At 45.5% G+C, this 72,089-nt stretch overlaps 1 protein-coding gene across 2 annotated transcripts; it reads left to right on the forward strand.

The window, feature by feature from the left end:
* Window positions 1–16,562: 16,562 nt before the first annotated feature.
* On the forward strand, window positions 16,563–52,367 carry LOC133418484 (NACHT, LRR and PYD domains-containing protein 4-like). Of its 2 annotated transcripts, XM_061707190.1 has the most exons (14): window positions 16,563–16,682; window positions 26,078–26,218; window positions 26,296–26,409; window positions 26,610–26,855; window positions 27,056–27,163; window positions 27,692–27,770; window positions 28,056–28,263; window positions 28,714–30,613; window positions 30,743–30,916; window positions 31,027–31,200; window positions 32,298–32,471; window positions 32,685–32,855; window positions 51,313–51,359; window positions 51,463–52,367. In XM_061707190.1, the coding sequence occupies exons 2-14, from the start codon at window positions 26,121–26,123 to the stop codon at window positions 52,023–52,025; spliced, it is 4,056 nt and encodes a 1,351-aa protein (XP_061563174.1). In that variant the 5' UTR covers window positions 16,563–16,682; window positions 26,078–26,120; the 3' UTR covers window positions 52,026–52,367. The 2 variants fall into 2 exon arrangements, with proteins under 2 accessions (XP_061563174.1, XP_061563175.1); XM_061707191.1 differs by lacking the exons at window positions 31,027–31,200; window positions 32,298–32,471.
* The last annotated feature ends 19,722 nt before the right edge of the window (window positions 52,368–72,089 follow it).

Below are 72,089 nucleotides of genomic sequence, written 5' to 3' on the forward strand. Positions count from 1 at the left end.
TACTGTTTGCTCCCTCGATGTACTCCTCTAGTTTTTTGGATTCCTGTTTTTTGTTCTGCCTTGGTGACACCCTTCCTGTTCCCGGACCCTGCCTGTTCCCGGACCCTGCCTGTTCCTGGACCCTGTGCTGCATTTGGGTCCAAAACCTCACCCCGTAACACCCCCTTCCTCAACTAGGCAGACAGATAACTCCTTCCACACACTGTAGCGAATAATGATGGCTTTATTGTGTACAGCATATGAATTGGGTAAAACTGAAATAAAAAGAATACAACAATGAACACTTATTGGATAAACCCCATCAATCAATATATTTCTCGGCACCTTAAAGGTATAAAGCACGTGAGGCTACAAATATAAAGCTGCAATATAGCTGACAGAGCACTACCAATGGTTTTAGTTGACTGAACTACAACTGATAAACAGCATGAAACAAAATACAAGCTCAGATTAAAACAAATGTAACTTCAATATAATATATGTATCTTAAAACCGTACTAACAGACAATTCCTTCATTAACTGATTCCCCAAAAAAGGATGGAGATCGAGAGGATGTTCTTAATCTTTGTGACATTACGGAGATGGAAAAATGCTATTTTACAAACGTGATTAATATATGCATGAAACTAACAGGAATAAAGACGTGAGAGATGATCCCAGTTTAGGAGATTTAATACATCGTTAGCATGCTAGCGGCTCAAACATCCATCAGGCTCCTCGATGCAGGAGTGACGCCGAGGAAAAGCTGCAGAGGATTTTTGAAGATCACAAAATGATGACGACTAAACACCAGGATTCTCATAAACAGAGCTGAGCTTTCAGAGACCAAACATCCGTCTGCTGCTCTGTAGCCAGGCTAACGCTAATGTTTCCATCACACACAGCTGATTTATTGATCTGTGGATCGGACAGAAGCAGGCAGGTCTTCATCGTTTTCATAGTTCACCACATCATCATCATCATCCCTGTTCACCTGTGGAAACATAGAATGTTCTTGTAATTCATGTTTTCACCACCAGAGGGAGATCAAGATCATATTTACATGATAATGGACCGTTCTTAATGGTTCCTGTGAAATTGATTTACAATTATAAACTCTTTCTCAATATCTGAATGAAAACCAGAAAATCATCCATTAATAATATTTATGAAAGTTAGCAGCTATAAATGTTTATTTAACGTCTTGTTAGTCAAATAAGATCACAATCATGATTGACTCTCTGGTATTTAGGTTTATTAAAATATGAAGGTAGATTTGTTTCTTAATTATTCAATCAAAAAAAAGATTACTTAAAAAAATGCATTTGAATACTTTTTTTCTTTGATTGAAAGAGTTTTTTTTATTGAAATGATTTTTTTTTTATTGAAAATATTTTTTTCTTTTTGAAGAAACATCTTTTTTGATTAAATGATAAAGACACAAATGTCCATCCCATAATAATATGGTCCAAATACAAAGAAAACTTTCTTTCTTTGATTTAAATCATTTTTTTTGATTGAAGTGAAAATTTTTGAATTGAGAATATTTTTTTTGATTGAATAATTAAGAAACAAATCTACCTCCATAATAAATTAAACCCAAGAATAATCAGCAGCAAATGTTGATAGAAATGAACAAACATGAAACATTTGATGAACCTGGATATTTCATACATATTTATTTTTTAAAGGTAGATATATATTAAATATTAAATATTAGTGAAGATACTCACATACTGCTGCATTGGCAACTGAACATCTGGAACAAAGAATGTTAAATTCTTAGAGTTAGTTGACAAGATTACACATTTATTATCTTAATTATGTCATTATTATTATGATTAACTTTCACAAACAATCACATCTTTAACTGTCAGGTGTGAGCCTAATGGACGGATATTAGTTGAAGTTTCAAAAGGACAACAGGAGGGAATTGTGAGGTTAATTAACCTTTAAACTTGTTTTTGTCCTCCTGAAGACTGTCACATGCTTTGTCAACATATGTCAGAACAGCCACTTCCTGATTTACTCAGGTTTAGAACTGTCCTGGTTCAATCACTCTACTGTAATGTCAGGACTCAATCACACGTTATCACTTCCACCCATTGTCTACTGTTCACTGTTCACTGTCCATATTTGGTCAGTTCCTGTCAAGTTTCTCAATAAAACCATCATGCAGGAGGAGGGTACATTGGGGAAGCTCAGGAGTTCTCAATGAGAGCCTCGTCGCTCTGCACTCCTCTGCTCCCCCCTTCTGCAGAAGTGTGTTAAAACTATTCCAAGCAGTCTTTGTGTATTTCCTCGTTACAAACTTATGTAATGTTGATTTAGACCTAACACAGGATTTGACATGTTCCTGTTTTATTTTGAAGCCCATGTCTTTGTGTTTGAGTTCTGTCTTGACCTGTTTCCATCTGCCCTGATCGTCTGCATCTGTTTCTCGTTAACCCTTGTGTAAATCTGGTCTTGTCTTTCCTCTGCTCCCTGCTGGTCCGGACTGTTTCTACCTCCATGTTTCCACAGTCAGGTTTTTTGTAATTTTTTGGATTCTTGTTCATGTTTTGGGTTTTGTATCCTGCTCTCCTGCATCTGGGTCCTCACTACAACCTTCCTGACATTAACTGCTTTATTCCAGTTTGAAAAAATGCTGGTTGTTGATTTTGTTTCAGAGTTCAACTCAATCTAACTTCAGAAACAAAATAACAACCTGACAGGCAGGTCAAACACACCTGTTTGATTTCTGGGATTGTTCCTTTTAACTTTGATCCTGTAAATGGTAAACATAACGATGCTGACCAGAACCACCATCAGCCCCCTGACCACCCATCCAATAATCAATCCGGTATAATCTGGAATCAAAGGATTCAACAAAATGGACAAAAAGTCAATATTAACACTTTAACTGATTAAAAGTGTAAAGTCTGAATGATGACATCCAGTTTTTATTATCTCCATGATTTCAGGGTCTTACCTGTAAAGTCCAGCGTGTATTCAGCATCTATCTTCACTCTGTCTCCTTCAACAACCTGGCAGGTGAATCTTCTATTGGAGCGTCTCTGATGTTTCACCATCAGATCAGAAACACAGTTGTTCTGTCCTCCAGACACAAACCCATCACCTTCACCAAGCAGCACACTTCCTGTCTCATCCACCCAGATGATGCTGTTCTGCTCACAGGGACCGAAGTAACGGTCTCTCACCAGAGAACAGCGTAATGTCACGTTTCCATCCCTTCCTGGATCCACATCTGGTGCAGATGGAGAGACTGGAAGGAGACAAATAACTGTTATTTCAGCCATTTGAATATGAGAAACTCCTCATTTTACTGATCCAGTTTTACTGAGTGATTGTCTGATGATCTTACTACCTTGTTTAGGAGTGTTTGGCAGCTGATTTGGTAAATGTTTGACTCGCCATGTGTTTCAATAAATTAGTATAATAGTACAACATACAGTACATGTTTTGTATTACTCTTACTTTTTTCTTTTTTTTTTTTTGACCGCTATATTATGTGGAAGAGGCTCCGAGGCGTGAGCAATATTTTTGTTTTCCTTGTGGGATTATTTTTTTACTCTGCAGCTACAAATAGAGTTAATAATTTTTCCTCAACAAACTAGTTTTATCTGAAGATTGGGGTTAATCGCACCGCAGAGAGCTGGCCAGCAACTGCGTTTAGCTGGAGAAGTGGGGAATAAAACCCGTGTTTTGATCCGACCCCGATCTGTGTGAGTGTTATGTTTGGTTATGTTTGCTCGTCTTACAGCCGCGATCCATACGAGCCAGCGACTATTCGTTGTCTCAGATACTTCGCTATCTCAGGTACTTCGTTATCTCAGATACTTCGTTATCTCAGATACTTTGTTATCTCAGATACTTCGTTATTTCAGATACTTTGTTATCTCAGATACTCAGCCTCCGTGGTTCTCCCTCCAAGCAGGAAAGCAGGGAAAAGTTAAACCATTAGCGATCTTTTCCCCACGTCTGTTATGTGTGGAGCTGCTGCACAACACAACACAGCAACGGTTACCATGGTTACAGAACACCCCACAACACAGCAACGGTTACCATGGTTATAGAATAACGGAAAGTAACGATTATTAGTAAGACACAACGAAGAGGAAACACGTCTGTACACAGTATTCCGAAGAGCAGCTAAGTTAGCTTCCAACATGGCGGCTCCGCCAGGTGATGACAACAAGACGACCAAGCCCTATTGTCTGATAGAAACACCAAAAGCTATGATTGATTACGAAGTCGAAGTGAAGACAGAAGTAAAATCGCGAGAATTAGAGAAGAAATCAACCAGCCGGTTGTAGGTGTTTCTTCAGCTTTAGCGACTTCCCTAGGCTCTGACTTGTCTCTAGACTGTTTTGATCCTATAGACCTCCCTGAGCTGACTTCACTCGTTAATAGAGCTAAGTCAACCACATGTATGTTAGACCCCATCCCGACTCGTCTATTCAAACATGTTTTTTCTCTTATTGGTACGACAATACTGGACCAAATTAACCTATCCCTAAGTTTAGGATATGTACCACAGGTTTTCAAAGTCGCAGTAATTAAACCTTTACTTAAAAAACCTTCTCTTGACCCAGACACCTTAGCTAATTATAGACCAATTTCCAACCTTCCATTTGTGTCTAAAATTCTGGAAAAGGCAGTTTCAAGCCAGTTATGTGACTATTTGTATAGAAATGATCTGTTTGAAGTCTTTCAGTCAGGGTTCAGAATGCATCATAGCACAGAGACAGCACTTGTTCGAGTCACGAATGACCTCCTTATGGCCTCAGATAAGGGATTAGTGTCCATACTGGTTCTACTGGACCTCAGTGCTGCTTTTGACACTATAGATCATGGCATTTTACTGCACAGGTTAGAGCATGTTGTTGGGATTAAAGGGACAGCTCTATGTTGGTTTAAATCATATCTATCTGACAGGTTCCAGTTTGTTCATGTACATGAGGTTTCTTCAGAACAGTCAAGGGTCTGTTATGGTGTTCCGCAGGGTTCAGTGCTAGGGCCAATCTTGTTCAGTTTATACATGCAGCCGTTGGGAAGTATAATCCAGAATCACGGCATACACTTTCATTGTTATGCTGATGATACGCAGCTCTATTTGTCTATGAAGCCGGATGAAACAGAACCGTTAGTTAAACTTCAGGCATGTCTTAGGGACATCAAGGACTGGATGTCCAGAAATGTCCTGCTTCTAAATTCAGATAAAACAGAGGTTATCATTCTTGGTCCAGAGCATCTTAGGAAGGGATTAGATGGTGTTGCGATGGCTTCCAGTGCAACTGTGAGAAATCTTGGTGTTATTTTCGATCAGGACTTGTCGTTTAAACCATATGTCAATCAGGTTTGTAAAATAGCCTTTTTCCATCTCCGTAATATTGCAAAGATTAGGAAAATCCTCTCACAGAGTGATGCAGAAAAACTAGTTCATGCGTTTGCATCTTCTAGACTAGATTACTGTAATGTGTTGTTAGCAGGATGTCCAAGTAATTTGCTGAATAGGCTCCAGCTGATCCAAAATGCAGCAGCACGAGTACTGACAGGAATTAGCAGGAGAGACCACGTCTCTCCAGTGTTAGCGTCGCTCCATTGGTTACCCGTAAAATTCAGAATCCAATTTAAAATTTTATTACTTGCGTATAAAGCCCAAAACGGCTTAGCTCCGCATTATTTGCAAGACCTGATAGTGCCTTATGTTCCTGTCAGAGCTCTCCGTTCTCAGAGTGCAGGTTTACTCGTAGTTCCTAGAGTATCTAAATGTAGATTTGGAGGGCGGGCGTTCTGCTATCAGGCACCATTACTTTGGAACCAACTTCCAATCTGGGTTAAGGAGGCTGACTCCACCTCCACCTTTAAAACTAAACTTAAAACCTTTCTGTTTAGTAAAGCCTATAGTTAGTGTTTAGTAAACCTCTAGCTGGTGTTGGTAAATCTCTAGGTAGTGTAAACTTTAGTGTGTCAGAGTCGCTCCTGTAGTTTCTTGTGCTGGCCCCCCCTTCTCCTCCCTTTTCTCTCTTTTGTCCATGTTGCAGCATCCTTTGCCGGACACCGGAACCTGCAGGTGGTCGTGGGTGGCTTGTAGCTTGCATTACGGAGCACAAGTCTTTCCCTGACCCTGCACCCCAACCTGGGACTTGCTGATTGGGCCGGAGCTTCGGGAGCTGTGTGCTGGCCTGCGGTCCCCACCCCTGGTCATCCCGTTGCTGCCCCCCCCTTCTCCTCCCTTTTCTCTCTTTTGTCCTGCAGGTGGCCGTGGGTGGCTTGTAGCTTGCATTACGGAGCACAAGTCTTTTCCTGACCCTGCACCCCAACCTGGGACTTGCTGATTGGGCCGGAGCTTCGGGAGCTGTGTGCTGGCCTGCGGTCCCCACCCCCGGTCATCCCGTTGCTGCTTCCACCTGCCTGCTGTGCTGTTGCCGTCCCTGACCCACCAGTCTGGCCCTCGGCAGGAGGGTCCCCCCTGATGAGCCTGGTCCTGCTCAAGGTTTCTTCCCTCCTAAAGGGGAGTTTTTCCTTGCCACTGTTTGGCTTAAGGTTTTTCTCCCACTAGGGGAGTTTTTTACCTGCCATTGTTTATGTAATATCTGCTCGGGGGTCATGTTCTGGGTATGGGTCTCTGTAAAGCGTCTAGAGACAACTCTGTTGTATTAGACGCTATATAAATAAAATTGAATTGAATTGAATTGAACAGAAGGAAAAAATGTTCTACAGAAAGTAATGATGACTGTTTTTTCCTCCGTCCCGTTCAACGGCAGGATCCAAAGAGGGAAACCCTTCCTGGGACGGACAAACCCAGCAAGGGTTGGGTGTTTTTGGTTGCACTGTTTCCCACACAGTCCAAATACTCACTTGTTAAAACACTGAGATACACAACGGTGTTGTACTTGTCCCTCAGCCGGCTCTCGTAGAGACCAGCGTCTCCAGCGGTGATGTTGCTGATGATCAGGGAGCACTTCCTGTCCATCCTGCCAGCTCCAGAACCAAACTCCTCATGAGACGCTGAACTTGTGTCTCTGCTGTAAATCCACTCAACATCGGAGCAGTTGGAAGACGATAAGTCAACGTTATTCTGCAAAGCTACGTCATCTCCAACCCTGTGGTAGAGAATGATTGTTCTCACGCCGGTTCCTGCTGCAGAGAAAAACATGTTTTAAACTCAACACACCAAATAAGAGATTTTACGCAGATATTTAGGTTTGTCAACTCAGAAAAGCAACATTGGACTTTAACAAGCCCTTACTTCATTTTCATTAACTATTACAGTTCACCTAGTTTCCTGGTCTCCATGATTTCAGGGTCTTACCTGTAAAGTCCAGCGTGTATTCAGCATCTATCTCCACTCTGTCTCCTTCAACAACCTGGCAGGTGAATCTTCTCTTGGAGCGTCTCTGATGTTTCACCATCAGATCAGAAACACAGTTGATCTGTTCTCCAGACTCAAACACATCACGTTCACCAAGCAGCACACTTCCTGTCTCATCCACCCAGATGATGCTGTTCTGCTCACAGGGACCGAAACCACTGAATCTCACCAGAGAACAGCGTAATGTCACATCTCCATCCCTTCCTGGATCCACATCTGGTGGAGATGGAGAGACTGGAAGGAGACACAACACTGTTATTTCAACCACTTGAATATGAGAAACTTCTCATTTTACTGATCCAGTTTTACTGAGTGATTCTCTGATGGAAACATCAAATATTTCAACGTGTAAATAAACGTCAGGTGTTTGTGGTCCAGTTCCTCTGAGAGGATCCATCATGTTGAGGAGGATCCCAAACAGACCAGAAGTTCATGTCACTGACAAATCCACACAAGCTTTTAACAGCGTTTCACTCAGAGTTGATGAAGAGGATTCAAACTGACAGTCTGGATGTTATTAAGTCAAAACACTCACCTGTTAAAACATTCAGAAACACAGATGTGGAACCAAAATTTCTAACCCCACAGGTGTAATAATCAGCATCTTCAGCAGTGATGTTGTTGATGATCAGAAAGCAGTTACTGCTCAAACTCATCCTGTCAGCTCCAGCTGACGTCTTCTTAATAGTTCCATTACGAACGATGTAATTTCCATATATCGATCGTACTGATGAGTCCAGTCAACACCAGAACATTGGTAATGTGAAAAATCAACGTCAGACGGTAAAACGACGTCATCTCCAGCTCTGTGATAGAGATCGATCCATCCACTGATTCCTGCTGCAGAGAAAAACACTGAGAAAAGTTTTACACTTCACACATCAACCTGACCCTAGAAACATATTTAACCTACATATTTATGTTTATCAGCACAGAGAAGAGACTTCAACACACACAATCTCTGGTGAATCATTCAGAATTATGTAACGTCGTCTTTAAGTGGTCTGATTGTAACAGAGGTGAGTTTTATTAAAGAAAACACATTCAGTGAAACAGCAACGTTCAACGGTACACGACAACTTCAGAGTGGTTTTTACAGTCTTTTTAAATCATATTAAACCCTAAAACATGAGTCAGAGTTGATCTTTACCTTCAAAGTGAAGCAGTAAAGTGATGAAGAGCTGCAGTCGTGGCGTCATTCTGTCTCTGCTGGATGAAATGATGCTTCTCTCTGCTGCACGTCTGTACGTGATGGTGGAACTTCCTGTTTCTGCGCAACTTAATCACTAAATCCATCTTCAGAGTAAAACCTCCAACCCCCAATGTGTCTTTGTTTCCTGAAATATATTCAGAAAAAAACATATGACAACAAGTCAAAGTTACAGGAATCAACCCTAAATTCCAATGCAATAGCAGTTCAGTACCAGTGCAGTACATTTGTAATGTCAGTACTTGTACAAGGCCAGTGAAATACCAGTGCATTACCAGTTTAGGGAATACCAGTTGAATACATCCATCTGCCTGCGTGTATGTGTATAAATTGTTGAGGAATAATATAAAATCCAGTTCAGAAATCCACTGTGGTGTAGTAAGTTTTATTCAGTAGCTGGCAGTGAGCGGACCTACGCAGTGCATGGCTGGGTTGGTGTGCTGACCCCGAATGGTTTGACAACAGGACTTTTTATACCGTAAGTTCAAAGCACAAAAGGCAGGAATAAACAAGCCAAAGGTGAAAGAGGAAAAGCAATTAAAGGGTATTTACCGTTTCCCTCCCCGGGGGGCTCCAGGACCGTTTCCCTCCCCCTCCCACGCCCCGGACCCCCGCCCCTTTGCCTGTCTGAGTATGAATCATGTAGGGGGGGCAGGAGGGCGAGCGGAGGCCGAAGCCAGGAGGCAGGGCTAGTAGAGCCGGCCCTGGAAAGGCGCCCACGCTCCTCCGCCGGCCGTCCAAGTCGACAGGGGGCGGCCCTTCAAGCCGGGCCAGGGCCCCACCGTACCTCTATGGTCACCCCCAACACCGTCGGAGCTTCTGTTGTTAACGGACTGAAATCAGTGACCTGTGGGTGTGAAGTTCACACCCACAGGTCACTGGTTTCAGTCCATTAACAGAGACAAAATCTGTGAACGTGGTTCTCCAACAACGAGCCGGTCCTCCACCGATCCACATCTACATGTTATACCAGTTGCTACCACCGGGGGGCGTCTCACAGATGACAGGAGTGTCGGTGGAGGACGGAGGCTGAGGACAGACACCTGCCGTGTCCTGCATGTTTTAGATGCTTCAACACACCTGTCCAGGTCAGCACGGCTCTGGTAACGACTCAGACGTGTCTGTCAGGGTTTTGCTGAAGCAGGGAAACATGTAAAACCTGCAGGACACGACCCTGGATCGATTGATTTGATTTGCACTTATTTGTTATAGAGGGATAATGTACATTAGAGAACATTTTTAAAATGTAAACGCACCCAATTGTAGCCAAAAGGTTAATTTCCATTGGCAGTCCGACCCCTGCCAGAAGGAACACAAGGCGCAGTAATAAAAGCAACAAATGACAGTAAAAACAAATACATGTCATAGGTACAATATTTAAAAGCAGCAGTACACATAACTCCTCCCCTCCCACACACACACGATTTGTTTGTTTTAGCAAAAAACATAGCAACAGTTTTTGAGGAGTTTAGTTGTAAATAACAGTTACTGAACCAGTTTGTAACGTTTACCATGACCTTTGTAAACTGAGCAGCCTCAGAGTTGTCTTTACCCTTTACAAACATCACGGTATCATCAACATACATAATGACCTCACATCCTTGGCACACTGATGGTAGATCGTTTATGTACAGACTGAAAAGGATTGGACCCAGGATTGAACCTTGGGGAACACCTGTGACAAGATCTTTGAAAGTAGATGTTATATTTTTTATTTGAACACACTGAGATCGTTTAGTGAGATATGACTTGAACCAGTTGGAGTTACACTGAGAAAATTAAATTGGCCAAATTTAGACTGAAGGATATTATGATTAACAGTGTCAAAGGCTTTTCGAAGATCTAAATAAATTGCGCCAACGACACCCCCTCTGTCCATTAGAGACATAATGGAGGACCAGGATTACCCACCCCTGGTTTAAATCACATAAAGCCCAGAAACATGTGAAATAAAGTTGATCTTTACCTTCAAAGTGAAGCAGTAAAGTGATGAAAAGCTGCAGCCGTGGAGTCATTTTGTCTCTGCCGGAGGAAATTATACTTTTCTCTGCTTGTCCTCTCTATATGAACGGTTAGTTCCTGTTTCTTTTTCACTTGTTGGCTAAAAACATCTTCACACCAACACCCACCATCCTCACACTTCTGTAAATCCTCTGAACACACAACCAGCAGGAGTTCAAGTTCAACGTTTAGGTGGACGGACGGATTATCTGAACACCTAAACATCTGAAACCAAATCTGTCGTTCTTTCATTCGTTCGTTCGTTTTCGTTTATTTCGGACATGTATAAAAAACAAGAAAAAGGACAAGAAAAAACAAATCCAGGTTACATTCCTCCACACAAAGAAAACCAACATCAAAAAACATTTTTCAGTTACATGTTCCACAGTTGAATTCCACAAACTGATACACAAAAACCTATTTTTGTTGCACGCACAACAATATTTTATTTCCCATCAAATCCAGTCGTGGTGTCGATCTGTCTCTGGTCAGTGATATAAATACTTTTTTCTCTTCTGCAGGTCTGTAGGCCCATCTGATGATGCAACTTCCTGTTTTGTGCATGAACATGTTCATTGAACACGTTCATTTCTGTGAGAATGTTGAACTGAACGTGACATATTTGCAGATAAAGAACTTGAACTTGTTCAGATCTGCAGATAACGAACTGGAACTTGAACTGTTCAGATTATGAGTTTCAGCTTCACTGTTTAGGTCCAATTATTACGGAATAATCCTCCTTCTCATTTCACCAGCGGGCAGCGCGCACATTTAAAATACTCGACGAGACGACGTCTTCACACTACATTACCCACAATGCAGTGCACACACTAGCATAACAACGGGCACCATCTCCATGGCAACGGCGGCCCGGCAGGTATGGCATGCTGTTCAGGAACCAGTGTTGTACCAGTTCAGTACCAGTACAGTACAGTACCAGTGCGATACCAGTTTAATACCAGTTTAATACAAGTACAGTATCAGGGCAATACCAGTTTAATACAAGTACAGTATCAGGGCAATACCAGTTTAATACAAGTACAGTACCAGTGCAATACCAGTTTAATACAAGTACAGTATCAGGGCAATACCAGTTTAATACAAGTACAGTACCAGTTTAATACCAGTTTAATACAAGTACAGTATCAGGGCAATACCAGTTTAATACAAGTACAGTACCAGTGCAATACCAGGACGGACACGGACATACACACAGACACACACACACACACACACACACACACACACACACACACACACACACACACACACACACACACACACACACACACACAGACACAAGCACATCACAATTCACCCAAGTTACACACACGGACATACACACACGGACATACACAGACACACCAGTTTAAAATCAGTGCAGACCCAGTTCCATAATAGTTCAGTACCAGTTCAGTACCAGCTCAGTACCAGCTCAGTACCAGCTCAGTACCAGTTCAGGGCCAGTGTCCCCGTAGCCGGCTCCTCGGGTTCTGTCTCCCCCAAAGCCGAGGCCCCAGTCCTGAGAACTCCCCCGCGCTCGGTCCCGAGAACGACCCTCTGACCCGTCTGCCCGGCCCCGAGTTCGGACCCCGGAACTTGGACCATGTGTTGGCCTGGGCCCTCCTCCTCCTCCTCCTCCTCCTCCTCCTCCTCCTCCTCCTCCTCCTCCTCCTCCTCCTCCTCTGGGCCCATTCCTCCTCATCCTCCTCCTCCTCCTCCTCCTCCTCCTCCTCCTCCTCCTCCTCCTCCTCCTCCTCCTCCTCCTCCTCCTCCTCCTCCTCCTCCTCCTCCTCCTCTGGGCCCATTCCTCCTCATCCTCCTCCTCCTCCTCCTCCTCCTCTTCCTCCTCCTCCTCCTCCTCCTCCTCCTCCTCCTCCTCTGGGCCCATTCCTCCTCCTCCTCCTCCTCCTCCTCCTCCTCCTCCTCCTCCTCCTCCTCCTCCTCCTCCTCCTCCTCCTCCTCCTCTGGGCCCATTCCTCCTCCTCCTCCTCCTCCTCCTCCTCTGGGCCCATTCCTCCTCCTCCTCCTCCTCCTCTTCCTCCTCCTCCTCCTCCTCCTCCTCCTCCTCCTCCTCTGGGCCCATTCCTCCTCCTCCTCCTCCTCCTCCTCCTCCTCCTCCTCCTCCTCCTCCTCCTCCTCCTCCTCCTCCTCATCCTCTGGGCCCATTCCTCCTCCTCCTCCTCCTCCTCCTCCTCCTCCTCCTCCTCCTCCTCCTCATCCTCTGGGCCCATTCCTCCTCCTCCTCCTCCTCCTCCTCCTCCTCCTCCTCCTCCTCCTCCTCCTCCTCCTCATCCTCTGGGCCCATTCCTCCTCCTCCTCCTCCTCCTCCTCCTCCTCCTCCTCCTCCTCCTCCTCCTCCTCCTCCTCCTCATCCTCTGGGCCCATTCCTCCTCCTCCTCCTCCTCCTCCTCCTCCTCCTCCTCCTCCTCCTCCTCCTCCTCATCCTCTGGGCCCATTCCTCCTCCTCCTCCTCCTCCTCCTCCTCCTCCTCCTCCTCCTCCTCCTCCTCCTCCTCCTCCTCATCCTCTGGGCCCATTCCTCCTCCTCCTCCTCCTCCTCCTCCTCCTCCTCCTCCTCCTCCTCCTCCTCCTCCTCATCCTCTGGGCCCATTCCTCCTCCTCCTCCTCCTCCTCCTCCTCCTCCTCCTCCTCCTCCTCCTCCTCCTCCTCCTCATCCTCTGGGCCCATTCCTCCTCCTCCTCCTCCTCCTCCTCCTCCTCCTCCTCCTCCTCCTCCTCCTCCTCCTCCTCCTCATCCTCTGGGCCCATTCCTCCTCCTCCTCCTCCTCCTCCTCCTCCTCCTCCTCCTCCTCCTCCTCATCCTCTGGGCCCATTCCTCCTCCTCCTCCTCCTCCTCCTCCTCCTCCTCCTCCTCCTCCTCCTCCTCCTCATCCTCTGGGCCCATTCCTCCTCCTCCTCCTCCTCCTCCTCCTCCTCCTCCTCCTCCTCCTCCTCCTCCTCATCCTCTGGGCCCATTCCTCCTCCTCCTCCTCCTCCTCCTCCTCCTCCTCCTCCTCCTCCTCCTCATCCTCTGGGCCCATTCCTCCTCCTCCTCCTCCTCCTCCTCCTCCTCCTCCTCCTCCTCCTCCTCATCCTCTGGGCCCATTCCTCCTCCTCCTCCTCCTCCTCCTCCTCCTCCTCCTCCTCCTCCTCCTCCTCCTCCTCATCCTCCTCCTCATCCTCTGGGCCCATTCCCCCTCCTCCTCCTCCTCCTCCTCCTCCTCCTCCTCCTCCTCCTCTGGTTATTCTCCTACATGTCTCTGCACAAACAGGCTGTTTTATACAATCAAATATTTTTGATTTTCAATTCAGCTAAAACTCAGCGAAAAATCTTTCACACTGAAGTGTAAGAAAGAAAAGAAGTCAGAAGAAATAACTTTACATATTCATCTTTTTATAAATGGAGATTTACTTTCAACTTTATAAATTCATTGAGTTTAATTCAGTCGTGTTATGAGGAAGATATTTGAGTTGAAAGAGTGATTAAAAGCATGTTGGAGGTTATAAGTAACCACAGGTCTTCATGTGACTGTCAAGTTCATTCATTAGCGGCAGAAATAAATACATTCAGGTCAATTCTCCAACTAATATCGTTGTTTCTTAATGTTCTATGTTGTGGTTTTGGGCTGCTTGTGTCGGGCTGCTTTTCAGAGTCTCGGTCGCTGCTTTTCCTCGTCAGACCTGGCAACCCCGGTTGTGTCACAGATACTTTAGTCAAGTTTACTTTCACTTCCTCCTGGACGGGTTTCTGGGTGTGGAGCTCCGTGTGAAGGTATTTCCATTTTTCTACAGTAAAATTTTTTAAAATTCACTGTGCCAGTAGTGATTCTAGTTGTGAAGAGGGAAATGTGAGGTATTGGTGAAATTATGGGAGAATTCATTTTTATAGTTTCTGCAACACAGAACCTGAGGCGAAAAAGGAGACTGATCTTTGTAGAAAAGTAAGGTGTTTGAAGTTTAGATGTTAAAAGAAAAGTGTTTAATCCTTTTCTTTTACAGTAAGAGTGTTTAGATATTACGGTGGAAGTTTGGGTATATGAAAAAAACAATATCTGTATTATCTCAAACTCAGAACTTCACATCTTTCTGTTTCTGAGCCGCACTCATTCATTTGCCGTAAAGGCTGAAATAGAAGCGCACATGAAATGTAATAGCGGTTACCCGGAGAAGAAGCGCCGCCGCGGAGACGGAGAAGGAGACGGAGAAGGAGCTCAGTATCAGATCATTACTGTGTTTGTGGGGGAAGAAAGAGCTGCTGGTCCGAATAGATCAGAAATATGTGGAGACTAACGGTCCAAGTTCAGGTTCAGGCCTAAAAGGAGGAAATGAACGTGATCAGAAACTCAAAATATATTGTGCTTGATCTACTTAAAAAAAATAAGTCAACTTTTTGCATGAGATTATTATGTAGATAGAGCCAGATATTTTTTACTGTGGTTTCTACTTAAATAAATAAAACATGTTTCATCTAAACGTTGGTCAATCTGCCCAATAGATTGAAATTGTTAAAGGAAAAGTAAATACAACAAGATCATTGCTTGTTGTTTGTGTGTAAATGAAAAGATTACTGGGATTAATTACAGAAATACTGCTGGTTAAGGAAAAAATGCACAATGTCTTGTTTTTTGAACAAATGCAGATTAAGTTCAAAACTAGATGTATTCATGTAAAGCAACAAACTTCATTTTTAATTGTTAATATCACAGATTTAAATATGTTATATTTACATGCGCTTAGATTAATTGTTTTCAGTGTAGTGACTTTATACTTTCAACTTTATGAATTCATTGAGTTTAATTCAGTTGTGTTATGAGGAAGATATTTGAGTTGAAAGAGTGATTAAAAGCATGTTGGAGGTTATAAGTAACCACAGGTCTTCATGTTACTGTCAAGTTCCTTCATTAGCAGCAGAAATAAATACATTCAGGTCAATTCTCCAACTAATATCGTTGTTTCTTAATGTTCTATGTTGTGGTTTTGGGCTGCTTGTGTCGGGCTGCTTTTCAGAGTCTCGGTCGCTGCTTTTCCTCGTCAGACCTGGCAACCCTGGTTGTGTCGCAGATACTTTAGTTAAGTTTACTTTCACTTCCTCCTGGACGGGTTTCTGGGTGTGGAGCTCCGTGTGAAGGTATTTCCATTTTTCTACAGTAAAGTTGTTTAAAATTCACTTTGCCTGTAGTGATTCTAGTTGTGAAGAGGGAAATGTGAGGTATTGGTGAAATTATAGGAGAATTCATTTTTATAGTCTCTGCAACACAGAATCTGAGGCGAAAAAGGAGACTGATCTTTTTAGAAAAGTAAGGTGTTTGAAGTTTAGATGTTAAAAGAAAAGTGTTTCATCCTTTTCTTTTACAGTAAGAGTGTTTAGATATTACGGTGGAAGTTTGGGTATATGAAAAAAACAATATCTGCATTATCTCAAACTCAGCACTACATATCAGAGCTCCAGAGCTGTAACTGGTGACTGAAGCAGCTTTACCGTCTCCGTCCGTGTGGAGGAGGCGGAGATTGAGCCGCTGCTCTCCCGCTGTCCCACACTCTGAACCCGCGGAGACAGAGAAGGAGCTCAGTATCAGATCATTATTGTGTTTGTGGGGGAAGAAAGAGCTGCCGGTCCGAATAGATCAGAAATCTGTGGAGACTAACGGTCCAAGTTCAGGTTCAGGCCTAAAAGGAGGAAATGAACGTGATCAGAAACTCCTCCTGGTCTCCATCTCGTTGCGTCCTTTAGTTTTCACTGTGTCGTGGTGTCTGAACATGAAATGAACACGACTGTGGTCGGTTCCAGGTTCCAGGTTCCAGGTTCTCCAAGACATGAGTTCTGGAGAGTTCCTGATGGGAACGTGACTCAGGACAAAGTACTCTGGAGGACAAAGTCTAAAACCACAGAGGCCTTGGTTTGGTGGGTGTGTCCGTTGCCATGGCGACTCATGAGAGTGAGCCTCACCTGAGTTCTGCTGCTGCTGAGACTCTGGAAGCTTTTGTTGTCAGCTGGACTTGATTGCAGTGATGAACGTCTGAAAGAAGAGGAGGAGAGAGGCTTGGAAGCAGAGCTTGTTGTAGTCAGAGAACAGGATGGTTGTTTGCACTCAGGAAGGATGGGAGGATCCAGGTGTGTTTACCTGCATGTTAATACCAGAGTATCCAGGTGTGTTTACCTGCATGTTAATACCAGAGTGTACTGCGTAGCCTACGGTGTGTCGTGGTTCTGTTGCAGCAACACAGGGAAGTCGGTTCCTGGGGGGGCAGGTTTGTGTGGTAAATGGTAAATGGCTTACACTTATATAGCGCTTTCCAGCTGTACTCCTACAGCCCCAAAGCGCTTTACACTGCAAACATTCACCCACACACGCACACATTCACACACCGGTCGTCGGCGGAGCTGCCATAGACAACGGCGCTGGCCTGACAACAGGGAGCAACCGGGGGATTCAGTGTCTTGCCCAAGGACACTTTGGTGGACAAAGTGTGTGATGAGGGTCCGTTAAAGGGCCAGTCCTCTCTTTGGCCTACGAACTCACTGCTGTTGTCTTCAGTAGTTCCTAACACATATATTGTAAATATCTCTGTCTGAACCGTGATGAAGTGTGTTTTCAGAGTTCTGACCCGGACTGTAGCAAGGCTAGTGCTACGGGGGTCACCCGACAGGACAGAGGACACAGGGTTTAGTGCAGGAACTCCTTTATTTCACCAGACACACGTGCACCAGCAGAACCTTCAGCAGAGACCTCTCCCAGCAGCCCCTTGCTGGAGTGCAGCTGCTCTTTCTGAAGGCAGGCAGGGTTGGGCACACCTGTGCCCAATCATCTGAGTGGCTGCTCCTCCACCCTGCCACACGGACCATAGCGGTTAACTAAAGGTGGTGGCTGCAGCTTCTGCCTGCTGGGTGTTAATTATTAATCTAATAAAAAGGTTTACTGCAGTATAGAGGACAAAGTTCAGTGTTTCTGCAACTGGAGACATCAGCGTACTTTATGACATCACAGCTCAGCTAACAGGCTAACTCTCATCAACAAACATTACATTTAATTAACATAAAATAAACCATCTGTACATTAATACAACTCAGAATGGAGCGAGGACTCATCTGGATGAAGTGTTTTTCTGACTGTGAGTTTTATTTCTCTTTTTCTACTTTTTTGTGATCAAATGTTTTTATTTATTTTTCATGATTTTCTTATCAACGGTGGCATCCACAATGATGTTAAACAAGCATTAACACGTATTCTCAGCCCCTTCAAAACCCACCCCTTGGACCTAAGCATTCGATGAAAAAAAAAATATATATATAATGAAGAAAAACAGAAAAACAGATACTACAAAGATAATAGAACAAAGGACAAAATTAAACAAAGGCAAAACATAATAATATCAAAAACTGGACAAGGATAGCTGCAACAAGGTCATCTATATCAATTTTGAATACATCTTTCAAGTTTGGCCTTAATTTTATCTGCTGCCATAAACAGAAATAAAATATTTTGTTGTTTTGCATTATGGATTGGGGCTGTAGATATTTCCTGGTAGATAATTTCAAGGAAGGTCAGATACCAATGGGAGATGTGTGTGTGGCTTTAGTTTTAGGGGGGGGGGGGGGCAGGGGTGGGCTGTGCCCACCCAAACGTGCGTCCTGCCCACCCAATCAAAGGTTATGGGGATCCTTTATTTTTTTCTAATTTTATTTTTTCATATATATAAAAAAATATCACAGAATATCTGTACTCTTTCTGATTGGGTGGGCAGTGCGCATCATTTTTAGACACAACAATGAACGCATACCGCAAAAGTTGTGTCTCTGACCCGGCGTCCCATCAAAATGAGCACAACAGAGAAGTTCAGAACAGCACACAGAGCTGAGGGAGTATGAAGCCTAAATTATGGTTCTGCGTTACATCGACGCAGAGCCTACGCCGTCACCGTGACGCCGTTGTGAGTCACTCCATTTCGCCTCGGTGCAGTACCCCCCGCGACCGCTAGTTCGCGATCTTTTCCTGAATGGTTTATCCGACTTTTCTGGTCACAGTGAAAGAAAGAGATAAGGACAACTATTGTGCAAAAAACCAAAACAAAAAAAAATCACACATGCACGAAGAAAAGAGCGCTGAAAGTTCACGACTGCTTCAAGGCTAGGCTCTGCGTTTGTGTAACGCGGAACCATAAATCAGCCTTGAGCCGCGTGGGAAACCCCCTACACATAACCTTAACGCCTCCAGCAACAGATCCACGAATCAGGAGTTCTACATGCTCAAACACAGAAATGAGAAAATACGTTTCAGTGTTTTTTTGTCTAAAAGAAAATAAAGTTTGTAATCACTGCCTCGGTGCTCCCGTCTGCCCACTCTGCTGGTATCAAGAAAGAGAGCGACATCGCTGATTCCCCAACATGCATCGTTTCTTTAAGCCTGTAAGCAAAAGCCTCCGAGACGCCTGTCTCCACCCGCCGAGGGTGGAGAGCGCCGGCGCGGGTGGCGGTGGCTGCGGTGCCATGCAGGCTCTGGAGCCACCAGCCTGCCGCGGGACCTTCTTTGCCTCTTTTTCAGATAAAAAGGGTAGTTCTAGCTTATTAAGAAATGCATCTGTGGCAGGGTGGAGGAGCTGCAGCCACTCAGGCTGACGGGTGGAGAGGTTGACGGGCCACACCTGTGTCCCGTCAGCCTGAGTGGCTGCAGCTCCTCCACCCTGCCACAGCATCACAGGTAGATTTATTATATACTACTTCTGATTTATAAAGCTCAGCATAAAATTATTGAAATACAGAGTTGATTTGCTTAGGATCTGTTACCAAGATCCCATCTTTAGATTTAATGGTTGGGATGTCAGCAAATTGATCGCTAGATCGAATTTTCATTGCTAATATATGACTAGGTCTGGATCCATGAAAGTAATATTTCTGTCTTACTCTGTGAATATAAAATTCTGACTGAGCCCTATTTAGGGAATTTATTTCTTTTTTAACTAGCTGTGGTATCTGACTAACTATTTTGTAATGCATGATCCAGTTCTGCATATTTAGATTCAAGCTGCTGTCATTTGTGAAGTCTATCTTTTTTGAAATTGGATGAAAATAGAATAACATTATTTTGGATAAATCCTTTAGTGGCATCCCAGAGAATCCTAGGATCATTCACTGATTCCATATTAAATTGTAAAAATTCTGTACATCCATCCATCCATCGTCCGCCGCTTATCCGTTCCCGGGTCGCGGGGGCAGCAGCCTCAGCAGAGATGCCCAGACTTCCTTCACCCCAGACACTTCCTCCATCTCTTCCTCCATCACTTCCTCCAGCTCCTCCGAGGGGAGTCCGAGGCGTTCCCAGGCCAGCCGAGAGACATAGTCCCTCCAGTGTGTCCTGGGTCTTCCCCGGGGTCTCCTCCCGGTGGGACATTCCTGGAACACCTCCCTAGGGAGGAGGGACATGCCTGGAACACCTCCCTAGGGAGGAGGGACATGCCTGGAACACCTCCCTAGGGAGGCGTCCAGGAGGCATCCGGTACAGATGCCCAAGCCACCTCAGCTGACTCCTCTCAATGTGAAGGAGCAGCGGCTCGACTCCGAGCTCCTCCCGGGTGACCGAACTCCTCACCCTATCTCTAAGGGAGGAAACTCATCTCTAAGGGAGGAAACTCATCTCTAAGGGAGCGTCCAGCCACCCTGCGGAGGAAACTCATCTCGGCCGCTTGTATACGCGATATCGTCCTTTCGGTCACTACCCAAAGTTCATGACCATAGGTGAGGGTAGGGGCGTAGATTGATCGATAAATCGAGAGCTTCGCCTTTCGACTCAGCTCCTTCTTCACCACGACGGTCCAGTACATCGACCGCATTACTGCGGACGCTGCACCGATCCGTCTGTCAATCTCCCGCTCCATCGTTCCCTCACTCGTGAAGATCCCGAGATACTTGAACTCCTCCACCTGAGGCAGGACTTCTCCACCCACCCGGAGAAGGCATGCCACCCTTTCCCGGTGGAGAACCATGGCCTCGGTCTTGGAGGTGCTGATTCTCATCCCTGCCGCGTCGCACTCGGCCTCAAACCGCCCCAGCACATGCTGGAGGTCCCGGTCTGATGAAGCCAACAGGACATCATCATCTGCAAAAAGCAGAGATGAAATCCTGAGGTCCCCAAACCGGATCCCCTCCGGCCCCTGGCTGCGCCTAGAAATCCTGTCCATAAAAATTATGAACAGGACCGGTGACAAAGGGCAGCCCTGCCAGAGTCCAACATGCACCGGGAACAAGTCTGACTTACTGCCGGCAATGCGAACCAAACTCCTGCTCCCATACCAGACAGCCCTTAATAGAGGGCCCCGGACTCCATACTCACTGAGCCCCCACAGAATGGTACGAGGGACACGGTCAAATGCCTTCTCCAGATCCACAAAGCACATGAAGACTGGTTGGGCAAATTCCCATGAACCCTCGAGCACCCTGCAGAGGGTATAGAGCTGCTCCAGTGTTCCACGACCGGGACGAAAACCGCATTCTGAATCAGAGGTTCAACTATCGGCCGTATTCTCCTCTCCAGTACCCTGGCGTAGACTTTCCCGGGGAGGCTGAGAAGTGTGATCCCCCTGTAGTTGGAACACACTCTCCGGTCCCCCTTTTTAAAAAGAGGGACCATCACCCCGGTTTGCCACTCCAGCGGTACTGTCCCCTTCCTCCATGCAATGTCGCAGAGGCGTGTCCACAAAAACAGCCCTACGACATCCAGAGACTGGAGGTACTCAGGGCGAATCTCATCCACCCACATTTTTCCTCAAATTGTATTTTGAATTTCTCATACTTCAATAAGGTTGTATTAAGCTGTAGTGTTGTCAATGGATACTGAGCAAAAAAAAACACCTTGTGATCTGTGATAGTCATAGGCAATAATGAACAATTTATAATATTAGAGAAAATGTTCTTTGTGGCAAAGACAAGAAAGATGGGAAAAATCGACGTTCAGTTGGATTGACCATACGCCAGATGTCTATTACTCCAAGATCAAAAGCCCATTGACGTAGAGCCGCTGATGCAGATTTTTGCTCACTATTTTCATATATGCCATTCCTATCTTTTTCATGATTCCAAACAGCATTAAAAGCTGCTCCTATTATCTGCTCCTATAAGAGAGTAATCTGTGAGATCTAAAAGCATTTTAGTGAGAGTATCATAGAATTTCTTATCAAAAGAATTGGGAGCATAAATTGACACCAATGCAATGTTCTTATTATATAACTGCATTTTGACTATCAGAATCCTTCCTTGAGTATCTTGGATTTGTTCTATAATTTTAATATTGAGTTTACATTTTATTACAATAGCTACTCCTTTAGAATTTGTGTTTGCTGAGGAAAAACCTATAACATGAAATAATATATTATTCATTCTAGTTACATCCTTGGTTACCAGATGGGTTTCTTGTAATAAGGCAATATCTGCCCTTTTTTGCCGCAGTATCTCTAATATACTTGTCCTTTTATGAGGGATATTAAGGCCGTGAACATTCAAAGATAAAATATTCAACGCAGCAACACAGGGAAGTTGGTGCCTGGGGGGGCAGGTTTGTGTGATGAGGGTCCGTTAAAGGGCCAGTCCTCTCTTTGGCCTACGAACTAACTGCTGTTGTCTTCAGTAGTTGCTAAGACATATATTGTAAACATCTCTTTCTGAACCGTGATGAAGTGTTTGTTCTCAGAGTTCTGACCCCGGACCATAGCGGTTAGCGGTTAACTAAAGGTGGTGGCTGCAGCTTCTGCCTGCTGGGTGTTAAATATTAATCTAATAAAAAGTTTTACTGCAGTATGGAGGACAAAGTTCAGTGTTTCTGCAGTTGGAGACATCAGCGTACTTTATGACATCACAGCTCAGCTAACAGGCTAACTCTCATCAACAAACATTACATTTACAGTTTTTCACAATTGTTTAAACACATTTCCTGATTGACTACCTCACTTTCTCAAAACTCTAAACAAAAATTGCAAAACTCACACACAAAATGCAAAACCCTACACTTCTCTTGCAAAAGCACACTCTACCCTCAAAACAGTGTTAACTTTTCACTAAATGGTATTTCCTTCTCAAATGCCAAACACATACATCATTTGATAGACATTTCTAAGCACCCACTGAACACTGATGTGCAGAAAGGAAGACACTATAGTATGAATGGAAGACACTATATGAATGCCTCAGTGTTATGCCTTCAGCTGTTGGATGTAATATATCACCATATAGTATTCTTATGTATAGGCTACTCAAATAGAAAACAACACACAATTCTGTACTGTAACAACAAATAATACAGTTTTTCACAATTGTTTAAACACATTTATTGGAACATCAGACACAATGCGCACAACCTGAAACTCATTTTTCAGGTGGCTGAACCAATCCTGCTGAACTCCAAGCACATTTACTGCTCTAAACTCAAATTCCCATTCCATACCACACATTTCTCACAACACTACACACAATTCCCAATACCCTGCACACTCTTCCTGAATTCCCTCTCTTGCTGATCACACAGAACACACAGTCAGTCACATTTCTAAACTCCAAAGGCTGTTGTGCGATATGCAATCAGCAATTTGCCATTGAATTCATATTCATTGATGAAGCGGGGTTCAACCTTGTAAAAAGAAGGCGCAGAGAGAGGAATATCATCGGCCAGCGTGCCATCACAGAGGTCCCTGGCCAACGTGGAGGGAACATAACAATGTGTGCTGCCATCAATCACCACGGCGTCCTCCATCACCATGCCACCCTTGGCCCCTACAACACTGCACTTCTTCTAGCATTCCTGGACCAGCTCTACAACATCATTGTCCAGCTAGACCAGATGGAGGACACAGAGCTGGTCAGGTTTGTTGTTATCTGGGACAATGTCAGTTTCCACCGGGCTGCTCTGGTCCGTGACTGGTTCACGGTCCATCCAGAAATTGATGTCCTATATCTCCCTCCATACTCTCCCTTCCTCAACCCAATTGAGGAGTTTTTCTCTGCCTGGAGATGGAAGGTATATGAGAGAAATCCTCAGACACGGATCCCACTGCTGCAGGCCACGGAGGACACATGTGGCGATGTCACTGCTGAAGCCTGTCAAGGCTTCATGCGGCGTTGTAGGAGATTGTTCCCCCGCTGCTCGGCCAGGGAGAACATCGACGTGGACGAGGTCCTGTGGCCAGCCAGGGATGAAAGGCATTTTTTTTGTTCCGGGGACCAGTTAACTGAAATTATAGCTACTGTTGAAAATGAGATGAAACTCGTAAAGAAATGGTTTGATGTAAATAAGTTATCTTTAAATATAAGTAAAACAAAGTTTATGATATTTGGGAACCGTAAAATAGATAAGGTAGTTAAATTGAGAATAGAAGATAAAGAAATAGAAAGGGTGTTTGAGACAAAATTTTTAGGTGTCATCATGGAGCATAAATTAAATTGGAAGATGCATATTAATCATGTCAAATCTAAATTAGCTAAATCGATAGCCATATTATATAAGGTAAAATATATGTTGAACCAGCGTGCTTTGTATATTTTGTATTGTACTATGTGTATTCCCTACATTACATACTGTTTAGAAATATGGGGGAGTGCATATTTTACCCATACTAAACCGATCTTTATTCTTCAAAAAAGAGCGGTAAGGATTATCACAAAATCAAATTATAGAGAACCATCAAATTAACTATTTATTAAATTAAGGGCATTTAAATTCTTGGATTTAGTGGAATACAAAATAGCATTGATAATGTACAAAGTGTTCAACAGATTGTTACCTAGTAAAATTGTAAGCATGTTTAAAATAAGGGTAAGTAGATTTGAGCTTCCAGGGAAACGTATGATTGAAAAACCAAAGTCTAGGACTAAAATTAAAGATCAATGTATTACTGTAAGGGGAGTAAATATATGGAATGCACTTGATGATAAATTGAAGATGTGCCAGTCGATGTATGCATTCAAACGTTTGTTTAAGTTTAATGTGCTTGAAAAATATGAGGGATCCAGTAGATGATACTATTACGGAATTATGTTCGGGATTGTGTAAACAATATGATTTATTTTTTTATATTATGTTTTGTATGTTTGATCTGAATAAGTTGATCATGTGAGAAGGATAGGCGTAAATAAGCAATAGCTTCAGCCTATTCCTTTTCGGTTAGGTCTCTCTTTTTTTATGGGAAATAATGCTTTCAGTTGGTGACTACATTATGAATGACCTGACCGAAATATATATTTTCATTCATTCATTCATTCATTCAATCATCCCTCGCCCCCCTCGCGCCTTGGATTAGCACCGGATGTCATCCCCCCCAAAAAATAAATAAATAAATAAAATGGGTATTGATTTTTTTTGTTTAGGAGACAGAAACTAATGGCACTTTTCGACAAGTACCTACTCTGCGCGCTTCTACTCGTCGACTATTCTGCCGAGGTTCTGAGCGGCTAAGTCGGCCCTGTATCTGACGTCATCACAATACAGGCCACTGATTGGTCGGGGGGGCGTCAGACGTTTGAATCAGGAAGCGGGAGTCAGCGCGAGAACGACTCGCGGCTCTTCATTTTATCCGACAGGCAATGGCAGCGCAAAAGTCTGTTTGGTGATCCAACTCTGAGGTGCAGATGTTCATAAACCTGGTGCTGAGGAGAGAATTAAAAAGATTTAGACGGAGATAAGGAACCACCAGATCTACCAGGAGAGAATTAAAAAGATCTAGAGGAGATAAGGAACCACCAGATCTACCAGGAGAGAATTAAAAAGATTTAGACGGAGATAAGGAACCACCAGATCTACCAGGAGAGAATTAAAAAGATCTAGAGGGAGATAAGGAACCACCAGATCTACCAGGAGAGAATTAAAAAGATTTAGACGGAGATAAGGAACCACCAGATCTACCAGGAGAGAATTAAAAAGATCTAGAGGAGATAAGGAACCACCAGATCTACCAGGAGAGAATTAAAAAGATCTAGAGGAGATAAGGAACCACCAGATCTACCAAGAACTCTGTCACTTCTCAGCTGCTCGTGATTTCTCATCAGCGCCAATGAACAAAATGAAATAAAAAAAAGCGTCGCCGCTTGAAGCTTCTTTCACTCTAATTTTTTAACTTGATGTCGAACACAAGCCACAGACCTACCAGCACATTTATCATTTCCTCCAGGTTCTACATCTTTAGTGTTGTCTTCTCTGTTTAGATACACAATCAAATACATCACAGCAGCTTCGCTCCAACCTCATACTTCTGGTCTGGGTGTTGAAAACAAACGGGGAAGAGGCGGGTGGAGGCGAGACGGTGCGTCCCGAGTAGGTACTAGTGGATAAGCGCCATAAGAGCAAACGTGTGATTAAATGGAGTGTAAATGTGGGTTGAGGGTGTGAGCTGAGCTGCAGCTCCATGACTCCATCTAGTGGTCGGATAGGATAAGTGCAGCAGCTTCCTCACTGCTGTCGGACATGAAGCTGAAGAGAAGATCAGTCAGATCTGCTCGTTGTTCATCTACCATGACGTGTGTTTCCTCTGCAGATGAAGGTAGAAGGTGTGTGTGAGCTGATGTGAATCCAGCAGCATGGATCAGGGTGAGGACAGAGAGGAGGGAGTCCTTCCCTCCAAAACCTCCCTGAGGGGAAAAAAAAGAGTTGGAGAGAGTCGGAGAGAAGAAAAGAGGTGAGATGATCTAACTGTTCATGACTCTTCTGCACGTCAGAGTTCAGCGCTCATGTCACCAAACACCTGTATTACAGGAGACGACGTTGTCCTGGACCTGGACCTGGTCCCAGCTGTGTGTCCTTGAAGAGTGATGCATCAAAGGAATTCTATTGGGATTTTAAAGATACCCAATATTCTCCCTCAGAGAGGTGAGTTTTACATAAATGTTTCTGAAAAACGTAACAGAATGATTTTATCGTAACATGATTATTTTAGTTTTAGAAATATGTGTCTTGATAATTTTCAGTTCATTTTTTATCTATAAAGCATCTATTACAATACAAGTTGTGTCTAGGATCTTTCCAGAGAGTAGAGCACGACCTCACGTCACCAAACACCTTTATTACAGGAGACGACCTGGACCTGGACCTGGACATGGACCTGGACCTGGACCTGGACCTGGACCTGGACCTGGACCTGGACCTGGACCTAAACCTAAACTTAAACTTAAACCTAAACCTGGACCTGGACCTGGATCTGGACCTGGACCTGGACCTGGACCTGAACCTGAACCCAGCTGTGTGTCCTTGAAGAGTGATGCATCAAAGGAATTCTATTGGGATTTTAAAGATACCCGACGTTCTCCCTCAGTGAGGTGAGTTTTACATAAATGTTTCTGAAAAATGTAACAGAGACTGAAATGTTTTTATCGTAACATGATTATTTTAGTTTTAGAAATATGTGTCCTGATAATTTTGAGTTCAGTTTTATCTATAAAGCATCTATTACAATACAAGTTGTGTCTAGGATCTAGACCAGAACATGACCTCACGTCACCAAACACCTTTATTACAGGAGACAACCTGGACCTGGACCTGAACTTGGACCTGAACCTGAACCTGAACCCAGCTTTGTGTCCTTCAAGAGTGATGCATCAAAGGAGTGCATTATCCTATTTAAAGAGTGAGTTGTTTGTAAACGTTGTTTCTGAAAAACGTAACTGAGACTGAAAGGTTTCCATGGTAACATGTTTCAAGTGAACATTTCTCTGTTTTGCTGCCATTCTTAGATGGTTGTTGATGTTTCCAGAAACACAGCAGACTATAAGGGGGTGTTGGAGTCTCTTCTAAGTGACTGTAGTTCACTGGTCTGTACAACAGGGGGCATCTTTCTGCTGTGGTTGCAACATCATTTAGGGAGGAAGTTCTCCTCAGGTGGACGGTGTTGCTGGATGCAGGAGGACAGATGGTTCCTGGAACCATGTGAACATTGATCTGTTGAGAAGCTGGTCTTTGTGGACACTTGCTGGACCTTCTTGTACCACCAGATTGAGAGCTTGTACTGGGAGTAAGACGTGGACGTTCTCAGTCTCAGGAGGACCAGAGAACCTTTAACATGACAGGAAGTCCTCTGGTGGACTGTCCTCATCCAAACATGACTCCATGGACCTTCAGACATCATGTGACCTAGTTCTTCATGATTCCTCCACAGAGTGGACCAGCAGATCTCAGAGTCCCCCAGTGGTCCATCTGTCCAGCAGCATCAGACCCAGCTGGACTCCATCTTTCAGGTCTGTACATGAACAACAACTGCTTCTCCATCTGTCCTGATGTCCATCTGCATGCTGGTCTCTGGAGACCAGTGGACTGTCAGTCTGTCCATCATGGACCTGATGTTTGTCTCCATGCTGGTCTCTGGAGACCAGTGGACTGTCAGTCTGTCCATCATGGACCTGATGTTTGTCTCCATGCTGGTCTCTGGAGACCAGTGGACTGTCAGTCTGTCCATCATGGACCTGATGTTTGTCTCCATGATTTCAGTCTGATTGTGTCCTTCATGTGGTCTTCTGTTCCAGCTGCTGGAGGACGACATCATCATGTTTGTGAAGGACGAGCTGAAGAAGATCCAGAAGGTTCTGAGTCCAGATTACCCAGAATCCTCAGAGAGTCTGGAGGAGGATGAAGATGAAGAGCAGAAGAGCATCAGAGAGACACTCGTGAAGATCACAGTGAAGTTCTTGAGGAGGAGGAAGCAGGAGAAGCTGGCTGACCTCCTGCAGAGCAGTAAGACGTTTCTCTGAACATCTGAGCTGCTGGATAAACAACACCCAATGTCTCAGTAGATGAGCAACATTCACAGATCAGACACAACATTAAACCCACTGGAAGGTGGAGGAACTCAGCTCATCTTCTGTTAGGAACATCTCATTAATAGGGTCATTAATATCCCAGTAAATAAAAGTTTTATTCTAAAGAGTTGAACCGTGTGGATTCAATATTCAGTTCCAGCAAACACAAAACAAACACAACCCGTGAGTCTGAAGTGAATCATAGAGGAAACACTGTTGTTGTTCCTCTGATTGATCGGAGGGTTTTTGGGAGGAAAACGCTTCAATACTCCTCATTGAATGGTTGATCAGTGAATGTTGAAATGTTGATTCTTTAGAGGAAGTAGAACTTGTTGTGGGCTGGGTTTAATCACTAAGTGGTTTTCTTTATTTCATCTTTATTTAGATACCGTCGATGCAGTTTGTCAATCCAAACTCAAAGTTCAGCTGCAGAAGAAGCACCAGCATGTGTCTGAGGGGATCACTAAAGCAGGAAAGACAAGCCTTCTGGAGCAGATCTACACGGAGCTCTACATCACAGAGGGAGGGACCGGAGAGGTCAATGAAGAACATGAAGTCAGACAGATTGAAGCAGCTTCCAGGAAACCAGGCGGAGCAGAAACAGCCATCAGACAGGAAGACATCTTTAAACCCCCACCTGGAAGAGGAGGACCAATCAGAACGGTGATGACGAAGGGAGTGGCCGGCATCGGGAAAACAGTCCTAACACAGAAGTTCAGTCTGGACTGGGCTGAAGGCAGAACCAACCAGGACATCCAGTTCCTTCTTCCATTCACCTTCAGACAGCTGAATGTGCTGAGAGAGGAGAAGTTCAGCTTGGTGGAACTAGTTCATCGATTCTTCTCTGAAACCAGAGGAATCTGCAGCTTTGAAGAGTTCCAGGTCGTTTTCATCTTTGACGGTCTGGATGAGAGTCGACTTCCTCTGGACTTTTACAACTCTACAATCCTCAGTGACCCCAGAAGGTCCACCTCAGTGGACGTGCTGCTGACAAACCTCATCAGGGGGAACCTGCTTCCTTCTGCTCGTCTCTGGATCACCACACGACCCGCAGCAGCCAATCAGATCCCTCCTTACTGTATTGACATGGTGACAGAAGTCAGAGGGTTCACTAACCCACAGAAGGAGGAATACTTCAGGAAGAGGTTCAGAGAAGAGGAGAAGACCAGCAGGATCATCTCCCACCTCAAGACATCACGGAGCCTCCACATCATGTGCCACATCCCAGTCTTCTGCTGGATCACTGCTACGGTCCTGGAGAACGTCCTGGAGAACGTCCTGGAAACCAGAGAGGGAGGGCGGCTGCCCAAGACCCTGACTGAGATGTACATCCACTTCCTGGTGGTCCAGGCCAAACTGAAGAAGGTCAAGTATGACGGAGGAGCTGAGACGGATCCACACTGGAGTCCAGAGAGCAGGAAGATGGTGGAGTCTCTTGGAAAACTGGCTTTTGAGCAGCTGCAGAAAGGAAACCTGATCTTCTATGAACCAGACTTGAGAGAGTGTGGCATCGATGTCAGAGAGGCTTCAGTGTACTCAGGAGTGTTCACCCAGATCTTTAGAGAGGAGAGCAGCCTGTACCAGGACCAGGTCTTCTGCTTCATCCATCTGAGTGTCCAGGAGTTTCTGGCTGCTCTTCATGTCCATCAGACCTTCATCAGCTCTGGAGTCAACCTGCTGGATGATCAACGAACAACTCACCCTTCTTCAACCGGTTTCTATCCGACAGCTGTGGACTGCACCTTACAGAGTCCAAACAGACATTTGGACTTCATCAACTCTGGAGTCAACCTGCTGGGAGATCAACAAACAAATCACTGTTCTTCAACCGGTTTCTATCAGACAGCTGTGGACAAGACCTTACAGAGTCCAAACGGACACCTGGACTTGTTCCTGCGCTTCCTCCTGGGCCTTTCAGTGGAGACCAATCAGAACCTCCTACAAGGTCTGATGACATCAAACCAAAGAAGTTCACAGAAAAATCAGGAAACTATCAAATTCATCAAGGAGAAGATCAGTGGGGATCTGTCTGCAGAGAGAAGCATCAACCTGTTCCACTGTCTGAATGAACTGAACGATCGGTCTCTGGTGGAGCAGGTCCAACACTCCCTGAGATCAGGACGTCTCTCCAGAGATAAACTGTCTCCTGCTCAGTGGTCGGCTCTGGTCTTCATCTTACTGTCATCAGAAGAAGATCTGGAGGTTTTTGACCTGAAGAAGTTCTCAGCTTCAGAGGAGGCTCTACGGAGGCTGCTGCCGGTGGTCAAAGCCTCCAAGAAAGTTCTGTAAGTACCAACCTCAACGTGATTTAACACAAACTTTACTGAAGACCAGCAGAACAGTTGGAGACACAACTACATTTTCTTCCACAACAGTGAAATAACCAGGTTGTTGTTCTTTTCTTCCGTCTGCAGACTGAGTGGCTGTCACCTCTCAGAGGACATCTGTCCACTTCTGTCCTCAGTTCTCAGCTCTCAGTCCTCCAGTCTGACAGAACTGGACCTGAGCAACAACGACCTGCAGGATTCTGGACTGAAGCAGCTGTGTCCTGGACTGGAGAGTCCACACTGTAAACTGGAGTCTCTCAGGTCAGGATTCATTCCGTCTTTTCCAGGTCCAGTGAACATGCTGCTAAACGTGTCTGCAGCAGGACACTTGAGCAGAGAACATGCAGCAGACCTGTGTTGTGTGTCTGCAGGCTTTCAGGCTGTCTGATCTCAGAGGAAGGAAGTTCTTCTCTGGTCTCAGCTCTAACCTCCGACCCCTCCCACCTGAGAGAGCTGGACCTGAGCAACAACGACCTGCAGGATTCTGGACTGAAGCAGCTGTGTCCTGGACTGGAGAGTCCACACTGTCACCTGGAGTCTCTCAGGTCAGGATTCATTTAAATCTTCTCCAGGTCCAGATAACATGCTGCTAAACGTGTCTGCAGCAGGGCACCTGAGCAGAGAACATGCAGCAGACCTGTGTTGTGTGTCTGCAGGCTGTCAGGCTGTCTGATCTCAGAGGAAGGAAGTGCTTCTCTGGAGTGACTTGTTTCTGACTACGTCTGGTTTTACCTCCAGATTTCATGTAATAATAATAAAGAATTTAACTTGTAATGCACTTTACATTCAATGAATCTCAAATTGCTACACTTAGACCATTATTCATTCTTAAACATTCTCACCGGTGTTAGCTACCTTTGTGCTACATTTGTAGCCACAGCTGCCCTGCAGACTGAGGGAAGCATATTGCGCAAAACGGCCCCTCCGACCACCACCAAACCTACACATTCATACACATTCACACAGGGCAAGGTGGGCAAGGCGTCTTGCCCAAGGACACTGCGACAGATACTGGGACGGAGCGGGATTCGAACCGCTAACCTTCCAATCATTGGACGACCCGCTCTACCACCTGAGCTGCTGCCGCCCCCCATGTTTTCTTCACTTGTTTAGGGTCTTTTTTTAAACTCAACCTCAGATGAGTGAGTTTACGCTGGTTCTTTCATTTCCAGCGACTTTAATATTGGACCTAAAATCACACACAAGCATGAACTCTGACAAGGAAACACTTTCATTTCTGTTTTTACTGTGGGGGGGCAGCATTCAGCTTCTATTCTCTACAGATCTGGAACAACCTTCCAGGAACCTGCAGGAACGCTGGAGGTTCAACCCTCTGTTCTTTAAAATCCAGATTACACCTCTATTTACAGCTGCCTTTATTGGATATTGAAACCATCTGAATTCAGATTTAAACTGTTGATTTCAGGACTAAATTGTAGCCAACTGCCCTAAAACTCATGATTTTTATCTTTTCCTCTTTACTTTTCAGGTTTTTATTATGTGAAGCAGCTTGAGTTGTTTGTTGCTGAAATATGATTTAACACAAACTTTACTGAGACCAGCAGAACAGTTGGAGACACAACTACATTTTCTTCCATAACAGTGAAATAACCTGGTGGTTGTTCTTTTCTTCCGTCTGCAGACTGAGTGGCTGTCACCTCTCAGGGAACATCTGTCCACTTCTGTCCTCAGTTCTCAGCTCTCAGTCCTCCAGTCTGACAGAACTGGACCTGAGCAACAATAACCTGCAGGATTCTGGACTGGAGCAGCTGTGTCCTGGACTGGAGAGTCCACACTGTCACCTGGAGTCTCTCAGGTCAGGAATCATTCAAGTCTTCTCCAGGTCCAGTGAACCTGCTGCTAAACGTGTCTGCAGCAGGACACTTGAGCAGAGAACATGCAGCAGACCTGTGTTGTGTGTCTGCAGCAGGACACTTGAGTAGAGAACATGCAGCAGACCTGTGTTGTGTGTCTGCAGCAGGACACCTGAGTAGAGAACATGCAGCAGACCTGTGTTGTGTGTCTGCAGGCTGTCAGGCTGTCTGATCTCAGAGGAAGGAAGTTCTTCTCTGGTCTCAGCTCTGACCTCCAACCCCTCCCACCTGAGAGAGCTGGACCTGAGCTACAACCATCCAGGAGAGTCAGCAGGGAAGCTTCTGTCTAGACTGGAGGATCCCCGCTGGAGACTGGACACTCTCAGGTAGGACACTCTCAGGTAGGACACACTCAGGTAGGACACACTCAGGTAGGACACTCTCAGGTAGGACACACTCAGGTAGGACACACTCAGGTAGGACACTCTCAGGTAGGACACTCAGGTAGGACACTCTCAGGTAGGACACTCTCAGGTAGGACACTCTCAGGTAGGACACACTCAGGTAGGACACTCTCAGATAGGACACTCTCAGGTAGGACACTCTCAGGTAGGACACTCTCAGGTAGGACAGACTCAGGTAGGACACTCTCAGGTAGGACACTCTCAGGTAGGACACTCTCAGGTAGGACACTCTCAGGTAGGACACACTCAGGTAGGACACTCTCAGATAGGACACTCTCAGATAGGACACTCTCAGGTAGGACACTCTCAGGTAGGACAGACTCAGGTAGGACACTCTCAGGTAGGACACTCTCAGGTAGGACACTCTCAGGTAGGACACACTCAGGTAGGACACTCTCAGATAGGACACTCTCAGGTAGGACACTCTCAGGTAGGACATTCTCAGGTAGGACACCCTCAGGTAGGAGACTCTCAGGTAGGACACTCAGGTAGGACACTCTCAGGTAGGACACACTCAGGTAGGACACTCTCAGGTAGGACACTCTCAGGTAGGACACTCTCAGGTAAGACACTCAGGTAGGACACTCAGGTAGGACACTCTCAGGTAGGACACTCTCAGGTAGGACACTCAGGTAGGACACTCTCAGGTAGGACACTCTCAGGTAGGACACTCTCAGGTAGGACTCTCAGGTAAGACACTCAGGTAGGACACTCAGGTAGGACACTCTCAGGTAGGACACTCAGGTAGGACACACTCAGGTAGGACACACTCAGGTAGGACACTCTCAGGTAGGACACACTCAGGTAGGACACTCTCAGGTAGGGCACTCTCAGGTAGGACACTCTCAGGTAGGACTCTCAGGTAGGACACTCTCAGGTAGGACACTCTCAGGTAGGAAACTCTCAGGTAGGACACTCTCAGGTAGGACACAGGAGACACTCAGGTAGGACACACTCAGGTAGGACACACTCAGGTAGGACACACTCAGGTAGGACACTCTCAGGTAGGACACTCAGGTAGGACACTCTCAGGTAGGACATACTCAGGTAGGACACTCTCAGGTAGGACACTCAGGTAGGACACTCAGGTAGGACACTCAGGTAGGACACTCAGGTAGGACACTCTCAGGTAGGACACACTCAGGTAGGACACTCTCAGGTAGGACACTCTCAGGTAGGACACAGGAGACACTCAGGTAGGACACACTCAGGTAGGACACACTCAGGTAGGACACACTCAGGTAGGACACTCTCAGGTAGGACTCTCAGGTAGGACACTCAGGTAGGATACTCAGGTAGGACACTCTCAGGTAGGACACTCAGGTAGGATACTCAGGTAGGACTCTCTCAGGTAGGACACTCTCAGGTAGGACACTCAGGTAGGACACTCTCAGGTAGGACACTCAGGTAGGACACTCTCAGGTAGGACACTCTCAGGTAGGACACAGGAGACACTCAGGTAGGACACACTCAGGTAGGACACACTCAGGTAGGACACTCTCAGGTAGGACACAGGAGACACTCAGGTAGGACACACTCAGGTAGGACACTCTCAGGTAGGACACAGGAGACACTCAGGTAGGACACACTCAGGTAGGACACACTCAGGTAGGACACTCTCAGGTAGGACACTCTCAGGTAGGACACTCTCAGGTAGGACACAGGAGACACTCAGGTAGGACACACTCAGGTAGGACACTCTCAGGTAGGACACAGGAGACACTCAGGTAGGACACACTCAGGTAGGACACACTCAGGTAGGACACTCTCAGGTAGGACACACTCAGGTAGGACACTCAGGTAGGACACTCTCAGGTAGGACACACTCAGGTAGGACACTCTCAGGTAGGACACTCAGGTAGGACACTCTCAGGTAGGACACTCTCAGGTAGGACACTCAGGTAGGACACACTCAGGTAGGACACTCAGGTAGGACACTCTCAGGTAGGACACTCAGGTAGGACACACTCAGGTAGGACACTCAGGTAGGACACACTCAGGTAGGACACACTCAGGTAGGACACTCTCAGGTAGGACACTCAGGTAGGACACTCTCAGGTAGGACACTCAGGTAGGACACTCTCAGGTAGGACACACTCAGGTAGGACACAGGAGACACTCTCAGGTAGGACACACTCAGGTAGGACACTCTCAGGTAGGACACACTCAGGTAGGACACTCTCAGGTAGGACACACTCAGGTAGGACACTCAGGTAGGACACTCTCAGTTAGGACACTCTCAGTTAGGACACTCTCAGGTAGGACACTCTCAGGTAGGACACTCTCAGGTAGGACACTCAGGTAGGACACTCAGGTAGGACACTCAGGTAGGACACACTCAGGTAGGACACTCTCAGGTAGGACACAGGAGACACTCAGGTAGGACACTCTCAGGTAGGACACTCTCAGGTAGGACACTCAGGTAGGACACTCAGGTAGGACACTCAGGTAGGACACTCTCAGGTAGGACACAGGAGACACTCAGGTAGGACACACTCAGGTAGGACACTCTCAGGTAGGACACAGGAGACACTCAGGTAGGACACTCAGGTAGGACACTCTCAGGTAGGACACAGGAGACACTCAGGTAGGACACACTCAGGTAGGACACACTCAGGTAGGACACACTCAGGTAGGACACACTCAGGTAGGACACTCTCAGGTAGGACACACTCAGGTAGGACACACTCAGGTAGGACACTCTCAGGTAGGACACTCAGGTAGGACACTCTCAGGTAGGACACTCTCAGGTAGGACACAGGAGACACTCAGGTAGGACACACTCAGGTAGGACACACTCAGGTAGGACACTCTCAGGTAGGACACACTCAGGTAGGACACACTCAGGTAGGACACTCTCAGGTAGGACACTCAGGTAGGACACTCTCAGGTAGGACACTCAGGTAGGACACACTCAGGTAGGACACACTCAGGTAGGACACTCTCAGGTAGGACACTCAGGTAGGACACACTCAGGTAGGACACTCTCAGGTAGGACACTCAGGTAGGACACTCTCAGGTAGGACTCTGAGGTAGGACACACTCAGGTAGGACACACTCAGGTAGGACACTCTCAGGTAGGACACTCAGGTAGGACACTCTCAGGTAGGACACTCAGGTAGGACACACTCAGGTAGGACACTCTCAGGTAGGACACTCTCAGGTAGGACACACTCAGGTAGGACACTCTCAGGTAGGACACTCAGGTAGGACACTCTCAGGTAGGACACTCAGGTAGGACACACTCAGGTAGGACACACTCAGGTAGGACACACTCAGGTAGGACACTCAGGTAGGACACACTCAGGTAGGACACACTCAGGTAGGACACACTCAGGTAGGACACTCAGGTAGGACACTCTCAGGTAGGACACTCTCAGACTGGATACTCTCAGGTAGGACACTCTCAGGTAGGACACTCTCAGGTAGGACACTCTCAGACTGGACACTCTCAGGTAGGACACACTCAGGTAGGACACTCAGGTAGGACACTCTCAGGTAGGACACACTCAGGTAGGACACTCTCAGGTAGGACACTCAGGTAGGACACTCTCAGGTAGGACACTCTCAGGTAGGACACTCAGGTAGGACACACTCAGGTAGGACACTCAGGTAGGACACTCTCAGGTAGGACACTCAGGTAGGACACACTCAGGTAGGACACTCTCAGGTAGGACACTCAGGTAGGACACTCTCAGGTAGGACACTCTCAGGTAGGACACTCAGGTAGGACACTCTCAGGTAGGACACACTCAGGTAGGACACAGGAGACACTCTCAGGTAGGACACACTCAGGTAGGACACTCTCAGGTAGGACTCTCAGTTAGGACACTCTCAGTTAGGACACTCTCAGGTAGGACACTCTCAGGTAGGACACTCTCAGGTAGGACACTCTCAGGTAGGACTCTCAGTTAGGACACTCTCAGTTAGGACACTCTCAGGTAGGACACTCAGGTAGGACACTCAGGTAGGACACACTCAGGTAGGACACTCTCAGGTAGGACACGGGAGACACTCAGGTAGGACACTCTCAGGTAGGACACTCTCAGGTAGGACACTCAGGTAGGACACTCTCAGGTAGGACACTCTCAGGTAGGACACTCAGGTAGGACACTCTCAGGTAGGACACAGGAGACACTCAGGTAGGACACACTCAGGTAGGACACTCTCAGGTAGGACACAGGAGACACTCAGGTAGGACACTCTCAGGTAGGACACTCTCAGGTAGGACACAGGAGACACTCAGGTAGGACACTCTCAGGTAGGACACACTCAGGTAGGACACACTCAGGTAGGACACTCTCAGGTAGGACACTCTCAGGTAGGACACACTCAGGTAGGACACACTCAGGTAGGACACTCTCAGGTAGGACACTCTCAGGTAGGACACTCAGGTAGGACACTCTCAGGTAGGACACTCAGGTAGGACACACTCAGGTAGGACACTCTCAGGTAGGACACTCTCAGGTAGGACTCTCAGGTAGGACACACTCAGGTAGGACACTCTCAGGTAGGACACTCTCAGGTAGGACACACTCAGGTAGGACACACTCAGGTAGGACACACTCAGGTAGGACACTCTCAGGTAGGACACACTCAGGTAGGACACACTCAGGTAGGACACTCTCAGGTAGGACACTCTCAGGTAGGACACACTCAGGTAGGACACACTCAGGTAGGACACTCTCAGGTAGGACACTCAGGTAGGACACACTCAGGTAGGACACTCAGGTAGGACACTCTCAGGTAGGACACTCTTGGTAGGACACTCTCAGGTAGGACACTCTCAGGTAGGACACTCTCAGGTAGGACACTCTCAGGTAGGACACTCAGGTAGGACACTCTCAGGTAGGACACTCTCAGGTAGGACACTCAGGTAGGACACTCTCAGGTAGGACACTCTCAGGTAGGACACTCTCAGGTAGGACACTCTCAAGTAGGACACTCAGGTAGGACACTCAGGTAGGACACTCAGGTAGGACACTCTCAGGTAGGACACTCTCAGGTAGGACACTCTCAGACTGGACACTCTCAGGTAGGAAACTCTCAGGTAGGACACTCTCAGACTGGACACTCTCAGGTAGGACACTCTCAGGTAGGACACTCTCAGGTAGGACACTCTCAAGTAGGACACTCAGGTAGGACACTCTCAGGTAGGACACTCTCAGGTAGGACACTCTCAGGTAGGACACTCTCAGGTAGGACACACTCAGGTAGGACACTCAGGTAGGACACTCTCAGGTAGGACACTCAGGTAGGACACACTCAGGTAGGACACTCTCAGGTAGGACACTCTCAGGTAGGACTCTCAGGTAGGACACACTCAGGTAGGACACTCTCAGGTAGGACACTCTCAGGTAGGACACACTCAGGTAGGACACTCTCAGGTAGGACACTCTCAGGTAGGACACTCTCAGGTAGGACACACTCAGGTAGGACACACTCAGGTAGGACACACTCAGGTAGGACACTCTCAGGTAGGACACTCAGGTAGGACACTCTTGGTAGGACACTCTCAGGTAGGACACTCTCAGGTAGGACACTCTCAGGTAGGACACACTCAGGTAGGACACACTCAGGTAGGACTCTCTCAGATAGGACACTCTCAGGTAGGACACTCTCAGACTGGACACTCTCAGGTAGGACACTCTCAGGTAGGACACTCTCAGACTGGACACTCTCAGGTAGGACACTCTCAGGTAGGACACTCTCAGGTAGGACACTCTCAAGTAGGACACTCAGGTAGGACACTCTCAGGTAGGACACTCTCAGGTAGGACACTCTCAGGTAGGACACTCTCAGGTAGGACACACTCAGGTAGGACACTCAGGTAGGACACTCTCAGGTAGGACACTCTCAGACTGGACACTCTCAGGTAGGACACTCTCAGGTAGGACACTCTCAGGTAGGACACTCTCAAGTAGGACACTCAGGTAGGACACTCTCAGGTAGGACACTCTCAGGTAGGACACTCTCAGGTAGGACACTCTCAGGTAGGACACACTCAGGTAGGACACTCAGGTAGGACACTCTCAGGTAGGACACTCAGGTAGGACACACTCAGGTAGGACACTCTCAGGTAGGACACTCTCAGGTAGGACTCTCAGGTAGGACACACTCAGGTAGGACACTCTCAGGTAGGACACTCTCAGGTAGGACACACTCAGGTAGGACACTCTCAGGTAGGACACTCTCAGGTAGGACACTCTCAGGTAGGACACACTCAGGTAGGACACACTCAGGTAGGACACACTCAGGTAGGACACTCTCAGGTAGGACACTCAGGTAGGACACTCTTGGTAGGACACTCTCAGGTAGGACACTCTCAGGTAGGACACTCTCAGGTAGGACACACTCAGGTAGGACACTCTCAGGTAGGACACTCTCAGGTAGGACACACTCAGGTAGGACACTCTCAGGTAGGACACTCAGGTAGGACACTCTTGGTAGGACACACTCAGGTAGGACACTCTCAGATAGGACACTCTCAGGTAGGACACACTCAGGTAGGACACACTCAGGTAGGACACTCTCAGGTAGGACACTCTCAGGTAGGACACACTCAGGTAGGACACACTCAGGTAGGACACTCTCAGGTAGGACACTCAGGTAGGACACTCTTGGTAGGACACTCTCAGGTAGGACACTCTCAGGTAGGACACTCTCAGGTAGGACACTCTCAGGTAGGACACTCAGGTAGGACACTCTCAGGTAGGACACTCTCAGGTAGGACACTCAGGTAGGACACTCTCAGGTAGGACACTCTCAGGTAGGGCACTCTCAGGTAGGACACTCAGGTAGGACACTCAGGTAGGACACTCTCAGGTAGGACACTCTCAAGTAGGACACTCAGGTAGGACACTCAGGTAGGACACTCTCAGGTAGGACACTCTCAGGTAGGACACTCTCAGGTAGGACACTCAGGTAGGACACTCTCAGGTAGGACACTCTCAGGTAGGACACTCTCAGGTAGGACACTCAGGTAGGACACTCAGGTAGGACACTCTCAGGTAGGACACTCTCAAGTAGGACACTCAGGTAGGACACTCAGGTAGGACACTCTCAGGTAGGACACTCTCAGGTAGGACACTCTCAGGTAGGACACTCTCAGGTAGGACACACTCAGGTAGGACACTCTCAGGTAGGACACAGGACACACTCAGGTAGGACACTCTCAGGTAGGACACTCTCAGGTAGGACACTCTCAGACTGGACACTCTCAGGTAGGACACTCTCAGGTAGGACACTCTCAGGTAGGACACTCAGGTAGGACACTCTCAGGTAGGACACTCTCAGGTAGGACACTCTCAGGCAGGACACACTCAGGTAGGACACTCTCAGGTAGGACACTCTCAGACTGGATACTCTCAGGTAGGACACTCTCAGGTAGGACACTCTCAGGTAGGACACTCTCAGGTAGGACACTCTCAGGCAGGACACACTCAGGTAGGACACTCTCAGGTAGGACACTCTCAGGTAGGACACTCTCAGGTAGGACACTCTCAGGTAGGACACTCTCAGGTAGGACACTCTCAGGTAGGACACTCTCAGGTAGGACACTCAGGTAGGACACTCTCAGGTAGGACACTCTCAGGCAGGACACACTCAGGAAGGACACTCTCAGGTAGGACACTCTCAGGTAGGACACTCTCAGGTAGGACACTCTCAGGTAGGACACTCTCAGGTAGGACACTCAGGTAGGACACTCTCAGGTAGGACACTCTCAGGCAGGACACACTCAGGTAGGACACTCTCAGGTAGGACACTCTCAGGTAGGACACACTCAGGTAGGACACTCTCAGGTAGGACACTCTCAGGTAGGACACAGGAGACACTCTCAGGTAGGACACTCTCAGGTAGGACACTCTCAGGTAGGACACTCTCAGGTAGGACACACTCAGGTAGGACACTCAGGTAGGACACTCTCAGGTAGGACACTCTCAGGTAGGACACAGGAGACACACTCAGGTAGGACACTCTCAGATAGGACACTCTCAGGTAGGACACTCTCAGGTAGGACACACTCAGGTAGGACACTCTCAGGTAGGACACTCTCAGGTAGGACACACTCAGGTAGGACACTCTCAGGTAGGACACTCTCAGACTGGACACTCTCAGCTAGGACACTCTCAGGTAGGACACTCTCAGGTAGGACACTCTCAGGTAGGACACTCTCAGGTAGGACACTCTCAGGTAGGACACTCTCAGGTAGGACACTCTCAGGTAGGACACTCTCAGGTAGGACACTCTCAGGTAGGACACTCTCAGGTAGGACACTCAGGTAGGACACTCAGGTAGGACACACTCAGGTAGGACACTCTCAGGTAGGACACACTCAGGTAGGACACTCAGGTAGGACACTCAGGTAGGACACACTCAGGTAGGACACTCTCAGGTAGGACACTCTCAGGTAGGACACTCAGGTAGGACACTCAGGTAGGACACTCAGGTAGGACACTCTCAGGTAGGACACTCTCAGGTAGGACACTCTCAGGTAGGACACTCTCAGGTAGGACACTCAGGTAGGACACTCAGGTAGGACACTCTCAGGTAGGACACTCTCAGGTAGGACACACTCAGGTAGGACACACTCAGGTAGGACACTCAGGTAGGACACTCAGGTAGGACACTCAGGTAGGACACACTCAGGTAGGACACACTCAGGTAGGACACACTCAGGTAGGACACTCTCAGGTAGGACACTCTCAGGTAGGACACTCTCAGGTAGGACACAGGAGACACTCAGGTAGGACACACTCAGGTAGGACACTCTCAGGTAGGACACAGGAGACACTCAGGTAGGACACACTCAGGTAGGACACACTCAGGTAGGACACTCTCAGGTAGGACACACTCAGGTAGGACACTCAGGTAGGACACTCTCAGGTAGGACACACTCAGGTAGGACACTCTCAGGTAGGACACTCAGGTAGGACACTCTCAGGTAGGACACTCTCAGGTAGGACACTCAGGTAGGACACACTCAGGTAGGACACTCAGGTAGGACACACTCAGGTAGGACACTCAGGTAGGACACACTCAGGTAGGACACTCTCAGGTAGGACACTCAGGTAGGACACTCTCAGGTAGGACACTCTCAGGTAGGACACTCAGGTAGGACACTCTCAGGTAGGACACACTCAGGTAGGACACAGGAGACACTCTCAGGTAGGACACACTCAGGTAGGACACTCTCAGGTAGGACACTCTCAGGTAGGACACTCAGGTAGGACACTCTCAGGTAGGACACACTCAGGTAGGACACAGGAGACACTCTCAGTTAGGACACTCTCAGTTAGGACACTCTCAGGTAGGACACTCTCAGGTAGGACACTCTCAGGTAGGACACTCAGGTAGGACACTCAGGTAGGACACTCAGGTAGGACACACTCAGGTAGGACACTCTCAGGTAGGACACAGGAGACACTCAGGTAGGACACTCTCAGGTAGGACACTCTCAGGTAGGACACTCAGGTAGGACACTCTCAGGTAGGACACTCTCAGGTAGGACACTCAGGTAGGACACTCTCAGGTAGGACACTCAGGTAGGACACTCTCAGGTAGGACACAGGAGACACTCAGGTAGGACACACTCAGGTAGGACACACTCAGGTAGGACACAGGAGACACTCAGGTAGGACACACTCAGGTAGGACACACTCAGGTAGGACACTCTCAGGTAGGACACTCTCAGGTAGGACACACTCAGGTAGGACACACTCAGGTAGGACACTCTCAGGTAGGACACTCAGGTAGGACACTCTCAGGTAGGACACTCAGGTAGGACACACTCAGGTAGGACACTCTCAGGTAGGACACTCTCAGGTAGGACACACTCAGGTAGGACACTCTCAGGTAGGACACTCAGGTAGGACACTCTCAGGTAGGACACACTCAGGTAGGACACTCTCAGGTAGGACACTCTCAGGTAGGACACTCTCAGACTGGATACTCTCAGGTAGGACACTCTCAGGTAGGACACTCTCAGGTAGGACACTCTCAGACTGGACACTCTCAGGTAGGACACACTCAGGTAGGACACTCAGGTAGGACACTCTCAGGTAGGACACTCTCAGGTAGGACACTCAGGTAGGACACACTCAGGTAGGACACTCAGGTAGGACACTCTCAGGTAGGACACTCAGGTAGGACACTCAGGTAGGACACTCTCAGGTAGGACACACTCAGGTAGGACACTCTCAGGTAGGACTCTCAGGTAGGACACTCTCAGGTAGGACACTCAGGTAGGACACTCTCAGGTAGGACACTCAGGTAGGACACACTCAGGTAGGACACTCTCAGGTAGGACACTCAGGTAGGACACTCTCAGGTAGGACACTCTCAGGTAGGACACTCAGGTAGGACACTCTCAGGTAGGACACTCAGGTAGGACACTCTCAGGTAGGACACTCTCAGGTAGGACACTCAGGTAGGACACTCTCAGGTAGGACACACTCAGGTAGGACACTCTCAGGTAGGACTCTCAGTTAGGACACTCTCAGTTAGGACACTCTCAGGTAGGACACTCTCAGGTAGGACACTCTCAGGTAGGACACTCAGGTAGGACACTCAGGTAGGACACTCAGGTAGGACACACTCAGGTAGGACACTCTCAGGTAGGACACAGGAGACACTCAGGTAGGACACTCTCAGGTAGGACACTCTCAGGTAGGACACTCTCAGGTAGGACACTCTCAGGTAGGACACTCAGGTAGGACACTCTCAGGTAGGACACAGGAGACACTCAGGTAGGACACACTCAGGTAGGACACTCTCAGGTAGGACACAGGAGACACTCAGGTAGGACACACTCAGGTAGGACACACTCAGGTAGGACACTCTCAGGTAGGACACTCTCAGGTAGGACACACTCAGGTAGGACACACTCAGGTAGGACACTCTCAGGTAGGACACTCTCAGGTAGGACACTCAGGTAGGACACTCTCAGGTAGGACACTCAGGTAGGACACACTCAGGTAGGACACTCTCAGGTAGGACACTCTCAGGTAGGACTCTCAGGTAGGACACACTCAGGTAGGACACTCTCAGGTAGGACACTCTCAGGTAGGACACACTCAGGTAGGACACACTCAGGTAGGACACACTCAGGTAGGACACTCTCAGGTAGGACACACTCAGGTAGGACACACTCAGGTAGGACACTCTCAGGTAGGACACTCTCAGGTAGGACACACTCAGGTAGGACACACTCAGGTAGGACACTCTCAGGTAGGACACTCAGGTAGGACACTCTTGGTAGGACACTCTCAGGTAGGACACTCTCAGGTAGGACACTCTCAGGTAGGACACTCTCAGGTAGGACACTCAGGTAGGACACTCTCAGGTAGGACACTCTCAGGTAGGACACTCAGGTAGGACACTCTCAGGTAGGACACTCTCAGGTAGGACACTCTCAGGTAGGACACTCTCAAGTAGGACACTCAGGTAGGACACTCAGGTAGGACACTCAGGTAGGACACTCTCAGGTAGGACACTCTCAGGTAGGACACTCTCAGACTGGACACTCTCAGGTAGGACACTCTCAGGTAGGACACTCTCAGGTAGGACACTCTCAAGTAGGACACTCAGGTAGGACACTCAGGTAGGACACTCAGGTAGGACACACTCAGGTAGGACACTCTCAGGTAGGACACACTCAGGTAGGACACACTCAGGTAGGACACTCTCAGGTAGGACACTCTCAGGTAGGACACTCTCAGGTAGGACACTCAGGTAGGACACACTCAGGTAGGACACTCTCAGGTAGGACACTCAGGTAGGACACTCTTGGTAGGACACACTCAGGTAGGACACTCTCAGATAGGACACTCTCAGGTAGGACACACTCAGGTAGGACACACTCAGGTAGGACACTCTCAGGTAGGACACTCTCAGGTAGGACACACTCAGGTAGGACACACTCAGGTAGGACACTCTCAGGTAGGACACTCAGGTAGGACACTCTTGGTAGGACACTCTCAGGTAGGACACTCTCAGGTAGGACACTCTCAGGTAGGACACTCTCAGGTAGGACACTCAGGTAGGACACTCTCAGGTAGGACACTCTCAGGTAGGACACTCAGGTAGGACACTCTCAGGTAGGACACTCTCAGGTAGGACACTCTCAGGTAGGACACTCAGGTAGGACACTCAGGTAGGACACTCTCAGGTAGGACACTCTCAAGTAGGACACTCAGGTAGGACACTCTCAGGTAGGACACTCTCAGGTGGGACACTCTCAGACTGGACACTCTCAGGTAGGACACTCTCAGGTAGGACACTCTCAGGTAGGACACTCTCAGGTAGGACACTCTCAGGTAGGACACTCTCAGACTGGATACTCTCAGGTAGGACACTCTCAGGTAGGACACTCTCAGGTAGGACACTCTCAGGTAGGACACTCAGGTAGGACACTCTCAGGTAGGACACTCTCAGGTAGGACACTCTCAGGCAGGACACACTCAGGTAGGACACTCTCAGGTAGGACACTCTCAGGTAGGACACTCTCAGGTAGGACACTCTCAGGTAGGACACTCTCAGGCAGGACACACTCAGGTAGGACACTCTCAGGTAGGACACTCTCAGGTAGGACACTCAGGTAGGACACTCTCAGGTAGGACACTCTCAGGTAGGACACTCTCAGGTAGGACACTCTCAGGTAGGACACTCAGGTAGGACACTCTCAGGTAGGACACTCTCAGGCAGGACACACTCAGGTAGGACACTCTCAGGTAGGACACTCTCAGGTAGGACACACTCAGGTAGGACACTCTCAGGTAGGACACTCTCAGGTAGGACACTCTCAGGTAGGACACAGGAGACACTCTCAGGTAGGACACTCTCAGGTAGGACACTCTCAGGTAGGACACTCTCAGGTAGGACACTCTCAGGTAGGACACACTCAGGTAGGACACTCTCAGGTAGGACACTCTCAGGTAGGACACAGGAGACACACTCAGGTAGGACACACTCAGGTAGGACACTCTCAGGTAGGACACTCTCAGGTAGGACACACTCAGGTAGGACACTCTCAGGTAGGACACTCTCAGGTAGGACACACTCAGGTAGGACACTCTCAGGTAGGACACTCTCAGACTGGACACTCTCAGCTAGGACACTCTCAGGTAGGACACTCTCAGGTAGGACACTCTCAGGTAGGACACTCTCAGGTAGGACACTCAGGTAGGACTCTCAGGTAGGACACTCTCAGGTAGGACACTCAGGTAGGACACTCAGGTAGGACACACTCAGGTAGGACACTCTCAGGTAGGACACACTCAGGTAGGACACTCTCACGTAGGACACTCTCAGGTAGGACACTCAGGTAGGACACTCAGGTAGGACACACTCAGGTAGGACACTCTCAGGTAGGACACTCAGGTAGGACACTCAGGTAGGACACTCAGGTAGGACACACTCAGGTAGGACACACTCAGGTAGGACACACTCAGGTAGGACACTCTCAGGTAGGACACTCTCAGGTAGGACACAGGAGACACTCAGGTAGGACACTCAGGTAGGACACACTCAGGTAGGACACTCTCAGGTAGTACACACTCAGGTAGGACACACTCAGGTAGGACACTCTCAGGTAGGACACTCTCAGGTAGGACACAGGAGACACTCAGGTAGGACACTCAGGTAGGACACTCTCAGGTAGGACACACTCAGGTAGGACACACTCAGGTAGGACACTCTCAGGTAGGACACTCTCAGGTAGGACACTCTCAGGTAGGACACTCTCAGGTAGGACACACTCAGGTAGGACACTCTCAGGTAGGACACACTCAGGTAGGACACACTCGGGTAGGAAACACTCAGGTAGGACACACTCAGGTAGGACACTCTCAGGTAGTACACACTCAGGTAGGACACTCTCAGGTAGGACACTCTCAGGTAGGACACTCTCAGGTAGGACACTCTCAGGTAGGACACACTCAGGTAGGACACTCAGGTAGGACACACTCAGACTGGACACTCTCAGGTAGGACACACTCAGGTAGGAAACACTCAGGTAGGACACAGGAGACACTCAAGTAGGACACTCAGGTAGGACACTTTCAGGTAGGACACACTCAGGTAGGACACTCTCAGGTAGGACACTCTCAGGTAGGACACTCTCAGGTAGGACACACTCAGGTAGGACACTCAGGTAGGACACACTCAGACTGGACACTCTCAGGTAGGACACTCTCAGACTGGACACTCTCAGGTAGGACACTCTCGTAGGAAACTCTCAGGTAGGACACTCTCAGGTAGGACACTCAGGTAGGACACTCTCAGGTAGGACACTCTCAGGTAGGACACACTCAGGTAGGACACTCTCAGGTAGGACACTCTCGTAGGAAACTCTCAGGTAGGACACACTCAGGTAGGACACTCTCAGGTAGGACACACTCAGGTAGGACACTCTCAGGTAGGACACTCTCAGGTAGGACACTCTCGTAGGATACTCTCAAGTAGGACACTCAGGTAGGACACTCAGGTAGGACACACTCAGGTAGGACACTCTCAGGTAGGACACTCTCAGGTAAGACACTCTCAGGTAGGACTCTCTCAGGTAGGACACTCTCAGGTAGGACACTCTCAGGTAGGACACTCTCAGGTAGGACACTCAGGTAGGACACAGGACACTCTCAGGTAGGACACTCTCAGGTAGGACACTCAGGTAGGACACACTCAGGTAGGACACTCTCAGGTAGGACACTCTCAGGTAGGACACACTCAGGTAGGACACTCTCAGGTAGGACACACTCAGGTAGGACACTCTCAGGTAGGACACTCTCAGGTAAGACACTCTCAGGTAGGACACTCTCAGGTAGGACTCTCTCAGGTAGGACACTCAGGTAGGACACTCTCAGGTAGGACACACTCAGGTAGGACACTCTCAGGTAGGACACACTCAGGTAGGACACTCTCAGGTAGGACACTCTCAGGTAGGACACTCTCAGGTAGGACTCTCTCAGGTAGGACACTCTCAGGTAGGACACTCTCAGGTAGGACACTCTCAGGTAGGACACTCAGGTAGGACACAGGACACTCTCAGGTAGGACACTCTCAGGTAGGACACTCTCAGGTAGGACACTCAGGTAGGACACAGGACACTCTCAGGTAGGACACTCTCAGGTAGGACACTCAGGTAGGACACACTCAGGTAGGACACACTCAGGTAGGACACACTCAGGTAGGACACACTCAGGTAGGACACAGGACACTCTCAGGTAGGACACTCTCAGGTAGGACACTCTCAGGTAAGACACTCTCAGGTAGGACACTCTCAGGTAGGACTCTCTCAGGTAGGACACTCAGGTAGGACACTCTCAGGTAGGACACACTCAGGTAGGACACTCTCAGGTAGGACACTCTCAGGTAGGACACTCTCAGGTAGGACACTCTCAGGTAGGACACACTCAGGTAGGACACTCTCAGGTAGGACACTCTCGTAGGAAACTCTCAGGTAGGACACACTCAGGTAGGACACTCTCAGGTAGGACACACTCAGGTAGGACACTCTCAGGTAGGACACTCTCAGGTAGGACACTCTCGTAGGATACTCTCAAGTAGGACACTCAGGTAGGACACTCAGGTAGGACACACTCAGGTAGGACACTCTCAGGTAGGACACTCTCAGGTAAGACACTCTCAGGTAGGACTCTCTCAGGTAGGACACTCTCAGGTAGGACACTCTCAGGTAGGACACTCTCAGGTAGGACACTCAGGTAGGACACAGGACACTCTCAGGTAGGACACTCTCAGGTAGGACACTCAGGTAGGACACACTCAGGTAGGACACTCTCAGGTAGGACACTCTCAGGTAGGACACACTCAGGTAGGACACTCTCAGGTAGGACACACTCAGGTAGGACACTCTCAGGTAGGACACTCTCAGGTAAGACACTCTCAGGTAGGACACTCTCAGGTAGGACTCTCTCAGGTAGGACACTCAGGTAGGACACTCTCAGGTAGGACACACTCAGGTAGGACACTCTCAGGTAGGACACTCTCAGGTAGGACACTCTCAGGTAGGACTCTCTCAGGTAGGACACTCTCAGGTAGGACACTCTCAGGTAGGACACTCTCAGGTAGGACACTCAGGTAGGACACAGGACACTCTCAGGTAGGACACTCTCAGGTAGGACACTCAGGTAGGACACTCTCAGGTAGGACACACTCAGGTAGGACACTCTCAGGTAGGACACTCTCAGGTAGGACACTCTCAGGTAGGACTCTCTCAGGTAGGACACTCTCAGGTAGGACACTCTCAGGTAGGACACTCAGGTAGGACACAGGACACTCTCAGGTAGGACACTCTCAGGTAGGACACTCAGGTAGGACACTCTTGGTAGGACACTCTCAGGTAGGACACACTCAGGTAGGACACTCAGGTAGGACACTCTCAGGTAGGACACTCTCAGGTAGGACACACTCAGGTAGGACACTCAGGTAGGACACTCTCAGGTAGGACACTCTCAGGTAGGACAGTCTCAGGTAGGACACTCTCAGATAGGACACTCTCAGGTAGGACAGTCTCAGGTAGGACACTCTCAGGTAGGACTCTCTCAGGTAGGACACTCTCAGGTAGGACACTCTCAGGTAGGACACTCTCAGGTAGGACACACTCAGGTAGGACACTCTCAGGTAGGACACTCTCAGATAGGACACTCTCAGGTAGGACACACTCAGGTAGGACACACTCAGGTAGGACACTCTCAGGTAGGACAGTCTCAGGTAGGACACTCTCAGGTAGGACACTCTCAGGTAGGACACTCTCAGGTAGGACACTCTCAGGTAGGACAGTCTCAGGTAGGACACTCTCAGGTAGGACACTCTCAGGTAGGACACTCTCAGGTAGGACACTCTCAGGTAGGACACTCTCAGGTAGGACACACTCAGGTAGGACACTCAGGTAGGACACTCTCAGGTAGGACACACTCAGGTAGGACACACTCAGGTAGGACACTCTCAGGTAGGACACAGGAGACACTCTCAGGTAGGACACTCTCAGGTAGGACACTCTCAGGTAGGACACTCTCAGGTAGGACACTCTCAGGTAGGACACACTCAGGTAGGACACACTCAGGTAGGACACTCTCAGGTAGGACACTCTCAGATAGGACACTCTCAGGTAGGACACTCTCAGGTAGGACACTCTCAGGTAGGACACACTCAGGTAGGACACTCTCAGGTAGGACTCTCTCAGGTAGGACACTCTCAGGTAGGACACTCTCAGGTAGGACACTCTCAGGTAGGACACACTCAGGTAGGACACTCTCAGGTAGGACACTCTCAGGTAGGACACTCAGGTAGGACACTCTCAGGTAGGACTCTCTCAGGTAGGACTCTCTCAGGTAGGACACTCTCAGGTAGGACACTCTCAGGTAGGACACACTCAGGTAGGACACACTCAGGTAGGACACTCTCAGGTAGGACTCTCTCAGGTAGGACTCTCTCAGGTAGGACACTCTCAGGTAGGACACTCTCAGGTAGGACACACTCAGGTAGGACACTCTCAGGTAGGACTCTCTCAGGTAGGACACTCTCAGGTAGGACACACTCAGGTAGGACACTCTCAGGTAGGACTCTCTCAGGTAGGACTCTCTCAGGTAGGACACTCTCAGGTAGGACACTCTCAGGTAGGACACACTCAGGTAGGACACTCTCAGGTAGGACTCTCTCAGGTAGGACACTCTCAGGTAGGACACTCTCAGGTAGGACACTCTCAGGTAGGACACTCTCAGGTAGGACACTCAGGTAGGACACTCTCAGGTAGGACTCTCTCAGGTAGGACACTCTCAGGTAGGACACTCTCAGGTAGGACACTCTCAGGTAGGACACTCAGGTAGGACACTCTCAGGTAGGACACTCTCAGGTAGGACACTCTCAGGTAGGACACTCTCAGGTAGGACACTCTCAGGTAGGACACACTCAGGTAGGACACTCTCAGGTAGGACACTCAGGTAGGACACTCTCAGGTAGGACTCTCTCAGGTAGGACACACTCAGGTAGGACACTCTCAGGTAGGACACTCTCAGGTAGGACACTCAGGTAGGACACTCTCAGGTAGGACACTCTCAGGTAGGACACTCTCAGGTAGGACACTCTCAGACTGGACACTCTCAGGTAGGACACTCTCAGGTAGGACACTCTCAGGTAGGACACTCTCAGGCAGGACACTCTCAGGTAGGACACTCTCAGACTGGACACTCTCAGGTAGGACACTCAGGTAGCACACTCTCAGGTAGGACACTCTCAGGTAGGACACTCTCAGGCAGGACACTCTCAGGTAGGACACTCTCAGACTGGACACTCTCAGGTAGGACACTCTCATCTCTGCTTCCTCTGAGAGACTGATCTGGTCTGATCCTCCTCCTCCTTCCAGGGTGGAGCCTGCTGGACAACGATGGCTGACACCAGGTCTGAGGAAGTGTAAGTGTGTTTTTATTCAACCATCTTCACTCGTTCATCAGTCCATCAGTGATCAATAACTGATCAATAATAACTGCAGCTGCTTGTTTGTTCTCTCCATCAGATTCCTGTCGACTCACCGTCGACACAAACACAGTCAACAACGACATCCAACTGTCTGATGACAACAGGAAGATGACGTATGTGGAGGAGGATCAGTCGTATCCTGATCATCCAGACAGGTTTGATGGTTATGATCTTCCTCAGCTGCTGTGTAGAGAAGTTCTGACGGGTCGCTGTTACTGGGAGGTCCAGTGGAGCGGAAACGTTAATGTATCAGTGAGTTACAGAAGAATCAGCAGGAGAGGAGGCTCTGATGACTGTGTGTTTGGATGGAACGATCATTCCTGGAGTCTGGACTGTTCTCCAGGTGATCAGTACTATGTCCGTCACAATAACAGAGAAACATCCACCACCTCCTCATCTCCATGTCCAGACTCTGGCAGAGCAGCAGTTTACGTGGACGTTCCTGCTGGAACTCTGTCCTTCTATGAAGTCTCTGTCTCTGACAGACTGATCCACCTCCACACCTTCAACACCAGCTTCTCTGGACCTCTCTGTGCTGGATTTGGACTCTACAGGTCCTGGTCCTGGTCTGATTCCTCAGTGTCTCTGTGTCCAGTTTAGTCTCCAGAGTCTCCGGTCAGAGAAACTGTCTCTGTTGGATCCTGGACTTGGACTCTGGTTCTGGTTCCTCAGTGTCATGATGATGATGATGATGATGATGAAGGTGATGATGATGATGATGATGATGATGATGGTGATGATGATGATGATGATGGTGATGATGATGATGATGATGATGATGATGATGATGATGATGATGATGATGATGATGATGATGATGAAGAAGAAGGAGATAATCACCATTTATCTTACATTTTTTGGTTTATTGTATTTTTATTTGATCTTTTTCACATTTAAACATGAAATGATTTACTGGATGTTGATGTTTGATCATAAATTAAATTTGTATCTATCTATTCTTGTTTTATTCTTGATTCTGTCTCTAAATGTTTTCATGTTTGACTCTAGATTCTTAAAGTCTTGTTTCTTCCCTGAAAGAAAGTTTGAACTTGAAATCTAAACATTTCCATTTTCCATTCAACTTTTACAGTTTTTACAATATTTGATTGATTATTCCGATTGTTTTAATTGGATTCCTTCAGTTTTCAAAGTTGTTTATTGTAAAAATGAGGTGAGAAGATGGAAATATTCATGTAACATCCAACATGTAAAAACATCATCAGCATGTGTAAAAGTATTCAAGTACTGGATCAGTGTGAAGATGAAGTGATGACTCCTCTTCCTCTCTGACCTTCAACTCCTGGGTGGAGGTCACATGTTCTCTTGGTGCTGGTGAGGGTTTCTGCAGGAACTCCAGCTTCCTCTCACTGCTTCACCTAAATGGAGGGATGAGACCTGGTCTGGATGGATGGAGGGATGAGACCTGGTCTGGATGGATGGAGGGATGAGACCTGGTCTGGATGGAGGGATGAGACCTGGTCTGGATGGAGGGATGAGACCTGGTCTGGATGGAGGGAGGGATGAGACCTGGTCTGGATGGAGGGATGAGACCTGGTCTGGAGGGAGGGATGAGACCTGGTCTGGATGGATGGAGGGATGAGACCTGGTCTGGATGGATGGAGGGATGAGACCTGGTCTGGATGGATGGAGGGATGAGACCTGGTCTGGATGGATGGAGGGATGAGACCTGGTCTGGATGGATGGAGGGATGAGACCTGGTCTGGATGGGTGGAGGGATGAGACCTGGTCTGGATGGAGGGATGAGTTTTGTACATCTGAATTCTTTTGTGCGTACGTGTAAATTCCACGCACGGATTCACGTTGAAATCCACGCACTCTTAGTCCATGAGGCCCCTGCTCTCCAGCTGCTCATAGAATAAATATCTCCTCCATCAGGCAGAAATGTTTTGTTTCCCAAATTCTTTAGAACATCTTCCCTCTTTACGAGTTCTCAGATCGTTGATGTTTTTACTTCCAATCCATGACTTAAGCACAACACTGTTGGAAACAGCTGAATCTGAGATGCTGCTATCCACTAGCTAGATATCTTGATGTCACAAGAAACTGACCAAAAAAGGTTCTTGATAGATGTTTGCTACTTTATTTTCTTTCATTATATCTTGATATTTTATTTTGTACATTTTGTACAGTCTGTTCTTATAGTTACTTATTCTTATCCTATATGTTGTCCACTGTTACTGTGTGTAATGCTGCCGCTACACCACAATTTCCCAGCTTGAGATAAATAAAGTATATCTATCTATCTTTAATAGGAGGTTCTAGAGGATACAAGCACATTAATTAGTGTTTGTGCGTTGTTCTGCCCTCTTCAAAAGAGTCCCCCTTCCTCAACTAGGCAGACAGATAACTCCTTCCACACACTGTAGCGAATAATGATGGCTTTATTGTGTACAGCATATGAATTGGGTAAAACTGAAATAAAAAGAATACAACAATGAACACTTATTGGATAAACCCCATCAATCAACATATTTCTCGGTACCTTAAAGGTATAAAGCACGTGAGGCTACAAATATAAAGCTGCAATATAGCTGACAGAACACTACAAACTGAACTACAACTGATAAACAGCATGAAACAAAATACAAGCTCAGATTAAAACAAATGTAACTTCAATATAATATATGTATCTTAAAACCGTACTTACAGACAATTCTTTCATTAACTGATTCCCCAAAAAAGGATGGAGATCAAGAGGATGTTCCTAATCTTTGTGACATTACGGAGATGGAAAAATGCTATTTTACAAATATGATTAATATATGCATGAAACTAACAGGAATAAAGAGAGATGATCGCAGTTTAGGAGATTTAATACATCGTTAGCATGCTAGCGGGTCAAACATCCATCAGGCTCCTCGATGCAGGAGAGATGCCGAGGAAAAGCTACAGAGGATTTTTGAAGATCACAAAATGATGAACACTAAACACTAGGATTGTCATAAACAGAGCTGAGCTTTCAGAGACCAAACATCCGTCTGCTGCTCTGTAGCCAGGCTAACGCTAATGTTTCTATCACACACAGCTGATTTATTGATCTGTGGATCGGACAGAAGCAGGCAGGTCTTCATCGTTTTCATAGTTCACATCATCATCATCTTCATCCCTGTTCACCTGTGGAAACATACAATGTTCTTGTAATTCATGTTTTCACCACCAGAGGGAGATCAAGATCATATTTACATGATAATGGACCGTTCTTAATGGTTCCTGTGAAATTGATCTACAATTATAAACTCTTTCTCAACAGTGTTGGGGGTAACGCGTTACAAAAGTAACGCAATTACAGTAATGTATTACTATTTGCTGTAACGCAGTAATATAACGCATTACTAATACATTTTCTGTAATATTTTACTCGTTACAATCTAAGTAACGCGCGTTACAACGCATTTTAACCCGTTTAGCTGTTGTTTTTTAAAGAATTCACCAACACCGCGTCCGCGAGACATCCCGACAACAGAAAAAAGCGTTGGGAACGCGGCGCGGCGGAACGTAGCGCCGCTGGACACTGTTTGTGTGGGGACTGTTCAGTGAGCAGAGCCGGCAGGGAAAAGTCAACAGTGCGGCGTGTCCGCGTGTAACTTAAATCTACCATGGTCTCAGCGTTAGGGCTCGGCCAAGTGAGGCTTTATTAATATATGGGCTTTATACATTTATTAAATATATATGAGCGCGGAGTCGGCGAGGAGCTGCGCGCGGCGAGAAGCACGAGCCGGGCTCACAGTCAGTCGCGCTGTGAGAGCGGATTTATGGTTCCGCGTTAAATCGACGCAGAGCTTTCGCCGTAGGGTACGCAGTAGTTCGCGTAACCCACGGCGTATGGCCTGCGTTGGTGTAACGCGGAACCATAAATCAGCCTTAAACCACACCTGCAGCCCATCAGGAGGAGAGGTTAAAACAGCTGCGAGTTGTTGATTGCTGGTTCGTTTTGTTGACTCTGAGAGCTTTATTGGTTTGTTTGTTAGCTTGCTGGTGTTTTTTTTCTCTCTGGGAGTTATTTATGAAGAAGTTCTGAGTTCCGTGTGAGCAGTATTCGAGTTGAGGGGGGATGAGGGGTGATGTGATGGCACCCCCCCTGAAATTAAAACGGTCCAAATCACCCCCCCCCCCTGAAATAAGAACGGTCCAAATCATCCCCCCTGAAATAAAAACGGTCCAAATCATCCCCCCTGAAATAAAAACGGTCCAAATCATCCCCCCCTGAAATAAAAACGGTCCAAATCACCCCCCCCTGAAATAAAAACGGTCCAAATCATCCCCCCCAGAAATAAAAACAGTCCAAATCATCCCCCCCTGAAATAAAAACGGTCCAAATCACCCCCCCCTGAAATAAAAACGGTCCAAATCATCCCCCCCTGAAATAAAAACGGTCCAAATCATCCCCCCCTGAAATAAAAACGGTCCAAATCATCCCCCCTGAAATAAAAACGGTCCAAATCATCCCCCCTGTAAAACTGCCATCCCTCCTTTCCATCCCTTATGTCATTTCATCAATGAATGTGGTTTTACTGCTATTTCAACATTTAGAGTCATCACCAGAAAAATAACACCAGAAAAATAACTTATTTGACAATTTTCACCTGTTTCAAGTAAATTTTCACTTGAAATAAGTAGAGAAATCTGCCAGTGGAACAAGATTTATCTTTTTTTGCTATTTTGTTGAAAGTAACTCAAAAGTAATACACAAGTAGTGTAACGCATTACAATTCAGATATAGTAATATTGTAATGTAACTAATTACTTTCAAATGACAGTAACTAGTAATATATAATGTATTATATTTTGGATGTAACTTGCCCAACACTGTTTCTCAATATCTGAATGAAAACCAGAAAACGATCCATTAATAACATTTATGAAAGTTAGCAGCTATAAATGTTTATTTAACGTCCTGTTAGTCAAATAAGATCACAATCATGATTGACTCTCTGGTATTTTGGTTTATTAACATAGATTTGTTTCTTAATTATTCAAACAAAAAAAAATATTTCAATCAAAGGAAAAAAGTGTTGAATGCAAAAAAATATTTGAGACTCAAAAAAATGCATTTGAATACTTTCTTTCTTTGATTGAAAAAGTTTTTTTTATTGAAGTAATTTTTTTTATTGAAATTTTTTTTTTCTTTTTGAAGAAACATCTTTTTTGATTAAATGATAAAGACACAAAGGTCCATCCCATAATAATATGGCCCAAATACAAAACAACACTAACTTCAATCAAAAAAGTTGCTTCAAACAAAAAAAACTTCACTTCTATCAAAGAAAACATTTCCAATCAAAGAAAAACAGTTTTCAAATGCATTTCTTTGAGTCTAAAATATTTTTTCATTCTAAAAATGTTTTCCTTTGATTGAAATAATTTTTTGATTGAAGTGAAATCTTTTGAATTGAGAATATTTTTTTTGATTGAAGCAATCTTTTTTTTAATTGAATAATTAAGAAACAAATCTACCTCCATATTAACAGAAACCCAAGAATAATCATCAGCAAATGTTGATAGAAATGAACAAACATGAAACATTTGATGAACCTGGATATTTCATACATATTTATTTTTTAAAGGTAGATATATATAAAATATTGAATATTAGTGAAGATACTCACATACTGCTGCATTGGCAACTGAACCTCTGGAACAAAGAATGTTAAATTCTTAGAGTTAGTTGACAAGATTACATATTTATTATCTTAATTCTGTCATTATTATTATTAATAATAATATAACTTCTGATTAACTTCTTTAACTGTCAGGTGTGAGCCTAATGGACGGATATTAGTTGAAGTTTCAAAGGACAACAGGAGGGAATTGTGAGGTTAATTAAACTTTAAACTTGTTTTTGTCCTCCTGAAGACTGTCACATGCTTTGTCAACAGATGTCAGAACAGCCACTTCCTGATCTACTCAGGTTTAGAACTGTCCTGGTTCAATCACTCTACTGTAATGTCAGGACTCAATCACACGTTGTCACTTCCACTTCCCCATTGTCTACTGTTCACTGTTCACTGTCCATATTTGGTCATTTCCTGTCAAGTTTCTCAATAAAACCATCATGCAGGAGGAGGGAACTTTGGGGAAGCTCAGGAGTTCTCAATGAGAGACTCGTCGCTCTGCACTCCTCTGCTCCCCCCTTCTGCAGAAGTGCGTTAAAACCATTCCAAGCAGTCTTTGTGTCTTTCCTCGTTACGAACTTATGTAATGTTGATTTAGACCTAACACAGGATTTGACATGTTCCTGTTTTATTTTGAAGCCCATGTCTTTGTGTTTGAGTTCTGTCTTGACCTGTTTCCATCTGTCCTGATCGTCTGCATCTGTGTCTCGTTAACTCTTGTGTATATCTGGTCTTGTCTTTCCTCTGCTCCCTGCTGGTCTGGACTGTTTCTACCTCCATGTTTCCACAGTCAGGTTTTTTGTAATTTTTTGGATTCTTGTTCATGTTTTGGGTTTTGTATCCTGCTCTCCTGCATCTGGGTCATCATTACAACCTTCCTGACATTAACAGCTTTATTCCAGTTTGATAAAATGCTGTTTGTTGATTTTGTTTCAGAGTTCAACTCAATCTAACTTCAGAAACTAAATAACAACCTGACAGGCAGGTCAAACACACCTGTTTGATTTCTGGGATTGTTCCTTTTAACTTTGATCCTGTAAATGGTAAACATAACGATGCTGAACAGAATCACCATCAGCCCCCTGACCACCCATCCAATAATCAATCCGGTATAATCTGGAATCAAAGGATTCAACAAAATGGTCAGAAAGTCAATATTAACACTTTAACTGATTAAAAGTGTAAAGTCTGAATGATGACATCCAGTTTTTATTATCTCCATGATTTCAGGGTCTTACCTGTAAAGTCCAGCGTGTATTCAGCATCTATCTCCACTCTGTCTCCTTCAACAACCTGGCAGGTGAATCTTCTCTTGGAGCGTCTCTGATGTTTCACCATCAGATCAGAAACACAGTTGTTCTGTCCTCTAGACACAAACCCATCACCTTCACCAAGCAGCACACTTCCTGTCTCATCCACCCAGATGATGCTGTTCTGCTCACAGGGACCGAAGTAACGGTCTCTCACCAGAGAACAGCGTAATGTCACGTTTCCATCCCTTCCTGGATCCACATCTGGTGGAGATGGAGAGACTGGAAGGAGACAAAACACTGTAGTTTCACTCAAAAACCATCTTTCTAATATGTGAGGAACTATTCTTCATCTTCTTAAAATACATCTTGTAACCTTGGCCATAGGGCTTGGTCACCAAGTTGCATTCTGGGACGTGGCGGCCATGTTGGCAGCCTCGTGAGTGTAAACACAGAGCAGTGTAGTAGCACCAAGTGAACAGACGGAACGCAAAAAAAAATGATAAAATGCTGGAAAGCAACTGGAATTTACCAGATACCTTAAACAAGGAAGCCAGGGAGCGGAATATGGAGAAAATAATGATTATTAACGGTTTGGATCCATATGAAATCCCTACTAAAGAGTGGAGCTCTGACGAGGATTTACTGCCGCAGTTCTGCACAACCCACGTCTTACTACCTTGTTTAGGCGTGTTTGGCAGCTGTTTTGGTAAATGTTTGACTCGCCATGTGTTTCAATAAATTAGTATAATAGTACAACATACAGTACATGTTTTGTATTACTCTTACTTTTTTCATTTCTTTTTTTTGACCGCTATATTATGTGGAAGAGGCTCCGAGGCGTGAGCAATATTTTTGTTTTCCTCGTGGGATTATTTTTTCCTCTGCAGCTACAAATAGAGTTAATATTTTTTCCTCAACAAACTAGTTTTATCTGAAGATTGGGGTTAATGGCACCGCAGAGAGCTGGCCAGCAACTGCGTTTAGCTGGAGAAGTGGGGAATAAAACCTGTGTTTTGATCTGACCCGGTCTGTGTGAGTGTTTGTTTGTGGTTTACTGTGGAAGGTTATGTTTGATCGTCTTACAGCTGCGATCCAAGCGAGCCGACGACTCTTCGTTGTCTCAGATACTTCGTTATTTCAGATACTTTGTTATCTCAGATACTTCGTTATCTCAGATACTTTGTTATCTCAGATACTTCGTTATGTCAGATACTTTGTTATCTCAGATACTTCGTTATCTCAGATACTCGGCCTCCGTGGTTCTCCCTCTGAGCAGGAAAGCAGTGAAAAGTTAAACCATTAGTGATCTTTTCCCCACGTCTGTTATGTGTGGAGCTGCTGCACAACACAACACAGCAACGGTTACCATGGTTACAGAACACCCCACAACACAGCAACAGGTTACCATGGTTACAGAATAACGGAAAGTAACGATTATAAGTAAGACACAACAAAGAGGGAGCACGTCTGTACACAGTGGTCCGAAGAGCAGCTAAGTTAGCTTCATACATGGCGGCTCCGTCAGTTGATGACGACAAGACGACCAAGCCCTATTGTCTGATAGAAACACCAAAAGCTATGATTGATTGATTACGAAGTCGAAGTGAAGACAGAAGGAAAAAATGTTCTACAGAAAGTAATGATGACTGTTTTTTCCTCCGTCCCGTTCAACGGCAGGATCCAAAGATGGAAACCCTTCCTGGGACGGACAAACCCAGCAAGGGTTGGGTGTTTTTGGTTGCACTGTTTCCCACACAGTCCAAATACTCACTTGTTAAAACACTGAGATACACAACGGTGTTGTACTTGTCCCTCAGCCGGCTCTCGTAGAGACCAGCGTCTCCAGCGGTGATGTTGGTGATGATCAGGGAGCACTTCCTGTCCATCCTGCCAGCTCCAGAACCAAACTCCTCATGAGACGCTGAACTTGTGTCTCTGCTGTAAATCCACTCAACATCGGAGCAGTTGGAAGACGATAAGTCAACGTCATCTCCAGCCCTGTGGTAGAGAATGATTGTTCTCACGCCGGTTCCTGCTGCAGAGAAAAACACGTTTTAATCTCAACACACCAAATAAGAGATTTTACGTAGATATTTAGGTTTGTCAACTCAGAAAAGCAACATTGGACTTTAATAAGCCCTTATTTCATTTTCATTAACTATTCCAGTTCACCTAGTTTCCGGGTCTCCATGATTTCAGGGTCTTACCTGTAAAGTCCAGCGTGTATTCAGCATCTATCTTCACTCTGTCTCCTTCAACAAACTGGCAGGTGAATCTTCTCTTGGAGCGTCTCTGATGTTTCACCATCAGATCAGAAACACAGTTGTTCTGTCCTCCAGACACAAACCCATCACCTTCACCAAGCAGCTCACTTCCTGTCTCATCCACCCAGATGATGCTGTTCTGCTCACAGGGACCGAAACCACTGAATCTCACCAGAGAACAGCGTAATGTCACATCTCCATCCCTTCCTGGATCCACATCTGGTGGAGATGGAGAGACTGGAAGGAGAAAAATAACTGTTATTTCAACCACTTGAATAAGAGAAACTCCTCATTCTACTGATCCAGTTTTACTGAGTGATTGTCTGATGGAAACATCAAATATTTCAACGTGTAAATAAACGTCAGGTGTTTGTGGTCCAGTTCCTCTGAGAGGATCCATCATGTTGAGGACGATCCCAAACACACCAGACGTTCATGTCGCTGACAAATCCACACAAGCTTTTAACAGCGTTTCACTCAGAGTTGATGAGGAGGATTCAAACTGACAGTCTGGATGTTATTAAGTCAAAACACTCACCTGTTAAAACACTCAGATACACAGATGTCTCGGAGTAACCATCACCATTTCTAATCCAACAGATGTAATAACCAGCATCTTCAGCAGTGATGTTGTTGATGATCAGAGAGCAGTTACTGCTCAAACTCCTCCTGTCAGCTCCAGGTGACGTCTTCACAATAGTTCCATTACGAACGATGTATTTTGTATGTCGATATTTGGGATTAATCCATGCAACATCAGAACATTGGTAACGTGAAGAATAAACATCAGACGGTAAAACGACGTCATCTCCAGGTCTGTGATAGAGATCGATTTGTCCATCACTGATTCCTGCTGCAGAGAAAAACACTCTGAGAAAAGTTTTACACTTCACACATCAACCTGACCCTAGAAACATATTTAAGCTACATATTTAAGTTTATCAGCACAGAGAAGAGACTTCAACACAAATAATCTCTGGTGAATCATTCAGAGTTATATAATGTCGTCTTTAAGTGGTCTGATTGTAACAGAGGTGAGTTTTATTAAAGAAAACACATTTAGAGAAACAGCAACGTTCAACGGTACACGACAACTTCAGAGTGGTTTTTACAGTCTTTTTAAATCATATTAAACCCTAAAACATGAGTCAGAGTTGATGTTTACCTTCAAAGTGAAGCAGTAAAGTGATGAAGAGCTGCAGTCGTGGCGTCATTCTGTCTCTGCTGGATGAAATGATGCTTCTCTCTGCTGCACGTCTGTACGTGATGGTGGAACTTCCTGTTTCTGCGCAACTTAATCACTAAATCCATCTTCAGAGTAAAACCTCCAACCCCCAATGTTTCTTTGTTTCCTGAAATATATGACAAGTCAAAGTTACAGGAATCAACCCTAAATTCCAATGCAATAGCAGTTCAGTACCAGTGCAGTACATTTGTAATGTCAGTACTTGTACAAGGCCAGTGAAATACCAGTGCATTACGAGTTTAGGGAATACCAGTTCAACACCAGTGCAACACCAGTGCAGTGCTACTGCAACACCAGTGAAATAACAATGTAATGCTAGTGTAGCCCAGGCTCTATAATGATACCCTTTTAATATAAGAACTGTCCCTTTAAAATAGTTTGCACAGTAAACTAGTCATTAAAATCCTTAAAACAATTCATTTTATTTGGAAGTAAATAAATAATTAAAACTGTTATCTCCATGAGCCTCATGTGATCGGCCCTCGTTTCCACTTCCTGTCACAACGCTGCGTGTTACGAAATGGCCGACTCGTGTGCGTTTATGTGTCCTGTGTCCAGAAACGTCTGGTTAGAATTAAGAAACTGGTTACTACTTAGAATAGAGGACATACCAGTCTTTGATAGCTCTAATATTTTTTTCTATATAGATAACTTGAAGTCGAATATATCTGACATAATAAATATAGTTATTCTCATGGGTAAATATCATATTCATTGTAGTAAGTGGAGGAATAGCAAACCCTCCTTTGATTGTTTTTTAAATGATTTAAAATTATTCTTCTTATCCCTAAGATAAATAGACTCCAACAAAATGGCTAACAAGATTTGTGACGATATATTTTGTTTTTTGCTTTTTTTATGCATATCGTGGGGCAAGCTGGAATTCTGTAGTTAATCCATGTGGATAAATCCTCACAAATCTCCGTCCAGAACTTCCGTACCGGTGGACAAAACCATAAAGCATGCATATAATTATCAGTGGTTTTCCACTGCCCTCTCTCCTGCTCACTCCATCTGCCAGCCACGCCCACCTATTTAGCCACGCCCACCTCGTCACTCACTCCTTTCACCTGCTCTCCCAGCTGCAGCTCCTCAGCAATCAGGACAACATAAAAGCTCCTCTCTCCTGCACTCTCACTGCCAGATCGTCACTCTGTTTTCAGACGTAAGACCCTCCAGCATTCCCTGTCTTGACCTCCCGTTCCTGGACCCTGCCTGTTCCTGGACTCTGCCTTGTCTCCTGCTCTCCGTTGCCTGACCTTGTCTTCCGAACCTGACACTGATTGCTGCCTGATCCTTGTCTTGCATTCCTGCCTGCTCTTCGTCCCCGTTGAGGGTAATAAAACAAACCAGACAAACTACCACCGTGTGCTCCGTGTGCTGCATTTGGGTCCAAAACCTCACCCCGTAACACCCCCTTCCTCAACTAGGCAGACAGATAACTCCTTCCACACACTGTAGCGAATAATGATGGCTTTATTGGGTACAGCATATGAATTTGGTAAAAATGAAATAAAAAGAATACAACAATGAACACTTATTGGATAAACCCCATCGATCAACATATTTCACGGTACCTTAAAGGTATAAAGCACGTGAGGCTACAAATATAAAACTGCAATATAGCTGACAGAGCACTACAAATGATTTTAGTTGACTGAACTACAACTGATAAACAGCATGAAACAAAAAACAAGCTCAGATTAAAACAAATGTAACTTCAATATAATATATGTATCTTAAAACCGTACTAACAGACAATGCTTTCATTAACTGATTCTCCAAAAAAGGATGGAGATCAAGAGGATGTTCCTAATCTTTGTGACATTACGGAGATGGAAAAATGCTATTTTACAAACATGATTAATATATGCATGAAACTAACAGGAATAAAGAGAGGTGATCGCAGTTTAGGAGATTTAATACATCGTTAGCATGCTAGCGGCTCAAACATCCATCAGGCTCCTCGATGCAGGAGAGACACAGAGGAAAAGCTGCAGAGGATTTTTGAAGATCACAAAATGATAAAGACTAAACACTAGGATTGTCATAAACAGAGCTGAGCTTTCAGAGACCAAACATCCGTCTGCTGCTCTGTAGCCAGGCTAACGCTAATGTTTCCATCACACACAGCTGATTTATTGATCTGTGGATCAGACAGAAGCAGGCAGGTCTTCATCGTTTTCATAGTTCACCACATCATCATCATCTTCATTCCTGTTCACCTGTGGAAACATACAATGTTCTTGTAATTCATGTTTTCACCACCAGAGGGAGATCAAGATCATATTTACATGATAATGGACCGTTCTTAATGGTTCCTGTGAAATTGATCTACAATTATAAACTCTTTCTCAATATCTGAATGAAAACCAGTAAAATCATCCATTAATAATATTTATGAAAGTTAGCAGCTATAAATGTTTATTTAACGTCTTGTTAGTCAAATAAGATCACAATCATGATTGACTCTCTGGTATTTAGGTTTATTAACATATGGAGGTAGATTTGTTTCTTAATTATTCAATCAAAAAAAGAATACTTCAATCAAAAAAAAATATTTCAATCAAAGGAAAAAAGTGTTCAATGCAGAAAAATATTTGAGACTCAAAAAATGCATTTGAATACTTTTTTTCTTTGATTGAAAACGTTTATTTTATTGAAGTGATTTTTTTTAATTGAAAATATTTTTTTCTTTTTGAAGAAACATCTTTTTTGATTAAATGATAAAGACACAAATGTCCATCCCATAATAATTTGGCCCAAATACAAAACAACACTAACTTCAATCAAAAAAGTTGCTTCAAACAAAAAAAACGTCACTTCTATCAAAGAAAACATTTCCAATCAAAGAAAAACAGTTTTCAAATGCATTTCTTTGAGTCTAAAATATTTTTTGCATTCAAAAACTTTTTTTCTTTGATTTAAATCATTTTCTTTGATTGAAATGAAATTTTCTTAATTGAGAATATTTTTTTTGATTGAAGCAATCTTTTTTTTGATTGAATAATTAAGAAACAAATCTACCTCCATATTAACAGAAACCCAAGAATAATCAGCAGCAAATGTTGATAGAAATGAACAAACATGAAACATTTGATGAACCTGGATATTTCAAACATATTTATTTTTTAAAGGATAAAATATTAAATATTAGATACTCACATACTGCTGCATTGGCAACTGAACATCTGGAACAAAGAATGTTACATTCTTAGAGTTAGTTGACAAGATTACACATTTATTATCTTAATTCTGTCATTATTATTATTAATAATATAACTTCTGATTAACATCTTTAACTATCAGGTGTGAGCCCAATGGACGGATATTAGTTGAAGTTTCAAAAGGACAACAGGAGGGAATTGTGAGGTTAATTAACCTTTAAACTTGTTTTTGTCCTCCTGAAAACTGTCACATGCTTTGTCAACAGATGTCAGAACAGCCACTTCCTGATTTACTCAGGTTTTGAACTGTCCTAGTTCAATCACTCTACTGTAATGTCAGTATTCAATCACATGTTATCAATTCCACCCATTGTCTACTGTTCACTGTTCACAGGAGTTCTCAATGAGAGCCTCGTCACTCTGCACTCCTCTGCTCCTCCCTTCTGCAGAAGTGCGTTAAAACCATTCCAAGCAGTCTTTGTGTCTTTCCTCGTTACAAACTTATGTAATGTTGATTTAGACCTAACACAGGGTTTGACATTTTCCTGTTTTATTTTGAAGCCCATGTCTTTGTGTTTGAGTTCTGTCTGGACCTTCCTGTTTCCATCTGCCCTGATCATCTGCATCTGTGTCTCGTTAACCCTTGTGTAGATCTGGTCTTGTCTTTCCTCTGCTCCCTGCTGGTCCGGACTGTTTCTACCTCCATGTTTCCACAGTCAGGTTTTTTGTAATTTTTTGGATTCTTGTTCATGTTTTGGGTTTTGTATCCTGCTCTCCTGCATCTGGGTCCTCACTACAACCTTCCTGACATGAACTGCTTTATTCCAGTTTGATAAAATGTTGTTTGTTGATTTTGCTTCAGAGTTCAACTCAATCTAACTTCAGAAACTAAATAACAACCTGACAGGCAGGTCAAACACACCTGTTTGATTTCTGGGATTGTTCCTTTTAACTTTGATCCTGTAAATGGTAAACATAACGATGCTGACCAGAACCACCATCAGCCCCCTGACCATCCATCCAATAATCAATCCGGTATAATCTGGAATCAAAGGATTCAACAAAATGGTCAGCAATTCAATGTTAACACTTTAACTGATTACAAGTGTAAATTCTGAATGGTGACATCCAGTTTTTATTATCTCCATGATTTCAGGGTCTTACCTGTAAAGTCCAGCGTGTATTCAGCATCTATCTCCACTCTGTCTCCTTCAACAACCTGGCAGGTGAATCTTCTCTTGGAGCGTCTCTGATGTTTCACCATCAGATCAGAAACACAGTTGTTCTGTCCTCCAGACACAAACCCATCACCTTCACCAAGCAGCACACTTCCTGTCTCATCCACCCAGATGATGCTGTTCTGCTCACAGGGACCGAAGTAACGGTCTCTCACCAGAGAACAGCGTAATGTCACGTTTCCATCCCTTCCTGGATCCACATCTGGTGGAGATGGAGAGACTGGAAGGAGACAAAACACTGTAGTTTCACTCAAAAAACATATTTCTAACATGTGAGGAACTATTTTTCTTCTTCTTAAAATACATCATGTAACCTTGGCCATAGGGCTTGGTCACCAAGTTGCATTCTGGGATGTGGCGGCCATGTTGGCAGCCTCGTTAGTGTAAACACAGAGCAGTGTAGTAGCAGTGTGGTAGCACCAAGTGAACAGACGGAACGCAAAAAAAAATGTAAATGCCAGAAAGCAACTGGAATTTACCAGATACCTTAAACAAGGAAGCCAGGGAGCGGAATATGGGGAAAATAATGATTATTAACGGTTTGGATCCATATGAAATCCCTACTAAAGAGTGGAACTCTGACGAACTGCTGCAGTTCTGCACAACCCACGTCTTACTACCTTGTTTAGGAGTGTTTGGCAGCTGCTTTGGTAAATGTTTGACTCGCCATGTGTTTCAATAAATTTGTATAATAGTACAACATACAGTACATGTTTTGTATTACTCTTACTTTTTTCATTTTTTTTTTGACCGCTATATTATGTGGAAGAGGCTCCGAGGCGTGAGCAATATTTTTGTTTTCCTCGTGGGATTATTTTTTACTCTGCAGCTACAAATAGAGTTAATATTTTTTCCTCAACAAACTAGTTTTATCTGAAGATTGGGGTTAATGGCACCGCAGAGAGATGGTCAGCAACTGCGTTTAGCTGGAGAAGTGGGGAATAAAACCCATGTTTTGATCTGACCCCGGTCTGTGTTAGTGTTTGTTTGTGGTTTACTGGGGAAGGTTATGTTTGCTCATCTTACAGCCGCGATCCAAGCGTTGTCTCAGATACTTCGTTATCTCAGATACTTTGTTATCTCAGATACTTCGTTATCTCAGATACTTTGTTATCTCAGATACTTTGTTATCTCAGATACTCGGCCTCCGTGGTTCTGCCTCCGAGCAGGAAAGTGGTGAAAAGTTAAACCGTTAGCGATCTTTTCCCCATGTCTGTTATGTGTGGAGCTGTTGCACAACACAACACAGCAACGGTTACCATGGTTACAGAATAACAGAAGGTAACGATTATAAGTAAGACACAATGAAGAGGGAACACGTCTGTGCACAGTATTCCGAAGAGCAGCTAAGTTAGCTTCATACATGGCGGCTTCGCCAGGTGATGACGACAAGACGACCAAGCCCTATTGTCAGATAGAAACACCAAAAGCTATGATTGATTGATTGAAGTTGAAGTAAAGACAGAAGGAAAAAATGTTCTACAGAAAGTAATGATGACTGTTTTTTTCTCCATCCCGTTCAACAGCAGGATCCAAAGAGGGAAACCCTTCCTGGGACGGACAAACCCAGCAAGGGTTGGATGTTTTTGGTTGCACTGTTTCCCACACAGTCCAAATACTCACTTGTTAAAACACTGAGATACACAACGGTGTTGTACTTGTCCCTCAGCCGGCTCTCGTAGAGACCAGCGTCTCCAGCGGTGATGTTGGTGATGATCAGGGAGCAGTTCCTGTCCATCCTGCCAGCTCCAGAACCAAACTCCTCATGAGACGCTGAACTTGTGTCTCTGCTGTAAATCCACTCAACATCGGAGCAGTTGGAAGACGATAAGTCAACGTTATTCTGCAAAGCTACGTCATCTCCAACCCTGTGGTAGAGAATGATTGTTCTCACGCCGGTTCCTGCTGCAGAGAAAAACACAACGTTTTAATCTCAACACACCGAATAAGAGATTTTACGTAGATATTTAGGTTTGTCAACTCAGAAAAGCAACATTGGACTTTAACAAGCCCTTATTTCATTTTCATTAACTATTCCAGTTCACCTAGTTTCCTGGTCTCCATGATTTCAGGGTCTTACCTGTAAAGTCCAGCGTGTATTCAGCATCTATCTCCACTCTGTCTCCTTCAACAACCTGGCAGGTGAATCTTCTCTTGGAGCGTCTCTGATGTTTCACCATCAGATCAGAAACACAGTTGTTCTGTCCTCCAGACACAAACCCATCACCTTCACCAAGCAGCACACTTCCTGTCTCATCCACCCAGATGATGCTGTTCTGCTCACAGGGACCCAAATAGTGTCCCACCAGAGAACAGCGTAATGTCACGTCTCCATCCCTTCCTGGATCCACATCTGGTGGAGATGGAGAGACTGGAAGGAGATAAATAACTGTTATTTCAACCACTTGAATAAGAGAAACTCCTCATTTTACTGATCCAGTTTTACTGAGTGATTGTCTGATGGAAACATCAAATATTTCAACATGTAAATAAACGTCAGGTGTTTGTGGTCCAGTTCCTCTGAGAGGATCCATCATGTTGAGGACGATCCCAAACACACCAGACGTTCATGTCGCTGACAAATCCACACAAGCTTTAACAGCGTTTCACTCAGAGTTGATGAGGAGGATTCAAACTGACAGTCTGGATGTTATTAAGTCAAAACACTCACCTGTTAAAACATTCAGATACACAGATGTCTCGGAGTAATCATCACCATTTCTAATCCAACAGATGTAATAACCAGCATCTTCAGCAGTGATGTTGTTGATGATCAGAGAGCAGTCACTGCTCAAACTCCTCCTGTCAGCTCCAGGTGACGTCTTCACAATAGTTCCATTACGAACGATGTATTTTGTATGTCGATATTTGGGATTAATCCATGCAACATCAGAACATTGGTAACGTGAAGAATAAACATCAGACGGTAAAACGACATCATCTCCAGCTCTGTGATAGAGATCGATTTGTCCATCACTGATTCCTGCTGCAGAAAAAACAAAAGTTTTACACTTCACACATCAACCTGACCCTAGAAACATATTTAAGCTACATATTTAAGTTTATCAGCACAGAGAAGAGACTTCAACACAAATAATCTCTGGTGAATCATTCGGAGTTATGTAACGTCGTCTTTAAGTGGTCTGATTGTAACAGAGGTGAGTTTTATTAAAGAAAACACATTCAGTGAAACAGCAACGTTCAACGGTACACGACAACTTCAGAGTGGTTTTTACAGTCTTTTTAAATCATATTAAACCCTAAAACATGAGTCAGAGTTGATCTTTACCTCCAAAGTGAAGCAGTAAAGTGATGAAGAGCTGCAGTCGTGGCGTCATTCTGTCTCTGCTGGATGAAATGATGCTTCTCTCTGCTGCAGGTCTGTACGTGATGGTGGAACTTCCTGTTTCTGCGCAACTTAATCACTAAATCCATCTTCAGAGTAAAACCTCCAACCCCCAATGTGTCTTTGTTTCCTGAAATATATTCAGAAAAAAACTTATATGACAACAAGTCAAAGTTACAGGAATCAACCCTAAATTCCAATGCAATAGCAGTTCAGTACCAGTGCAGTACATTTGTAATGTCAGTACTTGTACAAGGCCAGTGAAATACCAGTCCATTACCAGTTTAGGGAACACCAGTGCAACACCAGTGCAGTGCTACTGCAACACCAGTGAAATAACAATGCAATACCAGTGTAGCCCAGGCTCTATAATGATACCCTTTTAATATAAGAACTGTCCCTTTAAAATAGTTTATTTCATTTGCACAGTAAACTAGTCATTAAAATCCTTAAAACAATTCATTTTATTTGGAAGAAAATAAATCATTCATTTTAATTCATAAGTGTTCTTAAGTGTGTATCTAAAAATATAATTTGGAGTACATGTGGTTCATCTGTTAAATCAATCAGTAATCTCCATGAGCCTCATCTGATCGGCCCTCGTTTCCACTTCCTGTCACAACGCTGCGTGTTATGAAATGGTCGACTCATGTGCGTTTATGTGTCCTGTGTCCAGAAACGTCTGGTTAGAATTAAGAAACTGGTTACTACTTAGAATAGAGGACATACCAGTCTTTGATAGCTCTCATATTTATTTCTATATAGATAACTTGAAGTCGAATGTATCTGACATAATAAATATAGTTATTCTCATGGGTAAATATCATATTCATTGTAGCAAGTGGAGGAATAGCAAACCCTCCTTTCACTGGTTTTTAAATTATTTTAAATTATTTTTTTATCCCTAAGAAAAATAGACTCCAACAAAACGGCTAAAAAGATTTGTGACGATATATCTTGTTTTCTGCTTTTTTGATGTCTCAGTCCTTGCTCCTCTTTTTGGCACTTTTGTTTGCCTGATTTTAAATACTGTGATACTTTTATAGTTTGCACTTTATAAAAACCCCTGTTTGTCCTTTATTTCTATATATAGTTAATTGTTTTTTCTATATAGCTCTATATTTCACAGCATCTCATATTATGTCTACTAAGTTTACTATCATCCTTAACAGAAGATGTTTACTTACTGTTCTATGTTGTTTTATTGTGTTCAATAAAAAGAAAAAAAGACTCATGTGCATTGCAGAGCTAAAATCTCATACCATCCGCTGGAACAGTTTGAAAGAGCGGATTATTTTCGCGGGTCTGCCGAGGTGAAGAGCTGTAAAGCTCACTCATACATCGACTCAGCGGTGAATGAAAACAATGTAAAAACCTGTTAAGTTGACTGTAAGGCAGCTAATATTTGTGCTAATTGGCACTGATGGTAATCAGCGCCAATTAGCACAACACACCTGCACTAGCAGGTAACCCACTAACAATGACTGCATTCAGGATTTTATCAGCCGACCTTTGTACAAAATCCATATTGGACATAATTTCAGTATTGAGTTGTTTAGCGTGACGTCATTTCTAGGCTGACGTCACGTCCGGGTCCGACCCGGTTTACAGGCATAGCAGGCACCGTTGTAAACAACATGTTTGAACCCGTGAATCTCTTTACTATAACCTCCTTTTTCAGAAAGGAACCAATGAGGGTTAAAAAGGGTCTTAACGCTTTCAACTCGAATAGAGTTATTACAGTAATACAGTTCCATTGCTTTATTTTTTATTGCACTGTCCACACTGGTTGCGAGCGGCGCAGCGCGACGCAGCGCCGTTTTGAGCTGGATTTCTGTCGGGCGCCCTGTTTCTATTTTCTTCCTGTCGCTGGCGTTGAAAGCTCTATAGGAAACAGTCATTTCAATACAAGAACCTCAATAAAGTGGCAGCTGCTAGAGGGAGATCGCCAGGGAGGAAGGTTCTGATAAGATGATAAGATATAATAATAAGAATCTTATTAGGGCTTAATTTGTGTCAGATTCTGCTGGAACAAGATCCGGCACCTCCTTTTACCCATATTCCCTTGGTGTTTGTTTCTCATTGAAGTTCATAGATCGCCTGATTGTCTATTTCGGATGCATCATGCTGCGCTCTCTCCCCGATCACCTGCGCTGCGCGTCCCCGTCACAGTCTCCATCACCAGCGGTTTCCCAAATAAAACTCAGCCCAGATCATTTCTCGTGTCCTCTGCTTTTTCCCCACATCCCAGTAATGATCTGACATGCATGTTTGCTGCATTTAACACCACGAACACGCCGCTCATTCCACGCTGTTCGCTGTTTGATTGCGTCACCACACGCATTAATTGTTGGTTTTTTTCCCCACTTACAGGACCTTTTCTCTCCCTCCCGATGTTCCGGGACCTTATAATAATAATAAGATAGTATTTCTTTCTGCCACTTTATTGAGGTTTTTGTAGTGAAATGAGGAGGAATCATAGAGATAACTTCTCATTTCAACTAACTGGATCAGCCG

Source organism: Cololabis saira, chromosome 18, assembly GCF_033807715.1.
Source record: "Cololabis saira isolate AMF1-May2022 chromosome 18, fColSai1.1, whole genome shotgun sequence".
Lineage (NCBI taxonomy): Eukaryota > Metazoa > Chordata > Actinopteri > Beloniformes > Belonidae > Cololabis > Cololabis saira.

Excerpts from the sequence above, each read along its gene's own strand:
- LOC133418484 (XM_061707190.1), top strand. The coding sequence starts at position 26,121 with ATGGATCAGGGTGAGGACAGAGAGGAGGGAGTCCTTCCCTCCAAAACC. Across the intron at positions 27,771-28,055 it reads AGCTGGACTCCATCTTTCAG|CTGCTGGAGGACGACATCAT; the intron begins GTCTGTACATGA and ends CTTCTGTTCCAG. Across the intron at positions 32,472-32,684 it reads TGTCACCTGGAGTCTCTCAG|GCTGTCAGGCTGTCTGATCT; the intron begins GTCAGGAATCAT and ends GTGTGTCTGCAG.